The sequence below is a fragment of the Mirounga angustirostris genome, unplaced genomic scaffold (assembly GCF_029215605.1).
Source record: "Mirounga angustirostris isolate CCGP_5_RB_7025 unplaced genomic scaffold, mMirAng1.0.hap1 SCAF_7, whole genome shotgun sequence".
Classification (NCBI taxonomy): domain Eukaryota; kingdom Metazoa; phylum Chordata; class Mammalia; order Carnivora; family Phocidae; genus Mirounga; species Mirounga angustirostris.
In genome coordinates this window covers 117563123-117635211 of record NW_026991715.1, presented here as the reverse complement: position 1 = coordinate 117635211, position 72089 = coordinate 117563123, and the positions used below count along the sequence as shown (strand labels likewise).

General features: G+C 36.1%; 1 non-coding gene across 1 annotated transcript; it reads right to left on the bottom strand.

Annotated features, from left to right (window-relative positions):
* Nucleotides 1-29414: 29414 nt before the first annotated feature.
* LOC123836634 (U6 spliceosomal RNA) lies at nt 29415-29521 on the bottom strand. The gene has a single exon (XR_006789014.1). It is a non-coding gene; the product is annotated as a U6 spliceosomal RNA (small nuclear RNA).
* Nucleotides 29522-72089: the final 42568 nt, after the last annotated feature.

Sequence of the window (72089 nt, the reverse complement as noted above, 5' to 3'; positions counted from 1 at the left end):
ATGGCATAACTGTGGAAATGGAGGTATTCTGGGATAGGTGCCACGTAGGGGCAATATAAGAGAAATTAGAGAGATGAGGCCGAACAAATATCTGGGAGTTAGTCATGAAAAGCCTGGTGTTTTTTTCATGTTAGAAGATTCATGTTGTGTCAGAAGTAATGAGAAGCCTTCAGAGACCAGATTCACCTGACCATTTTCTCCAGGAAAATCTATCATCTCAGTTGCCAATGTCACAGTTCTTGCTGCCTACCGAGAATTCTAAGATGTTCCCCTGAATATAATGGATTGTTTCTCCCACGATTAGTTTATGTCACATGGCACAGGGAACAGTAAGAAGAGATTATTTAGATGGGCTTAGCTAACCTAATTACATGAACTTGTTAAATGCAGAGTTTTCTCTGGTTCGGAGTAGAAGAGGAAGTCAGAGACTGTAAACTTGAAAAGAATTTGACATCTCATTACTAACTTGAAAGTGAATGGGGCTAAGTGCAAAGAATGCAGTTGGCTTCTAGAATTTGAAAGCAATCTCTGGTTGACATCCTTCAGTCCTACAACCATAACTGAATTTGGCCAATAACCAGAAATGAGTTTGTAAGCAGATTCTTTACCAGAGCCTCTAGATGACAACTCAACCCCTATAGGGTACCCAGGGATCCCATGCCATATGTGACCTACAGAACTGTGAGCCAATACATGGATGTTGTTTAAAGACATTAAATTTCTGGTAATTTGTTATGCAGCAGCAGAAAACTGATACACCAATCTTCCTTTACTCATTGGCAGCTTCCATTTCATCTGTAATAAGAGCAAAGACTTCCATTACAATTACATTATGAATCATTTTTTTCCTTCCTCATTTTAGGAAGAGCAAATAATCTGAATGTTGGAAAACATTTCTACCTTAACTATATTTTGCATTCCTGAGAAAACTCAACTTTCCCTGCTGGTCTCTTAAGTAAAGACTATTTTTCTCTCTTATTCCACATGTAAGTCAATGCCAAAAAATTGGAGTTGATGTTCTCTTTGCTTTTCTTATGATTTCCAGACCATTGCTACCATTACTATTTCTGCTGGGGTACTTGAGGCTTCTACCGTAAGACTTTACCATCTTCTTCCCTATTATAAGCTTTCACACATTTCATTATCCATCAAATACTTGATCAATAACTTCACTATCTTCAAATATTTCCAAACCCCTCCATCATTTTTGGTGATTTGAAAATCCACAGAGACTAATATACCAACACTTTAGAAACCCAGGTCCTTGGCCTCATTCCCTCTATTTACCTTTTGCTTCATTCTGCCTAAGCAATTTATTCCCACTTTCTGATCCTGTACTTTGTCATAAACAGATACTTAACTCCTAAAATCTGCATTATGAATTTATAATTCCTAGGCCATTTGCTTAAGCACACACACCACTCTCATTCTTCTGTCTCATGAAGTTTCCAGTGCTTTCTCACCCTTTCTCATTATCCTTAGCCACTCTTGGCTCTATGTTCACCCTTATCCAGCCTAAAGTCTAAGATCTATCATTCTAACACTACCTTGTAAAGACCCTCCACTTCCTTGATTTCTCTCCCATAATTGTGCTTGTCTTGCAAAACGTCAATTGTGAAAAATGCCTATGATATCTTCTCAAAGCCTTTTTTATGCCTTCATTGGAGCAGGTAGATATTCCTGGAGAAAATCACCCAGTTGAAGCTGCCTGGTTTCATTTGAAAACTCAAAGATCAAATTGACACTCAATAATGCCCAGTTCTCTTACCATGTTTCTAGAGCAGGCTTGCTTTTCCTACTCACTAAAAGCCTGTATTGTCCCCTCTTCAAATATACCTCGTCCCCATTCATTATCAGCTGATGACTTCATTGCATATTTTATCGAGAAAATAGGAGTCATTTTAGAGGCAATGCTTCGTGTCTTCTCCACCAGATCTAAAATCTGAACTATAGTGATATCTATCTTCTTTTGTTTTCCTCTTATTTCAACTGAGGAATATCACTTTAGCCCAGGAAAAAATACAAACTATTACCTTCCTCCTCCAACTCATAGCCCCTTTTCTTGCAGAAATTCTTGCTCCTTTAGGTTATCTCCTCTTTTGCCTTCCAATAGATCATTCCCATCAGCATATAAACATAGTCTAGAATCTCCCATCATAAATAAAAATGCATCCCTTTTCCTCACCTATAATCTCATTTCTCTGTGCCCCTTCAAAGTTAAACTTTTATAAGAATTGTGTACATTAGCTGTTTACATGTCTTCACCTCCCATACCTCAACCCACTGCAGAGTGATTTTCACCACATAATTTCACTGGAACTGCCCTTATCAAGATCACAAGGATGTTCAATGACCTACTTTAATAGACTGCTTTCTGATTTATATTTTACCCACACTTTCAGCGATCTTCACCAGCATCACCCACTCCCTCCTTCTTGAAATACTGCCTCCTTTTAACTTTCATAACAATGCTTTCCTGGTTTTCCTCAACTCAAAGACTACTCCCTATGGTCCTCTTTCTTTCTTATTCCTTTTCTTTTGCCTCTAAATGTTTGAATTACTTAGTGCTCATTACTGAGTCTTCTTATTTTTTCTACATCTTTTTCTTGGAGATTTCACCCATTTTCATGAATTTAAGTATATCTTCATACTAATGATGCCTATAATTTATTTTGGGTCTAGATTTCTGCTCTAAGGAAGACTCTCATAAAGACAATAAATTAAATTTTAGCCCCAGGTAGATGAGTCCAAAGGAAGTGAGTATGTAATGGTGTAGCCCAAACTCCATAGATTAATGAGGACATTTAAGATAAATCAAGATCATCATGCCATGGTAATACTTAGGAGAAGATGATTGGGATTGAAATTCACAAATAACAGGGCATAGAAGAGAGACAGTGGAAAGAAACCATGAAGACTTACATGACCGTTGGAGAGATGAGAATGAACCTGCTGTGTTGGAAAATAGAAGAAACTGGCTGAAACAACTCTCGCAGAGTTTTATAAGGGAAGGTGCAGAGCTAGTGCTAAGATTGATGAACAAAGTCAGTATATTCGAAGGTGGGCTTATTACTGAGGCAAATAAGAGAGAAGAGTGGCTCAGAGGCTGTTGCACAGGGACACATTCTTGGTTTAGAGCAGTGCTGGCTGAGGATATGATGAATCATCTAACTCTCATAGAATTGTGGGCTCTGAAGTAAGATTTAGAAAGATCGGATGAGTCTGAGGGCAAAGAAAGGCTTCAGTCAAACCTGGTTCTATCTACATGGTGAATCTGGAGGACTGGGAGTTTGGAGGATATAGTGGTAAAAATGCCCAAATTAGAAAGAAGAAATGATTTGTGGCTTTACATGGCTGAAGTGTTTAATCAAATAGCATATAGGCATACTGATTACTTATGAAGATACACATGAGGAAAATTCTCACAAAACCGGAGAGAAAAAACTGGAGAAAGATAAAGAAGTCAGGAGTTGCCTTCATTTGTTATGGTTTTCTTTAACTATTAGTGCAGCATTCTTAGTTCAGTATAATATGTATTTGGGACACTACCCAGATATTAATTAGATGGTGAAAGTTCCTTACCAAACAAAGAGAAGAAAGAAGAGACCCTGGACTCTGATTCTCAAGTGTGAGATACCACACACCTAAAATAGATAAACTGACATTTAGATAGCTATACTTTGAATTATAGAAGTCTGGGGGAAAAATAAGAAGTTCAGGAAACAGGAAATATGAGTGATTTTGCATTTTCTGATTTTTGCCCTTCATGTGGAACATAAATAAATCACCTTTCCCTGTTGCTATTGTAATAATTGTCTTAAGTAATAATCTCATGCATAGACAAAATTAGATACCTTGGGCCTAAAGAATTAAAACTGGCAGTATTGAAAGAATAAATTAGCTCTTAAAAACATATTTGTAATTGACAGATATATGATTCCTCCTTACATAAGCTTTCATGTTAAGATATAACTGTAGCAAATTTCTTCACATCATCTATACAATGTACCTCAATTCAATATGCTGTTCCTAAAAGCATGTTATTCACTAATTGCAAATAAGAGAAGAGCATAAAATGGAAACAGTTTTAAACAAAATACAGAAGTGTATTATGGGAACTTGAGCATTGATTTTATTTGCAAATATACTATTGTTTTTCCTTAAAGGATTTCCTTACATATTTCCTTAAAGAGTTCCATAAAAGAAAACTTAACATATCACTTTTCCCCCCCTCTCTACAGCAAAAGGATTTGAGTCTCTATGGTATATGGTCATTAACTATCTCTAACTATTGGATGCCTCAGCCTCTTCCTTAAAAGAGCATGCTCCTTCTTTTTTTTTTTTTTTAAATCTGGAAAATGAAGTTAGAATAAGGTTCTAGAGAAAACAGGTTTTGTTAAATTAGAAGACAATCTTAAAGATTAATTTTTTTCCTGAACATTTATACTATGATATGAATATTATCTTATTAGTAAAAATGAGTTTACTTTGTGATATTATTATGCTATCATTACAAGGTATATGCCAATCATATACCTTGTTTACTTGAAAAGCAACTCAGTCATTTTTTGATTTGTTTTTTATTTTTGTTTATGTTAATATGGGTTGAGTGGATTAGGTAACTTCTTTTGAAACTAGTAAACTATTCATTGGGAATCAATGCATAAAATTGTACAGTCAGTTGAGATACATGAAAAGAGAAGATAATTCATAGACTCAATAAATTTGTGTGGTAGAATAGCCAAATATTGAGGTGAAAGAAGTAGACTGTAGGAATGTTTCCTGAAAATACTGTAGGTAACGACAACTGCACAATGAACACATCTATGACTCTTTGAGTCCTTCTTAAAAACATTATTAGTTTCAGAATTAAAGAATCCAAACGAAAATTAGGACCAGTTTGGAATTCAAAACAAAACAGAACAAATATTATGGTAGAATTCCTAAGAGTAGTACAAATAAGACCATAGTTATACTTGAGAGAAAGTGTTGTATATTTGGCTAAGTATGGCTAGCAATTGCTATGTCCACAAGTTTGGAACATTGGTTAGATCTTCATCAAAATAGCGATGATACAATCACATTGGTAAGAAGTTTGAGGTGAGTCATGCCCTAACATTTCCCATTTATTAATAAAAGAAAAGAAACATGATTTGTTACCCATACAGAGAACAGATTTATATTTGAGAAAACATTCCACCAATATAGAGGAAGGGATTGAAATAAAAGAAGAGGTAAAAGATTGGAGATGAATTTGGTATCATTCAAATCAACTAATTTTTACTTAAAAAGGCATTAATTTAAATTTCAATATTGACTAAGAATAAATGTAATTGACAATTCAGTCACGTATTTGATAGCTAAAGTCCAAAACAGATTTTCAACAATCCATGTTTAAGGAAAAGACATGAGTAACATATCTGTCATTGTTTCTTTGGTGCTTGTTTTGTCACATTCATAAAAGGGCAAAGTATCCCTATTTATTTAGATTCTTTTTCTTCCCAAGTCATTTTTTTCATAAAATATCTTTATATTAAAAGATAACTAAAATTGGAAAAAACACATTGAGTACATAATAATTTTAGAAAATACTATTTATCTTTTTCTGACTGTCTTAAAAATGAATTCTACTCTACAAAGGAGGACAGAAACACAAGAAAAAACATTATAACTATGTTTAGCAAGGAATGATATATCTTTCTATTTTCAGAAACAGACTCAATCTTCTCTTTTCCCAGATTAAAAATTAAACTTTTTCATTTTTATGACCCTGCATATTATTGATTTTAGAGTCTTTTAAAATAGTATGCAATATTAATGAAAGTTTTTACTTTTTATATTTGAAATTGTGTCTTCAGTTACAAGGTATGATATTATTTTACAAGGTGTAGTTGTCATAAGTATGGATATTAATATTTTGCCCATGATTTTTGAGGGTATAATTTTTAGCTGTCCCAAAGGAAGAGCATTTTTTAGAATACCTTATTGTTAATGCTTTGTATGTATGTTGATTAATAAATTAATATGCCAAATTCATAGACTCAAAATTTTCTAGAAATATGATTTTAGCATAAATTATATAATCAAAATTTTTCTTTTCATCCAGAAAAAAAATGTCTAGAAAAGAGGTGTGGTGTAGAGGAAAAAAAGAATTTGCTTTTTTATCCAACTCCAGCTTTTACCAAATGTGTATGCAGATGCATTAGCTAAGATGAGGTCAACCTATAAACCAAAATGCCAACCTATTAATTTACAGGTGGAGTCAAAGTTATCCTATCTGCAGAAAATCAGCATCCCTCCATTTGTTGGAATGCATGTCACAATCCACATGATAACTTCCAGTTATGCTTGTGAATTTGGAATTAGGGCAAAGAAAGTTGGGTCATTCCAATGTTGGTTTTTATAAAGCCATAGTGATCTGTTGTCCTTCTTTACTGTGGGAATTTTTTTATTTGAATGACTCATGATGCTCATCTAAGATCTGAGATCACTTCTCACATGAGTTGTTTGTGTTCTCCAACACTTGTATTTCTGGATTTCTTATCCTTGGAATTTGCAATTATTACTTTGCTTGGATCTTTTTCCTCATGGCACAATATAATTTCCCAAATTGCAAATTATTTTCTATTTGTTATATTTTTTAGGCACTGTCGATGTCACTCAGGGCAACATTTCTGTTTTAGGAGTAAGCTTGATTCAAATCACAAAGTAAGGTGCTACAGCTCATCCTAGCTGTGATGTGTTGATATGAATGTGGAACAAAAAAGAATAAAGTCTAAGCTAGGCAGTGAGGCAGGAAGAGGATAGTTATTTAAAATTGTTGTTAATTCTCAGATATATTGCAGTCATTCCCCTTAAATTCTTTCTGAAAAGAAAACTAACAGCTTTATATCTCAGAGCAATAAAACAATATACAAATGTAGTATCAGAGCCACTCTATGTAATCCCTAAAATTTTCATTACAGAAGAATGGAAAAGATAATCCACAGATGAAAAGAATATATATTACTATATTTTAAAAGTTAGATAAGATTAGATCACAGAATTGTAAACACAACAATTATGCTAATGTTAGTTAATACATTTATTCACAATCTACAATGAAATTAATCAAGCATCTATTTCATCCTTTTCTTTCATTTATGGCATTGCCCTTCAAAACCTGACATCTTCGTGCTGCTTTCATACTTTTCCAGACCCTTAGTTATATCCACCCCGTGTCTCTTTCCCTTAAGTCTTGTGCCACTTTAGTCTTATCTGCTCCCCAGGATGAGTCTGTTGTACATGTCACATGGCTTTCTTCTCTCACCAGAATGCATTCAAGCTGAGGCGCTAGCATCATGAATCAAAATGTAAGGTTGAAATTTAAGTAAGAAGTGAAGCTAATTATATAGAATTGTGATACAGTAACTATGCAGGTGGTAATTGAAGCAGTGAGTCTTACTCATAGCCTAAGATAAAAAACAGAGATGAACCTACAAGTAAAGATGGGGCTTTGCATAATATCTACATTTATGGGTATATTTAGAGTTTTTTCTAAAAGGATCCTGAAGGAATTTTTGCTAAGAGAAGAAGGATATGAGCTAAGTTCATTTTCTAGCTAAGGAAAAAAAATATTTTAGGAAGATTTATTCCAGTAGCCCAATGAATTTAGGGAACAATATGCAACCACCATGGTAGTCAAAGAAAGATAAATGAAATCATATAATAGAATGACTTACATATTGAATTATTATTTTTAAATGAGACTTCCTAATGTTGGCAAAAGGGCATAAAAATATTTGTTAGAATAATCACCAAGGACTATATTTAAAAAAAAACATATGTTAATATCTTTGAAGAATTCATATTCTTTGGTCCGATCTAAAGGAACACATTTTTAAAGAAATTATTATTGAAGTTATTCAAGGTAGCATTATTAAAAATAGTCCTACACTGAAACAATCTAAAATTTCAACAAAAAGGAAGTTTTAAAAAAAAGTGCTGCTATAATGGTATCTTACATCATGTAAAACTATATTTAAAGTAACAACAAGAAAGTTGTTGAAATATAATCCTTGATTGTTACAGCAAATCACATGAGCAGAAAGATTGGAACCCATAAAAATGCAACATCTGCCACCTCCCCTAGGTCTTCCTTGCCGCCTGGCAGTGGTACGTCTCTTTCCTGTTATCATCAGCAAGGATTTCAAAATTCTCAAACCTCCTCATAACTCTGACCTACAACCTCTCAGATCCTTCTTACAGAATTTGCCTTCTATTTCACAAAGTAAAGAGAAGCTGCCAGATTCGTCCATTTCTTTTCCTAAAACGTTCATAATTTTTCAACAGCTGTCATGGTTTCTTTTCTCCTTCTCTGCAGTTGGCATAGAAAAGGCCCTCATTGTCCTGTGCTCTGAATCTTACCACTTTCTGTGTCTTTAGGATCCTCACTTCTCTTTCTCTAGCCCTCTTCCTTCCATTTTTTTTCTCTGATAACCTAATTCAATCAACTTTAAGAACACTCATCTCTCTAGCTTTAAACCATGGCAATAAAGTAAATGTTACACATATTAATGGTAAATGTTTAACAGTCACTTCATTGAAGTAAAGAAAAGCCCCAAACTGTAGTATCTGCCAATTTCCACGTGAGAAAACAGCATGACTAATTTCAAGCTACCAATGTGCTGCCACTGAATATGGCATCTCTTGAGTTTGTAAACTGGTTCAGGTATTCGGCTATTTCAAATCAAGTTTTTCTCCATCTTGGCTGCATACTGGAATAACCTAAGAATCTTTACATATATGTGTATTTACACACACACACACGGACACACACACACATTATTTCCAGAGTTTAACTGGTCTGGCTTCCAAACATTGATATCTTATGAAACATCCACAAGTCTTTTAATGCACATCTGAGGTTAAAATCAACTCTTGCACCTGGGTGAGCTTTTTAAAATCAAATCTGATCATGAGCCTTAACCATCCCCACCCTTACACACAATTAAATCAATTAATTGATTTCAAAATGATAGCCAAATTCTTAACAAAATTTGTAATGCTCATATGACCTAGCCTTACTTTTTTTCTTATGCCTAGAGTATTCCTTCCTTCCTTTTGCCTGGTAAACTTCCCTTAAATCTAAATTTAGGTAGCACTTCTTCTTGGAAGCCTTCCTGCATCAATCAAGTGTAGATTTGGTTCTTTTCTTATTTGTATCATACCACTTTCTGTCTTTACTAACTCCATGAAGATCATGATCAGGTGTGTCTTATTATCATTGTATCCCCAAAGTCTAGAACCAAGTTTTGTTTTTTTTTTTGTTTTTGTTTTTTGTTTTTATTTTTATTTTTTAATTTTATTTTATTTTTTATTCTTATGTTAATCCCCATACATTACATCATTAGTTTTAGATGAAGTGTTCCATGATTCATTGTTTGTGCACAACACTCAGTGCTCCATGCAGAATGTGCCCTCCTCAATACCCACCACCAGGCTAACCCATCCTCCCACCCCCCTCCCCTCCAGAACCCTGTAGAACCAAGTTTTAAAATAAAATTTCAATAACGTATTTTGAATGAAAGAACAAGTCTTAATTTACCATTTCTTTATTACTGTAAAGTGCTTATTTCAACATAGTATAATATAAAAAATTTAGAAAACTTAGGAAGTTGGAAAGAAGGTCACTCATAGATCTATCTTTTCCAAATCTATCTACTGGTAAAAATATATTAATATATATATTTTAATCTTTCTCTAAGCATAATGTAATATATCTAATACATGTTACCAAGGATTATCATCAATACTTAGAGCAAGTCTATGTTGACTTCTACCTTTATAAAAAGTAAATCACTAGAATGTAATATGTATATTAAATCTCCCCTACTCCCACTCTATGCTTCTTTGCTTTTGAAAATTAATGTAACCTAAAAATAAAAAATATCATATGATCCAGTAATTCCACTACTGGATCTTTACCCAAAGAAAATGAAAACACTAATTTGAAAAGATGTATACACCTCTATGTTTATTGCAGCATTATTTACAGTAGACAAGATATGGAGGCAACCTAAGTGTTCATTGATAGATTAATGGCTTAAGAAGACATGGAATATATATACAATGGAATATTACTCAGCCATAAAAAAGAATGAAATCTTGCTATTTGCAACAACATGATGGACCTAAAGGGTACTATGGTAAGTGAAGTAAGTTAGACAGAGAAAGACAAATACCATATGATCTCACTTATATGTGGAATCTAAAAAACAAAACAAATGAACAAATGAACAAACAGATAAAAAACAGAAACAGACACAGAACAGAGAACAAACTGGTGGTTGCCAGAGGGGAGTGGGGAGGGGGCAGATGGGCAAAATAGGTGAAAGGAAATAAGAGGTACAAATTTTCCCTTTGTAAAATAAATCACAGAGATGAAAAGTACAACATAGGGAATATAGAAGAAGAAGAAGAAGAAGGAGGAGGAGGAGGAGGACGAGGAGGAGACAATGATGGACGAGGAGAAAATTAATGTGATCTAGTAGAAAAAACTGAGTTCAAATGTGGCTCAACCTCTTCTGAGGTGTTATTTAATATTGCTGAACTTTTCCCAACTGTAAAATGGGATTAATAATACATATTTTAAAAGGTCATTATGAGGATTACAAGAAATGATGACCGTGTAACATATAGTTTTATAGTTCAATAATGTTGAATGCTATAGGGTCCCTGGGAGAATCAGGATTGAGAAAAACATTGGGTTAGGCAGAAGGAGGATCAATTCCTTCAGCTGTTCTTGGTGTGGGGGTCAAAGCCAGATTGCAAGGACTTAAAAAGTAACTGCAGGCCATGAAAGCTGACCACCCCTCAAAGCACTTTGACAAAGAAAGGAGAGAAATATGTGGCATCTAGAGGGGGCAGCAGAGTCAAGTGAAAGCTTTTCAAGTTAAGTGACTGCAAAGAAGTCCAAGGAAGGAAGAGTATGAAGGTGGAAGAGCAACACTTCAAGTGGGAGGCAAGTACTCACGAGCTGAGAAGGTCTAGATGCAGGTACAGGTGTCAGACTTACTGCCCGCACCATCATTAAAAGGGTACCTTTTCCTTTGGACTTGAGGAAGTAGATTAAAATGAGTACAAGTGATATTTTTAAGACTTACATTTCTTTTCAGGGAGAGAGAGAATTCTATAAAAATGTACCACAAGGGAATGTTGACTGTTGAAAGGAATTTGAAAGAATATATGCCAATGTTTCCAGTGACTGGCAGTCAGCCACTACATTATCTTTGCATTTTTGATCATTGGTCAAGTTTGAGCACAGAAATAGTTGAAAGCCAGATTTCAAATAACTGGTTATATTCACCTCAAAATCATTGTTATTTTTGTGTAAAACAAGTTTAAAAGAAACCAAGAACTAATTTATTTTAAAGAATTTGATGCATGGTGTCTGGGTGGCTCAGTTGGTTAAGCACCTGCCTTTTGACTCAGATCACGATCCCAGAGTTCTGGGATTGAGCCCCAACTCAGACTTCCTGCTCAGCTGGGAGTCTGCTTCTCCCTCTACCACTGCCCCTCTCCCTCCTCCTGCTTGTGCTCTCTCTCTGTCTCAAATAAATAAATAAAATCTTTAAAAAAAAAAGAATTTGATGCAATGGAGACCTGTGACATGTCATACTTCAAAGAAGATACTAAGTATTTTGGTGGCTTTTTTCTTCACTCAGCTTGTCTTCTGGGCCAAGTGGACAAAATTTCGGTTCTCACAGAGTTTACTTTTCAACTAGAGAGTCTGACAGGATAGAAGTAAATAAGTAACTGCACAATATCATATTGTGATAAGTGCCCTGAGAAAAGCAAAACTGGTGAATGCAGCACAGGGTTGGGGGTAGGGGGCAGGTTGCATTATTTTAGTCAGTATGGTCCTAAAGGTCCTCTCTGATGAGCTGACATTTGAGATGAGACCTAACTGGCAGGAAGCAGAGCCATGTGGAGGTCTGAGTACTATAGTTTAAGAGTTCAGCCAATTTTCCTGTCTTAAAGTGGAAAAGTGGTACATGAAAGGAAGATCAGTGTTGTTGAAAGTCAAGATGGTAAATGAAAACAAGGGAGGGAGGAACAAAGTGGGTCTGAAAATTAGCCAGGGTGGCTTGCAGACCATGGTAAGGAGTTTGGATTGATTGCTATTGTAGTAAGATCTTCTTGTAGAGTTAATCAGAAATAAGATCTTGGGGTGCCGGGGTGGCTCTGTGGGTTGAGTGTCAGACTCTTGGTTTCAGCTCAGGTCATGGTCTTGGTGTTGTGGGATGGAGCCCTGTATGGAGCCCTGTGCTCAGCATGAAGTCTGCTTGAGATTCTCTCTCTCCCTCTCCCTCTACCCCCCTCCTGCTCTTTCCCTCTCTCTTTCTCTCTCTCTAAAATAAATAAATATAGGGGCACCTGGGTGGCTCAGTCGTTAAGCGTCTGCCTTCGGCTCGGGTCATGGTCCCGGGGTCCTGGGATCAAGCCCTGCATCGGGCTCTCTGCTCCGTGGGAAATTCTGGACATTGTGTGAAGAATAAATAATATTTTGAGTATATTATTACTTATTACTACCGGTTATAAGACCTTGAAAAGGTCAATTCATTGATGGCCTGTTCAGAGAAGACTCTTAACATGATTTTGATGAAAATGGTCTTAAGAATTCTCTAGCATTTCTTTAATACCTTTATTTTACAGATAAGGAATGGTCCCTAGGTAATTAATATACCCAAGATCATCCAGCCAGTTACTGGCTGAGCCAGGATTAGAATATGATTCCCTATCTGTTTTTCTTTCCATGGTGCCTCACTTTTTCCCTTAGTTTTGCCACATTTCATATACATAAAGCCCTCCCTAGATGTAGCATCATGGAAAGGATGAAACTTGGGACCATTTCAGTGACTCTCCCAGAAAGCACAGAGAGTGTTGCTTGAAGTTTGCTCTACAGACCATCTGTAGCAGAATCACCTGGGTTATCTGTTACAGATGCAGCTACTGATGCAGAATCTTTAGGAATGGGACCTAGTTATTGTACCCTGAAGAAAGAAAAACTGAAAAAGTCCAGGATCTGTCCAGTTTTCAAGATGGAGCACCAGACATTTATACTCAGCTTCAAGCAACTATGATTAAGCATTCTGCACCAGATATTTTTCCAATATATGAAAAAAAATCCACTTCATTTCATTTCATTTCTATTCCTAGCCCACCCCCTACAGATTTAACAGACAGTCTTAAAAAACCAGAAGCCATCTTGTGAATGAAAATAGCCCCAATCCTTATATATTTCTATGGGTAAACCCATAAATTTAAGACAGTGGATAATCTGATTACCAATAACCTGGTATTATTCAAATAACAGGGATTTAGATGTAGTATATACTAATTAGGAAGGAAGGAAAATGTACAATATGTTTTAGAAAGGTTTTCATAAAAAATGGTTATTTAAGTAGGGTTTTGGTATATAGAAAATGTATTTATATGAAACATCCCATGTGCCTGAGAATGTATAAATAAAGGGTCATTGATAATGCTTGTTTTTTTGACATTGAAAAACATTCCTAGTTGAACTATATTTGTTGATCACCTTCTATCATTTTCTTATTTGTGAGTAAGGAATTGTGCTACATACATTTTAAAGTTTAAGTTTTGCACTTGCTTCCCAAACTAGTAGCTAGTCGCGAAGTGACCTTGAGGATGGGGTAGCTAACTTTGGAGCAGAGGCTCCTGGAGGACAATAATATAGTAACAGCAGAAATGGCTGCTACTTGTTGAAGTTTTACTTCATGCTAGATGCATGGTAAAAACTTTATATGCATTATCTTATTCAATCCTCTCAAAAACCTGCCAAGTAGGTATTATAATATCCATTTTATAAACCAACAAAACAAAACAAAACAAAAAAACCAACCCAACCAAAACCAAAAACAGCAACAATAAAAAACATTACTATTTTATTTAACATTCTTTCCTATTGGACATATAATATCAAGCTCCTGATAAGTAGAGACATTGTCCCAGGTCTCTGGGCAAGGACTTGATGTATGAGTTTTGTAAAGGATGTGAAGACCTCTGACCCAGTGGTTACAACTAAAAGCACCATGGCCATTGGAAAAATTTTGTCTTGGAAAAAATAAAAACATGAAGAACATGAGATTTCTCTGTTGGCACCTTATCTTGGTTTTTGTAATCTAACTCTAATATTTTTCACATTGTTGCTGTAACAAAATGTAACTCTAATTTCAAGAATATGACATAGAAAAGACTAAAATAGAAAAAATCCAGTATAGTGTTTTGTATTAGCTTTAAGCATTATTAATCATCTATGTAAACCTTTTCTTAATTGGGTACAGTGCTCACAGTACTTACAGGATGTTTTATCTCCCCCCCGTGCAATCTACATATTAAGTTAATTTAAAACTTACTTAACTTACAATTTTCAATTTGTTTTGCTTTTTTTAAATTTGCTTTTGATTTATTTTAATTTAATAAAAAATTTTAAATTTACTTAACATACTACTCAGATCCTTACTAAAAGCAAACCTGATGCATGAAGTTTAGAATGAGAAGGTCCAACATAAATCTAATGTGCACTCCAGGGGAGAGACTAGAAAGATTGGGACAAATAAAGATAAAAGAGGAAAAAAGGAAAAGAGAAACACACATAAAAATATAGCAGGAATAAATAAAAATATATATTAATGATTATAAAACCATGAATAGATTAACTCTACAATTTTTTAAAAAGATTTTATTTATTTATTTGACAGAGAGAGACACAGCAAGAGAGGGAACACAAGCAGGGGGCGTGGGAGAGGGAGAAGCAGGCTTCCCGCGGAGCAGGGAGCCCGATGCGGGGCTCGATCCCAGGACCTGGAATCATGACCTGAGCCGAAGACAGACGCTTAACGACTGAGCCACCCAGGTGCCCCAGATTAACTCTACAATTAAAAGGTAAGAGTAGGATTGGAATTTTTCAAAATGTAGTAGTTAATTGCAAAAAGCCTCCTGTCTGTGCTATTCTTGCCAAAAATGCATCACTCATGGTGAAATAGTAAACATATTTAAATTAAATATCTTATATTAAGATAAAGTAACTCACCTTAAAGTATTCACCTGTATTCTCTGAAAACATCAAAATAATATAAGGCAAGAAGACTAAGAAGCCATGTCAAATTGAAAGAAATTGAAGAAAGCTATGTGATAACTAAATTCAACATATGATTCTGGATTGGATCTGGGCTTGTAAGGGCATTATGAGGGCAGTAGGCAAAATGGAATGGCATTTGTGAATTAGATGATGATATTAGGTCTATGCTAATTTCTCGATTTTGATGGTTATACTGTGGTTATGTAGAAGGCAATTCTTGTTTTTAGGCAATACACACTACAGTGTTAAGAAGTAATGGACTCTCATGTCCTTAACTTGTTCTCAAGTAATTAAGAAATGTTACCATTTGGCAAAATGATGTGAAAATCATACAGGAGATCTTTGTACAATTTTCACAATTTTAATGTAAATTGACATCATTTGAAAGTAAACGGTTAAAAAAGAGAACCTGTCATCAAAATTCACAACTTTAATAGATGAAAATCTTACGATCATATTAAAGTTGTAGTTCAAAAATCTCTTTACCTATGGGAGTTGCTTGATGAAATAAAAGGGTTGAATGTAATCATGTCTAGGACTCACTTTCAAAAGGTACATCAATATACATATATATATACACACACACACTTATAAGTAAATACATAGATTGGAGAAAGAGAAAAAAAAGCAAAAGCAAAGTAAACGATTGGACTTTTGGGTATTCCTTGAGCTAACCTGTTTTATGTCAGGCTCCCTAGAAGGATTTGAGGTAACAGTGTAGTAGGTTCTCTACAGCTGGAAAAGATTGTAAGAGACAGAAGGATGCAGTACAGTGAGGGGTAAGGAGCTGAGCAAAGATGAGATCTCAGATCAAACCATCTTTGATGGCCCACTGGGGAAGTTCTGGAGCATATATCACAGTTCAGAACTGTCCACCTTGAGGCAAGGCAACTGACCTTTCATAGCCTAAAACATGCGGACATTGGCTATTGGAAATATGAGAAATGGGTGGGGTTAGGGGTGAAGGGCAGAGGGAGGAGGTACGTCGCCTTTCTGCAGAGGCACTTCTGCAAGCATTTCTGTGGAGAAAGGGGAAGCTGTGCTCCACTAACAGCCAACACTTGCTGTAGCTGAGCATAGTTGCTCCAGTCTAATAAAGGGAAATGGTAGACACTGATAACCGATAGTACATAGTCTTTCATCTTTTCTGCATCTCTGAAATTTTTAGTAAGAAGAAATTGTAGAAAAATCATAAAATCTTCTTTGTAAACACAAAGAAAGCAATTAATAAAATTCAACATCAATTTTGTAAAATATTACTAACTTATGAGCAAGTTAATAATTGAAGTACTTCTTTAAGTAGGTAAAAAGTATCTTACCAAAAAACCTTCACCAGACTTCACAATTATGGCAAAACTTTGGACACATCTTCATTAAAGTCAGAAACAGGAAGAAAAGAGCCACAAAATGGCTGCTATTCACCATTAAAACAGGATCTATCCAAAGATGAAGAGAAGATAAGAAAATAACATATATAAGTTTTGGATAGAAAGAAGCAAAGCTGTTATTTGCTTTACTATAATTTTCTAGCATAGAACATCTAAAATAATCCATAAGCTGATAAAACAAGATCACTATAAAGCAACAGAACCCAAAATGTTCTTATGTTACAGCAATAACTAATAGAAAAATGCAATTAAGAAAGACTTTCAGGTGCCTGGGTGGCTCAGTTAGTTAAGCGACAGTCTTCGGCTCGGGTCATGAGCCCAGAGTCCTGGGATCGAGTCCCACATTGGGCTCCCTGCTCAGCGGGGAGTCTGCTTCTTCCTCTGACCCTACCCCCTCTTGTGCTCTCTCTCTCTCAAATAAATAAATAAAATCTTAAAAAATAAAAAATAAAAAAGACTTTCTATTCAGAATAGCAACACAACTTGTATGGCCCCTTGGATTAAATATACTAAAAGAAGCCCATAAACTATACTGACAAAATGGCAACATGTTATCGAAGGAAATAAAGTAGATTTGAATAAACAGAAAGAGACAAACTACTTTCATTGGCAGAGTTCTCAACATATTACAAATGTTCAATACAACTTTTATCAAGACCGTAATGTGATTGTTACTGAAACTGAACAAATGAATTCTAAAATTCACATTAAAGGGTAAACAGCCAAGATAACCAAGACAATTCTAAAAAAGGAAGAAAAAAGACAGGAGATCCATTATATAAATATTAAGACTTGTTATAAATTCATAATTAAAACAATGTGTTTGATACTGGGACAGATAAAAAGATCTATAAAAGAGTCAAGTCCAGAAGAGTCTCAAGCATATATGAGAACTTGTATAACATAGAAGTCGAAACACAATTCTGTGGGGAAAAGATGGACTAGTCAATAAATAATCTTGCAACAATTGGCTTTCTCCATGGGAAAGAGTAAATTTGATCTTTACATAAACCCGTAAAATAAAATAAATTCCAGATGGGCTAAATTTCAAAATGTGGAAAAGAATTTTAAAAAATTGGATGACTATTTGGAAGAACATCTTCTGAAAGTTGGGGTAAGAAAGGATTTCTTAAGAAATACACAAGGGGATGACTCATACTTAAATACATTATTATATTTGCTTATATAGAAATTTGAAGCTCTGTACGACAAATAACACTATAAGCAAAATTAAAAACAAATCACATTTGGAGAGGTTTTATAAAGGTTATTATGACAAATCCCTGACAATCAGCAAAAAAGAAAGTAAGGGGTAGAGTGGAAGGGAGGGATGGGGGAGGGAGGGAGAAAGTAAAAGAAAAGTAAAAGAGAAGGAAGAAAGAGGTAAGAAAAAAGGGAGAGAAGGAGGAAAGGAAGGTAAAAGAGAAGGAAGAAAGAGGGAAGTAAGAAGGAAGGGAGGGAGGAAGGAAGGAAAGAGAAAAAGGAAGGAAGAAAGCAAGCAAGCAAGCATCCTCAGAGAAAAATGAGCAAAGATCCTAAAAAGAATAATTCAAGAGAGAAAAATCTGAGTGATCAACAAAGAAATGAAAGATACTGAACCTTACTAACAATAATCAGGGGACTGCAAAGGAAAACTATACTGCAATTTCATAGTGTATCAGCAAAAATAAATAAACTTGACAAAGCCAAGCACTGATAGGGGTATGGAACTATGGAAACATGCATTCTTGGGGCACCTGGGTGGCTCAGTCATTAAGCGTCTGCCTTCGGCTCAGGTCATGATCCCAGGGTCCTGGGATAGAGCCCCCCATCTGGCTCCCTGCTCCGTGGGAAGCCCACTTCCCCCTCTCCCACTCCCCCTGCTTGTGTTCCCTCTCTCGCTGTGTCTCTCTCTCTCTCTGTCAAATAAATAAATCAAATATTAAAAAAAAAAAAAAAAAGAAACATGCATTCTTCACTGATGGGATATACACTGGTGCAACCACTTTAGAAAATATCTTGACAAGATCTGTTGAAACCAAGTATGTGCTTACCTTATGGCCCAGCAAGTAAACATACTCTTAAATGTGTGAACCAGAATATTCTTTGCAGCATTATTTGTTACGGAGAAACAATGACAAAATACATATGCATCAATAGGAACATGGGTAAATAAATTGTGATATATTCATACCACGGACATCAGTTACAATCTAATTTATATACATCAAAACACTTACAAAAATACATGGTTAGGCAATTTGCCGAATTATATGATGGCATTTCTGTAAAAGTTTTCAAAACAAACAAAGCAATACAATATATTATTAATGGAGACACACATACATATGTATGTAAAACATTAGAACATAGATTAGAAGAAATCAAATCAATATCTTGACATTGGCTTGGGAAGGGAAAGAGTGGGTAATGAATTTAAGGACAGGAACAAAGGAAACCTTCAGTTACACTACATTGTTCTATATGAAATAGAACCTCCAGTGTATATATGTGTATACGTATATGCATCTGCATGTGTCTGTTGTATGTCTGATTCTCTCTATATAATCTGAGTTAAAGATGACAAAAAATTAACATTTGCCATATTGTGTGAGAGTGTTTTCACATCAAATTGTGCATTTTTCTGCTTTTTAATGTTAAAAAATAAAAACCCAATTAAATCTGATCCTGAGTTATGATAACCTGAGGCCAAAGGACTACCAGAGGCATTCAAATCCTAAGAGGGAGGCTGCAAAACACATGCATCGAAATGGTAATTTCTCTACTCCCTCAAAAGGTCCAGCTGTGCTGCTAGTGAACGTCTGGCTCAAACAGACTCTGGAGTGTTTTCTTGGAGGAAGCATTTGAGGATGCAGAAGCTGAGCGACAGCCAAGAAGTTCTGGGAAAATGAGGCTCAAGAAGGTGGTAGGTGGTATTTGAAAGTGAGTTTTCATGTGGCCAAGAAAGGTCAGCAAAGCAAAATAAACAAACAAAACCCTGAAAGGCTGAATCCAGAATAAATATTTCATATTTGCAGGGGCCACTAGGGTACTGCATTTTTTTATTTTAGTCCAGTCTCTCTCTCTCTCTGTGTCTTCCTCTCTGTTCTTCTCTCTCTCTCTGCCTCCTCCTTATTCTCCCTCCTCTCTCTTTCTCTCCTTTAGATTTTATCTATTCATTTGAGAGAGAGAGCATGCACAAGAGAGAGAGCACGAGGGGGCGGGGCAGGGGCAGAGAGGGAGGGAAAAGCAGACTCCCTGCTGAGCACAGAGCCTGACCTTGTGCTGCATCCCAGGACCCTGAGATTATGACCTGAGCCAAAGGCAGGCATTTAACCAACTCAGTCACCCAGGCACCCTCCTCTCTCTTTTCTTTTAAAGAAACCAAGAGAACATAGAAGTTATGATGTGAGACAAGGTCACACAATGAATTTATGGTTCATATTTTGATGTTTGTACTTTCCAAAATATCCCCTTCCTCTTACCATCCCATTTACTCTTACTACGCTTTCTTGCTCTGAACTAAATAAAAAACTTAGTGTTTCCAAATTTTTGAAACTTTAAGACAAAGTAAACTTGGTTTTGTGCCTTAAAAATATCATTCAATATTTCCATGGAATTCAAGAAAATTATTTATAAGTAAAAATGCAAGAATTGCCCCAACTTTAGATATAATATACTGTACTAAGTTTAACATATTCCTTTTTTGAAATGTAAAATGGTGTATACTTTTTTCTATTTCCATCCCTAAGATGTTGAAAACTTCCTTTAAAAATCACTAGCAGGGGCCCCTGGGTGGCTTAGTCATTAAGCATCTGCCTTCGGCTCAGGTCATGATCCCAGGGTCCTGGGATCAAGCCCCGCATTGGGCTCCTTGCTCAGCAGGAAGCCAGCTTCTCCCTCTCTCACTCCCCTTGCTTGTGTTCCTTCTCTCACTGTGTCTCTCTCTGTCAAATAAATAAATAAAATCATAAATAAATAAATAAATAAATAAATACATATCACTAGCAATCTATAGTCAAAGTGACAGAAAATATTTTTGCTTTAGGTAGAGAATTTTGCTATATCCATCTCTGAAGATACATTTAAAAGTTCTTCTTTTTGTATAGTTGTTGAAAAGAACTTTTAAAATACAGTTAAGCATAAATAAAATAATTTAAATACCTTATAATTCCACCATCATAGAAAAGTTCATATATTAACTTCCAACAGATTTATTTTCCTTTATGACTTAAAGAAAGAGCTGAGTTAATGACAAATTTTAACTGACTATGACCTTTGTGTTATCAAAGATTGTTTTTGACCCATGAGGACACTTCTGGGTCTACCTTATTATCTTCTTGGTTCTAGGAGCTTAGAATTTCAGAAGGAGATTTTAAGAGAACTATTACTCTTTGTGAAGCTCAAGTTTTCCAACTGAAATGGATAAGGAAAATTCTCATCCTGGCTCTTTTTGCAACAGGCAGCTAATGAGCATCTCTTGGATTGATTCTTCTCATCCTAGATTCATCTGTAGTATCTTCTGTGCTATCAATTATTCATTGTCATAGTGATATCCACACCATTTCTCTACCTACTACATCTCACTAGAAGTGATTACTCTAGTGCCAGGATTCCTCTGCCCTTTAAAATACATGGTTGCAATTTTCAGACTGAAAGGATAGATCACAGTTTGCAAATTCTAGAATAAACAGATATGTAGAATACACCTGCCAATAAGAATAAAACTGTTTTTTCTACTTTCTAATGAAAACACTTACAAGCAAGAAATATATTTGGAAATCTGCCATTGGACTCAACTAAACATATATATACACACACACACAGAGCCAACTTTTTACTCTGTGTGACTTAGGATAAAAATATTTGCTTACTTACTACACTAGCCTGAGATAGAATGATTCCTTTGATTACATTTATTAAAATATGAAATAAAATGTTAATCCTTTATAATTTATTCTAAATTTTCTGGAATAGCTGATAGTAACAACCTATGCAAGTCCTTTAATTCATTCAGAATATAAATCTATGTTACTGTCTGTAAAAGATTAGTCAATGAAGTTTCAGTACTATAAACAGATATTTAGTGGAGTTTAAAATTCCCAATAAAGCAAGATTTTCCCCCCCACAAATTAAATAAACAGGTTGGTTTGATAATGATTCTCATGAAAAGAAGTATCAGTAGTGTTTGTCATTCTCTATCATTTAAGCTTCAGAAACACCAAGTGGTGGAGCTGAAACTGAAACCTGGGTATATTTGACCTTAAAATCTATGTTCTTTCATTACTGGAAGGCTGAGGAAGGGAAGAGGGATCCCTCAGGGTAAAGAGAATGATGTTAGCAAAGTCTTGGAGACCTGAAACTATCATGTGTGCAAGGAAACACAAGTAGTTAGCACATCGTTGAAAGTTTTATTCCTCAGGGAGCCAGCAATAGATAAACTGGTTATTGAAAAGAACAGTAAAAGAAGAGAATGAAATGATAATCAGTGCCTGGGGTCAGGTGTGGGTGATAGGACACTGGAAATGCCAACCTTGAAGAGAAGGAATTTCAGAGAAGGAGCAATCCAATGGAAGTGTCAAGCCATGAGCTATAATAAATTCGGTTGGAGAAATGATGCTAATTGTGTGGATATGTCCAAGGAGAAGTTGGATGTGTGCCTGCTGCTTAGGGAAAGTGGGCTGGAATTTTATAAAGCCACAAAAAGGGATAAAATTGACAGAGTAGACCGTGTAAGCAGAAAAGTGATCCCAGGAACACATTTACTATGGAGGCGAAGGAAGGAGCACTATTAGGAACAAATTAGACTAGAAAAAGTCAGAAAACAAAAGAAGGCTGTGTTTTGGAAATAGAGTAAAGAATATGATTTCAGTAAATAGAACTAGTAAGACTTATTTGGGGATACCAGTTCCATATAGTAGACTTATTTATACACCTATTTATTAGCTTGGCATTCTAATTGTGCTGAGATAAAGAATAATATTAATAAGATATGCATCCTGTGTGAATGGCAGGCATGTAAATACAAACAAATGGTGATAAATGCAATAATAGAAATACAGGTGCTATCCAGTAGGAACTCAGAGGAGTTTATTAGTTGATAGTTCACGTATTGCTAATTGATTCAAGAATGGATTTAAAGTGGCTCACAATAATGCAGAATAAAAGAAAAAATGAATAAAGTGAATTCAGACTAAAAAAAAAGTTGGAATAGATAATTTGAAGTCAACAGCAAATGGATATACAGAATGCATAGGTAAGGTCTAGAAAAGGCTAGAACAGTCCACTAGTTAGCCTCTAGTGTGTCTGGAAGGGAGACAAAAATGAGAACATAGTCAGAGGAAGAGCAAGATGGCAGAGGAGTAGGAGACCTAAATTTCGTCTGGTCCCAAGAATTCAGCTAGATGTATCAAACCATGCTGAACACCTACAAACTCAACAGGAGATCAAAGAAAAGAATAGCAACAACTCTCTGAACAGAAAAGCAACCACTTTCTGGAAGATCTCTTCTGATTTGTTTAGTGTATATTTTTCTGGCGTCGTTGTTACCCTGTTAGCATTTTGCTCTCTCATTCATCTAGTATCCTCTGGACTAAAAGACAAGATGGAAAAACTCACCTCAGAAAAAGAACAAGAGGCTAATCAATACAGACATTAGTAAGATGTTGGAACTAGAGTTCAGAATGACAATTATAAAGATACTAGCTGGGCTTGAAAAAAGCATGGAAGATACTAGAGAACCCCTTTCTGGAGAAATAAAAGAACTAAAATTTAACCAAGTTGAAATCAAAAAGGTTATTAATGAGGTGCAATAAAAAATGGAGGCTCTAACTCTTAGGATAAATGAGGCAGAAGAGAGAATTAGTGATATAGAGGGCCAAATGATGAAGAATAAAGAAGCTGAGAAAAAGAGAGATAAACAACTACTGGATCACGAGGGCAGAATTCGAGAGATAAGTGATACCATAAGACAAAACAATATTAGAATAATTGGGATCCCAGAAGAAGAAGAAAGAGAGGGGCAGAAGGTATATTGGAGCAAATTATAACAGCAAACTTCCCTAATTTGGGGAAGGAAACGGGCATCAAAATCCAGGAGGCACAGAAAACCCACCTCAAAATCAATAAAAATAGGTCAACACCCTGAAATCTAATAGTGAAACTTAAAAGTCTCAGAGACAAAGAGAATATCCTGAAAGCAGCTCAGGACAAGAGGTCTGTAACCTACAATGGTAGAAACATTAGATTGGCAACAGACCTATCCACAGAGATCTGGCAGGCCAGAAAGGACTGGCATGATATAGTCAGAGCACTAAATGAGAAATATGTGCAGCCAAGACACTATATCCAGCCGGGCTATCATTGAAAATAGAAGGAGAGATAAAAAGCTTCTAGGACAAACAAAAACTAAAAGAATTGCAAACACGAAACCAGCCCTACAAGAAATATTGAAAGGGGTCCTCTAAGCAAAGAGAGAGACTAAAAGTAACCTAGACCAGAAAGGAACAGAGACAATCTACAGTAACAGTCACCTTACAGGCAATACAATGGCATTAAATTCATATCTTTCAATAGTTACCCTGAATGTAAATAGGCTAAATGCCCCAATCAAAAGACACAGGGTATCAGATTGGATAAAAAAAACAAGACCCATCAATATGCTGCCTGCAAGAGACTCATTTTAGACCCACAGACACCTCCAGATTGAAAGTGAGGGGGTGGAAAACAATTTACATGCTAATGAATATCAAAAAAAAAGCTGGGGTGGCAATCCTTATATCAGACAAATTAGATTTTAAACCAAAGACTATAATAAGAGATGAGGAAGGACACAATATCATACTTAAAGGGTCTATCCAACAAGAAGATCTAACATTGTAAATATCTTTGCCCCTAACATGGGAACAGCCAATTATATAAGCCAATTAATAACAAAATCAGAGAAACACATCAACAACAATACAATAATAGTAGGGGACTTTAACACCCCCTCACTGAAATGGACAGATCATCTAAGCAAAAGATCAACAAGGAAATAAAGACTTTAAATGACACACTGGACCAAATGGACTTCACAGACATATTCAGAACATTCCATCCCAAGGAAACAGAATACACATTCTTCTCTAGTGCCCATGGAACATTCTCCAGAATAGATCACATCCTAGGTCACAAATCAGGTCTCAACCGGTACCAAAAGATTGGGATCATTCCCTGCATGTTTTCAGACCCACAATGCTTTGAAACTAGAACTCAATCACAAGAGGAAAGTCGGAAAGAACTCAAATACATGGAGGCTAAAGAGCATCCTACTAAAGAATGAATGGCTCAACCAGGAAATTAAAGAAGAATTAAAAAAATTCATGGAAACCAATGAAAATGAAAACACAAATGTTCAAAATCTTTGCGATGCAGAAAGGCGGTCCTAAGAGGAAAGTATACAGCAATACAAGCCTTTCTCAAGAAACAAGAAAGGTCTCAAATACACAACCTAACCCTCCACCTAAAGGAGCTAGAGAAAGAACAGCAAATAAAGCCTAAACCCAGCAGGAGAAGAAAAATAATAAAGATCAGAGCAGAAATCAATGAAATAGAAACCAAAAGAACAGTAGAACAGATCAAGAAACTAGGAGCTGGTTCTTTGAAAGAATTAATAAGATTGATAAACCCTTGGCCAGACTTATCAAAAAGAAAAGAGAAATGACCCAAATAAATAAAGTCATGAATGAAAGAGGTGAGATCACAACCAACACCAAGGAAATACAACAAGTATAAGAACATATTATGAGCAACTATATGCCAGCAAATTAGATAATCTAGAAGAAATGGATGCATTCCTAGAGATATATCAACTACCAAAACTGAACCAGGAAGAAATAGAAAACCTGAACAGACCCATAACCACTAAGGAAATTGAAGCAATAATCAAAAATCTCCCAATAAACAAAAGCCCAAGGCCAGATGGCTTCCCAGGGGAATTCTACCAAACATTTAAAGAAGAATTAATACCTATTCTTCTGAAACTGTTCCAAAAAATAGAAATGGAAGGAAAACTTCCAAACTCATTTTATGAGGCCAGCATTACCTTGATCCCAAAATCAGACAAAGACCCCATCAAAAAGGAGAATTTCAGATCAATATCCCTGATGAACATGGATGCCAAAATTCTCACCAAAATACTAGCCAATAGGATCCAACAGTACATTAAAAGGATTATTCACCACGACCAAGTGGGATTTATCCCTGGGCTGCGAGGTTGGTTCAACATCTGCAAATCAATCAATGTGATACAATACATTAATAAAAGAAAGAACAAGAATCATATGATCCTCTCAATAGATGCAGAAAAATCATTTGACAAAGTACAGCATCCTTTCTTGATCAAAACTCTTTAGAGGGCGCCTGGGTGGCTCAGTTGGTTAAGCGACTGCTTTCGGCTCAGGTCATGATCCTGGAGTCCCTGGATCGAGTCCTGCATCGGGCTCCCTGCTCGGCAGGGAGCCTGCTTCTCCCTCTGACCCTCCCCCCTCTCATGTGCTCTCTCTCTCTCATTCTCTCTGTCTCAAATAAATAAATAAAATCTTTAAAAAAAAACCAAAAAAACAAAAAACTCTTTAGAGTGTAGGGATAGAGGGTACATACCTCAATATCATAAGAGTCATCCATGAAACACCCACAGTGAATATCATTCTCAATGGGGAAAAACTGAGAGCTTTCCACCTAAGGTCAGGAACATGGCAGGGATGTCCACTATCACCACTGCTGTTCAACATAGTACTAGAAGTTCTAGCCACAGCAATCAGACAACAAAAAGAAATAAAAGGCATCCAAATAGGCAAAGAAGAAGTCAAACTCTCACTGTTTGCAGATGATATGATACTTTATGTGGAAAACCCAAAAGACTCCACCCCAAAACTGCTAGAACTCATACAGGAATTCAGTAAAGTGACAGGATATAAAATCAATGCACAGAAATCAGTTGCATTTCTATACACCAACAACAAGACAAAAGAAAGAGAAATTAAGGAGTCGGTCCCATTTACAATTGCACCCAAACCATAAGATACCTAGGAATAAATCTAACCAAAGAGGCAAAGAATCTGTACTCAAGAAACTATAGAATACTCATGAAAGAAATTGAGGAAGACACAAAGAAATGGAAAAACGTTCCATGCTCATGGATTGGTAGAACAAATATTGTGAAGATGTCAATGCTACTTAGAGCAATCTACACATTTAATGCAATCCCTATCAAAATACCAACAACTTTTTTCAAAGAAATGGAACAAATAATACTAAAATTTGTATGGAACCAGAAAAGACCCTGAATAGCCAGAGGAATGTTGAAAAAGAAAAGCAAGGCTGGTGGCATCACAATTCCAGACTTCAAGCCCTATCACAAAGCTGTCATCATCAAGACAGTATGGTACTGGCACAAAAACAGACACATAGATCAATGGAACAGAATAGAGAGCCCAGAAATGGACCCTCAACTCTATGGTCAACTAATCTTCGACAAAGCAGGAAAGAATGTCCAATGGAAAAAAGACAGTCTCTTTAACAAATGGTGTTGGGAAAATTGGATAGCCACATGCAGAAGAATGAAACTGGACCATTTCCTCACACCACACACAAAAATAGACTAAAAATGGATGAAAGACCTAAATGGGAGACAGGAGTCCATCAAAATCCTAGAGGAGAACACAGGCAGCAACCTCTTCGACCTCAGCTGCAGCAACTTCTTCCTAGAAACATCACCAAAGGCAAGGCCAGCAGGGGCAAAAATGAACTATTGAGGCTTCATCAAGATAAAAAGCTTTTGCACAGCAAAGGAAACAGTCAACAAAAGCAAAAGACAATGGACGGAATGTGAGAAGATATTTGCAAATTACATCAGATAAAGGGCTAGTATCCAAAATCTATAAAGAACTTATCAAACTCAACACCCAAAGAACAAATAATCCAATCAAGAAATGGGCAGAAGACATGAACAGACATCTTTCCAAAGAAGACATCCAAATGGCCAACAGACACATGAAAAAGTGTTAAACATCGCTTGGTATCAGGGAACTCCAAATCAAAACCTCAATGAGATACCACCTCACACCAGTCAGAATGGCTAAAATCAACAAGTCAGGAAACGACAGATGTTGGCGAGGATGCAGAGAAAGGGGAACCCTCCTATACTGTTGGTGGGAATGCAAGCTGGTGCAGCCACTCTGGAAAACAGTATGGAGGTTCCTCAAAAAGTTGAAAATAGAGCTACCCTATGACCCAGCAATTGCACTACTGGGTATTTACCCCAAAGATACAAATGTAGTGATCTGAAGGGGTACATGCACCCCAATGTTTATAGCAGCAATGTCCACAACAGCCCAACTATGGAAAGAGCCAAGATGTCCATCAACAGATGAATGGATAAAGAAGAGGTGGTATATATATACAATGGAATATTATGCAGCCATCAAAAAATAAAACAAAACAAAAAACAAAAAAACCCCAAATCTTGCCATTTGCAACAACGTGGCTGGAACCAGAGGGTATTAATGCTAAGCGAAATAAGTCAATCAGAGAAAGACATGTATCATATGATCTCACTGATATGAGGAATTCTTAATCTCAGGAAACAAACTGAGGGTTGCTGGAGTGGTGGGGGGTGGGAGGGCTGGGGTGGCTGGGTGATAGACATTGGGGAGGGTATGTGCTATGGTGAGCACTGTGAATTGTGTAAGACTGATGAATCACAGCCCCATACCTCTGAAACAAATAATACATTATATGTTAAACAAAAAAAAAAAAAAAAAAAGAAGAAGAAGAAGAAGATAGTAGGAAGAGGAAAAAAAGGGGGGAGAAATCAGAGGGGGAGACGAACCATGAGAGACTATGGACTCTGAGAAACAAACTGAGGGTTCTAGAGGGGAGGGGGGTGGAGGGATGGGTTAGCCTGGTGATGGGTATTAAAGAGGGCATGTATAAATGGAGCACTGGGTGTTATTCGCAAACAGTGAATGATGAAACACTACATCAAAAACTAATGATGTAATGTATGGTGATTAACATAACATAATAAAATAAAATTTTAAAAAAATGCGAACGTAGTCAATCACTCTATTCATATTACCTACAAGGAAAAGGAAAACCAACCTAAAACTAACGTTTTCCTCATACGTAGTCAAAAAGAGAACAATACACGATACTCAACAGTATTTGTATATTAATAGATTTCACAGAGCTATTTGCTACAGCGGCTCTTAGCATGGGCCCATGATGACATGATGCCAAATTACATTTAATAAAAGCGGTTTTACAAGAGAACAAACCATATGGCCCAGCTGTGTGGGTTTTTGCTCATGTGGTTTATTCCAAGGATGGATATTTTTATATTTCGAGTAACACTTGAACTGTATATTTCACTCAGGCAATCCTTTGCAAATTTTGGTTGTCTAACCAAGTATCTGATGAGTATTAAGCAGCAGTGGGTTCAAGGTTATAATCCTTGGTCAGCACTAAGGGTGCAGATCGATCAATCTGCCGATTAAGTAGTGGAAGTGCCAAACTCCCTCTGGGGATGGAAAGGATGCAGATGAAAGGGAGCCTGAAATCTTAGCTGTTTTAGAAAATTGTGGCAAAATACACATAACATTGACCATATTAACCAATGTTAGTGTACAGTTCAGTGGCAGCAGGTCCATTGGTTTGTGGTGTTACCATCACCACCACCCTCCACGAAACTCCCCATCTTGCCGGAGGGATCCTCAGCAGCCATCACACAAGAACTACCCAGATCCCACTCTCCCAGCCTAACCATCCTCCTCCTATCTGTCTGGATGAATTGGACTACTCCAGGTAGAAAGTGGAATCATAGAGTATAAAAACATGAAACAAGTGGAATCAAACAGTATAAAAACATGGAACACTTCACAACTTTGCATGCGCTCCTTGTAAGGGCGCCATGCTACTCTTCGCTGTATGGTTCCTATTTCAGTCAATGTGCCGTTGACGTGAGCATGTCAGCTGGTTTTTGAGGGGAGGACAGGACGTCATATGAAGTTAGGGTGGTCTAATGTTGTTTTCTGTGTTGCTGAAGACGGAGGTGAGGAGGGATGGTGGAAGATGCAAGGTTAAAGAGGGAGGAAGAAGCCAGAAGCCCACGGGCTTGATAAGGTCTGTTTAAGAGCTTGAACTTACATGCTGTGAAAGGGAATGGAGAATTAGTTCGTATTTGAGAAAAATTAATTCCAGAAAAATAAAGGGAGGCCTGGAAGAAGATAATAGTTGAGACAGACCAGTTAGAAGGCAATGGCGAGGCGCACCTGGGTGGCTCAGTTGGTTCGCGTGAGACTCTTGGTTTCAGCTTAGGTCATGATCTCAGGGTGATGATCTCAGGGTCGTGAGCTCAGGGTCCTGAGATCGAACCCTGTGTCTGGCTCTGCACTCAGCAGGGAGTCTGCTTGAGATTCCCTCCCTCCCTCTGACCCTGCCCCCACTTGCACACACACACTCTCTCTCTCTCAAATAAATAAATAAATCTTTAAAAAAATATATAAGGCAATGGTAACTATCTAGGTAAAGTTTTTTCTTCTTTTTCTTTTTTCTTTTTTGTAGATTACTAGAGTGTTAGGGTGCTTCTAACAGAATTGTGAATTGGGAGGAAATATGTGACTGCTCTGTGGATCTAGAGCCCTTAGCCACAATCTCCCCTTTCAAGGTTAGAAGAAAACTTTTGACATTTTAGAAAATTTTACATTTTAGCAAAGGATCCAGAAAAGCCATAGTCAAATCTAAATTCACATTTTAATCCAGGAAAGCACTTTTGGGGTGGCATTTCTTCCTACTGATCTGTCTCCTTCCCCTTTTCATGTGGTATGTGTAGCAAGTTAGGTGTGCTAATTCATGAAGTGTATGATTTTTCCGGAATCCTATGTGAATCATTTGGCTTAGAAATTTGTTTTATTGAGATATAATTGACAAATAATATTGTGGAGGTTTAAGGTATACAATGTGTCGCTCTGAAGCATTTATATATTGCAATATGATTACCACTGTTATCTTTTCTGTGGTGAGAACATTTAAGATGTAATCTCTTAGCAATTTGAAGTGTATCCAACAGTATTGTTGACTATAATTGCCATGCTGTGCATTAGATCTCCAGAACTTGTTCATCTTCTAGTTGCAAGTTTATACCCTTTCACAACTTCTTCCCGATCCCCCCACGTCCTAGCCCCTGGTAACCACCATTCCGTTCTTTGTTTCTAAGAGTTTGGCTTTTTTAGATTTCACATGTAAGTGGTATCATACAATATTTGTCTGGCCTGTCTCACTAAGCATAATACCCTCAAGGTTCATCATATTGTCATATTGTCACCATCTTGCCATATTATGACAAATGGCAAGATTTCCTTCCTTTTTACAGCTGAATAGCACTCTACTGTGTGTATAATATATTTACATATAATAATTATATTTGTATATGATAATATATAACATATATAACTATATGATAATCTAATAATAAAGAAGTGTACCAAAATGTCTCAGAAACTGAAAGAACCTGATGAAATACTTAAGAATGCCATTTAACTCATAGCTAAAACCCCCAGCTCCTACTACTATTTCTCCCTGGTCTTAAATGTCTTCCTCCGTTCCATCTAACCTGTTCTCTTCTGAGTCCTAACCATGAATGCTTGGGTAGTCCCTGGGCTCTGTCCACAATATCATCAAAAACACATATTTTTAAACACCCAGATCTGATCTTGCAGCCAAGCTCTTTCAAGAACACAGAGCTCTGAGCACCAGGCTGGAGCTAGAGCTCAGATCTTCCAGTCCTTTTCCCAGAGTTCCTGCACCTCCTCTCACCGCCTTCCTTGTATATATACTGTAGATACTAATAAAATTATTTTGCCCCCCAAATACAATAAAGCTTGAACAGAATCTTGGGTCTGTATTTATAGACAGAAAGACTTTCACCTCGAAACCGTATTTACAAGGTACATAAAACTCTTCTCGGCAACAAAGTTCAGTGTTGCAGAACAAGTGCTCTTAACACGGAAGTTGTCAGTCTTTAAAATCATTTCCCTCTCTTGGATCGTTTGTGTATTTCACTCCCTCTTCAATCTGCAGCAAGAGGCATTTTTATTTTGTTTTGTTTTTAGCCAACATTTTCATAGTTTAACTCATGTTGCTCAAATACGTTAAAGGAAGATAACCTCATGAAGATTAGCACTGTTTATATTTTCTTTACACCATGTAAAATTTATAACTAGCAAGAGAAAAGAATGATCGAGTGCATTGATTTTCTGCTCTCCAGTCTAATTCTTGTTTGATTTTCATATTAAATTTCCAAATTCTACATTGAAAAATTTAGTGGTTTAAAGTAATGCATTTGAGTAACTGCTGAAGTGTGAATCCATGCAAAATTATAATAGGAAAGTCATGGAATAGATAAACATTTCGCTTTTAAAATTAGCAAGACCTAAAAGATATTCTGTTATGTAATTTACCAAGTAAGCATTATTAGACTTATTGCAAATATAATTAGAATAAAATAAACTAAATATAACTGAATTGTACAATTACAACTTTTTTTATTTTCAGGTTACTGCTGTTTTTAAAATATATTAAACATGTAAAAAATTAAAAGTGAAGTTTCCTGAGAGAAACTTAAAGTAAGCATAATTTTGCAAAATTCCATCTTTGTATTCATCAACAGCTATGTTTTTTAATATTTATTTTTAATTTCTTATTTTTCTATAATAATATCAATGTTAAAGTACAACACAAAAATGTTCAAACTTGTTTCTTAAATTAAATGGTGAGGCATATTTTATAATGAATAATGTGTGATTAAATTTTGAATTCTGTAAATATTTGCTCACTAATATCAAAATATGTTTAGACTTGGTTATACTATAGTTCACTTTATTTACTGTCAATCTAATAAAAAAATGATCAGAACATTGTCTTGAAAATCTTTGCTATTCTTTTAACACTACGTAACAGCAAGAAATAAAAACCTGCCATTGATGTTGATTGGTTCCATTATTTTAAAATGCTGAATTAAATCCAGCACACATTGTGAACTGTTTTTGCTTCCTTTTAGGATAGTTGTTAAAAGTAAAATAACCAGGCAGCCTTGTCTTAGGTGAGACTGTTTCGGTTTGGAAATAAACAAAGCTCTCTCTCTCTCTCGATGAGCTAGGTTCATTTCATATTTGTGTAATACCCTGGAAGAAATTAGGTTTCAATAAAGTCCATTTTTGTCACTGCATGTAGCAATGAATATCACACCCAGCAGGGCACAGTGGCACCTGGCTGTCCAGACCCCAGTGGAGCACAAACCATCTGGGGGTAATTACAACAAGGTATTCTTTAAGGACCAGATGCGACCAAGGAACAGAAGCCCCTACCCCTCCCAGTCATTTACAACATAATTCCTTTCAATGATATACTTAATCCTCCCACCAGCTATGCTTTTCAGCTTGCTGTTGTCACTGTTCCTTTATGTTAATTCAGTTGCAAGACCGAGAGAAAGGGCGGGTGGGGGGCGGGGTTGGGGTGGGGGGAGAGTGCAAGAAAAAAAGGGAGAGGGGGAGAGAAAGCCACCGCGCCTCTAGGGACCAAAAGAAATTATTCATCCCTAAATTGTTTCCACCACAGCAAGTACAGTAACAAATTTTTTTTTAGAAAGAGAGCTGAAATTAAAGAAGGTCAACGCGATAGTCCTGTGTGGCACCAGCTGAGGTTTACTCAGCCACCTGTTAGCTAGAAAGCTCTCTGCACATGCTTATGATGCATTTAACCAGTTTAAAGGGTCTTTATTGACAGGCCAGCCACCTCCATTCAGCAGGCCTGAGCCGTAGACCTGCTTTGTGGTCATATGTGGCCCACAAGCCTTAATACAATTACTCTGTAAGCCTATCCAATCTGCATCACTGCCCTTTCACTTTTGTGCTGTTTGTCTTGTATGTGGTAAAGAATTTTATTTTGAAGAGGGGAAGGCACCCCACAACCCAGTTGTCTTTATTTTTCATTTAAGGTTCGTGCCGCAGGTGCTGCCACCTTTCAACTCGTGAAATGTATTCATCTTTAAGTGATATTTTGGAGGGGAGCATTATTTATTGTTTGGTGACAATGCTTTTCTGGTGTTGCTGAGTTTTATTTTTTTTCAATTAGGTGTATGTTCAAATTCTCCACCAGACCAATAAAGAGTGTCCACACTCAAGAACCAAAAACTCAAAAGAAGAAACACAAAAGGAAAAGGTAGATGAAAATGACAATTAGCTTTGTTCTGCCATTTTTTATTTAAAAAGAAATATATTAAGGAGCAAATGTTCGATTTCAAATGTTTGTTTTTCCTTAAGCGTCTGGTGCACCAAATATATCAGTTTATGTGAATGAGACTCAGTGAAGCTATGTTGCTTGAAAATTTTAAGTTCCCGATGAGATGATTAAATATAGTAAAACTCTTCGTTTTGTTTTGTGCTGCTGTTTCCAAATTTCCCTGGTGTTGGAGGAGGGACATCATTGCCACAAACTTGGCACTTTCATAATGGTTTGTGGACAAGAAACATAGATTTCTCAAAATCAGGGACTCTGTGTTTATTTTCACAACCGTATTTTTCTTATAAGTTAAGTTCGTCTCTTTTAAGCCTGTTTTCCTTAACATTCTTATAACCAACTATATCCTACCCCATGGGTTCAGTGGCCAAACGAAGGGTATGGATCTTTCCAAATCAATGTTTCCCAAAACCATTTAATGACTTGTCATGGGGCTTGAAAAGACTTCCAAAGAAGGAGAGAAGAACCTGCTTTGCTATTTTGTATCTATTTTCCACCCAAGTCAAGGAAAGGACAATGGTGCTGTTACCACTCTTATTCAACGCCTATCAATTTTCACCATAACAACCTCTATATGTCTTTTGAAGGGAAGGTCCCATCTCTTTCAAATTACTGAATCAAAATCACACATATGAAGCATGCAAAAGAGACCAAAGCATTTTAATTAGCAAGAAAAGCAAAGAGATTTGGATATAATCCTCAAAATAAATGGGATTTTAAAAACTACTTGTATACATACCTGTAAATTTAATGTATGCATTACTCAACAATTTCATGCCCATCTCCTTTGTGTTCTCCCATAGGTTCCCACTTTGTTTTATTTTATTTTATTTTATTTTTTTTAAAGATTTTTATTTATTTATTTGAGACAGAGAGAATGAGAGACAGAGAGCATGAGAGGGAGGAGGGTCAGAGGGAGAAGCAGACTCCCTGCCGAGCAGGGAGCCCGATGCGGGACTCAATCCCGGGACTCCAGGATCATGACCTGAGCCGAAGGCAGTCGCTTAACCAACTGAGCCACCCAGGTGCCCCTATTTTATTTTATTTTTTATTTTAGTAGGCTTTATGCCTAATATGGGGCTCGAACTCACAACCCTGAGACCAAGGGTCACATGCTCTGTCGACTGAACCAGCCAGGTGCCCCTGGTTCCCACTTTATGAATGAGAAAAACTAAGGATGAACAGATAGGCTAAGTGGTTTGCCTAAGAGGTCAAAATTCTGATTTCCAATTGAGGGTTGTTTCTATTACATCATAAAGTCGTTGCAAGACTATTTTATAAACTTCATGATTGGACCCATCTGCACAATTATATATTAGAGCCCCTTATCAATAATCTGTGCAGTAGGAATAGCAACCAAACTTATAAAAGTCTAGATGCACATCAAAACAATGAGAAAAAATGACCTGGCCTTGTTACATTGAAAAAGCACTGTGAAGATATAGCAATTTGTCTTTAGCCACTTTTAAACTCTTTCATAGAATTTTGAAGAAAAAATAAGCAATGAAAGTTGCCCAGCTTCTCGATCTTCTATGTGCATCACTTAACCTTTAGGCATTTTTGTATCTCTATATTATACTATTAAAAATATTTGACACTTCATTTTTTTAAGGACTTTGGCATTTTGAAATTCGGGTTAAAATATCTAAAGGTATCGGGAGCCTGGGTGGCTCAGATGGTTAAGCGTCTGCCTTCGGCTCAGGTCATGATCCCAGGGTCCTGGGATCAAGTCTTGCATCGGGCTCCCTGCTCCTTGGGAGCCTGCTTCTCCCTCTGCTTCTCTCTCTCTCTGTCTCTCATGAATAAATAAATAAAATCTTTAAAAAAAAAAATATCTAAAGGTATCTTTGATGTGAAATGTAAGAACCCAACTCCGGATGTTTTAAAACATTTTAAAAGAAAAGAAATATAGAAAGTTACTTTCATTTTAGAAACAACTTTTTTTATCAGCAATTTACTGTTTAAAGTATTTTTCCAAATTTCAAACATATCATATTGCTTTGAACTAATGGCATCTATAATAAGCCCATGTAAAAATGCATTATTATATATCAAAGGAATATCTATTAAAATTTAACTGTTCATTTTACTTTTGTTAGTAGCTCACTTCACATAATATGATGGAATTGTACAAGGCTTATTTTGAATTCTTAGTTTCCAGTAAAAATCATTCACATAACATTTTCTGAAAATATCTTATTTAAGGAAATACTGAAGAAAAAAATTAAAACAATTTAGAAAAAGCAAAACAATAATAACTAATAGCCAAAACTATAACTCTTTCTCTATATGTGTATACATATAAAATATATAAAATATTTCAGAATCCAAACTTAATATAGTCCACTAAACCAAAGGACTAAAGAATAATTTTGGATATTGGTTATTCAGCAGCTCGTATTCGCAAAAAAAAGAAATATTCAAAGATGAAACTTGAAAACAGATCATAAACAAAAAACCTCAAATTTATAATACTTCAGGAATTTTATTATTTATAAACTCTCTTATATAAAGATAGTTTAAGGAAAAAATGTGGATAATAAGAAACTGGTGACCTTCACACCATTGTGGAACATAATTTTAACTTTGCATACAAATTCTGTTTAACACAATGGTGCCTCCTGAGAGTCGAATGTGCTTTGGAGAAAACTATCACTTCATACCCAGGTCCTGCTCAGGCACAGCTCCCTTGCCTTTCAATGGGATTTTCAAGCACACTTAACGGCCATAGAATGGGGCATATGTGAACGTCTCTAAGCCAATTACACAGTTTGAGTTCAAATAAACTACTTCTTTACCAGATTTTCTGATTTTTAAACATGCATAAAGCTATTTGTCCATCATGAGTTTCCAAAATTTTTCTAGAAAATTCATGAGAAGATTCGTGTGTGTGTCATTTTGCCAAAGTCAATTCCAGTATTTAGAAATGTTAACGTGATGCCATTGTGTCCAGAGGCAAAGTGAAAAAATCGAATCAGTTGGCTTTTCGAGTGCGTAGAATGCCGGATCAGTGGTTTGTGTGATTTTTCTTCCTGAATTCGCCATTTAAACATTATTTGGCAAAGTTACATTAACATTTGTGTTGCTGTGGCCAACCCTCTTCAGGAAATATTAAATAGTATATGGCTTTCTGAACTGAAGAACAAGGATAAGCAAATCCTCACTAATCCAAAGGGAGATGAAAATACCAGAATGAAAGGTAGGAGACTGATGAAATAATCTCACTATTACTTTTCATTCTTACTTCCCCACCACCACAGACCCACAGGTGATCCTAGCAACCTGAAAGAGAAAATGATGGGTTGATGCTAAGTTTTCATCTTGAGAAAAAGCTCCTGGGTATCCTATTAATTCCTGAAGTGGGTTGTAGAAGTCTTTTATTTCAACCTTCAGCTCTGTAACAATTTGCTTGTTTAATATTTGGTTTTGAGATTATACCTGAAGGCAGACAGCCTTGAATGTGCTAATGTTTCTTTGATTAAGAAAGAAGGAGCAGGGGGTGCCTGGGTGGCTCAGTCAGTTGAGCGATCGACTGGTGATTTCAGCTCAGATCATGATCTCGGGGTCATGGGGTCAAGCCCCACAGCAGACTCCATGCTCAACAGGGTGTCTCCTTGAGTTTTTTTTTCTCTCTCTCTCTGCCCGCCCCCACGTTCTCTCTCTCTCTCTCTCTCAAATAAATAAATAAATAAATCTTTTTAAAAAAAGAAAGGAAACAAAATAAATCATGGATGTCTTATTGAGTGAGCGCCTGTAAATACACATAAATGTAAGAGTGAGAAGGAAGGTTTGTGAGATTGTGCACTTACTGGTTTGGGCGCTCTGGAGGGTGTTTGTGGATGTTGAATGTATGCACATGTGTCAGAGATGCACATGCATCCACATGATGCAGGATAAATTAGCACCAGTAGGTTAATTTCAGATGTCAATGACATATTTATTTATTACACCAAAAACCCCACAAAACCACTGTGTATTGAGAACTATTTGACTAAAATCATTCAGTCTTTGACAGCCCCGAAGCTTCACTGAATAAATAAGGGAGCTGAACTTAGGAAACCAAGTAATTTATCCAGGGTCACATTGTTAATAAGAATGGAAGCAGGAGTTTGAATCCAAGAATATCTGAATCCTGAGCCTGTGCGGTCAATCACTATATTATACACCTCTATTGAAAACCTCACAAAAGCCAAGAATTAAACATATGATGGGTAATAACTGTATGACATGTCTACTGTACTGATATATTTACAAGGTCTCTTTCTCTTCCTGTTAACCTGCCCATCATTAGTAGTCATGAAATCTGGAAATTATTACTGGGGTCACACCTGGGCATAAGAGGAGTATATGATTATCTGTAGTTATCTGTAGAAGCTTCCCAACATACCACTCTCACACTCTCTGAAATGTTGCCTAACTAACGTAAATGATTAATTTACCACCTCTTTTGAAGTACAAATATCTGTTAGAGTAAAGCTCTCAATTTCATCTAAGTATCTCTATGCCTGGAACAAATATAGAATCTCCATAAATATTTGAATAAATGTTTAGTGAATGAATGAACAAATAGTTAATGTAATTATATTACTCTTGCCTGCTGGGTGAATGTACCCACCTAAAGGAATGGAGTTTTAATTAGATTTTTCAGAGAAGGGGGCAGGGAAAAAAGAAGAGGTAAGACATTTGGGGATGGTGGTTCAAGTTGAATGCCAGACTAGGGAATTCAGGATGGCCTGAAAAACATGTGAACACACAAAAGAGGGTGGTGGGCAGAAAGCTGCAGGAGATCACAGTTTGTAAGAGAACAAGAGAATGCCAATGATCAGATATAGATATAGATATAGATATAGATTTTGCAGTTTTGTAAAGGTTCTCAAGCCATGAATGAGCCTCCAGCAATCTCATCTCATTACAAATTCCAGGAAGCCCATTAGCTTCTGGTTCTAAGAGCAGACTTGTCTAACCAAGCTGTCAACCAACAGAGCGGACTGTCATACAGGTTTGCCTCTACCTTTCTTTCCTCATCGTCATCTCTTCTTGATTAAGTCAAGAAACATTCTGCTCTTTTTCTGAATTCTAGTTTTAGTGTATTTTCCCCTTATTGTTGCCACCCATGTGCACTATGTGAGAGAGATGATATAATATCAACAGTACCAACAGCTAACATATGTTGTGTGCTCACTCTGTGCCAGGCACTCTGCTCAATACCTCACATTTTTTCTTCCAAGAAACCTAGAGGAGATTTTGTTATTAGTCCCTCTTACAAATAAAGAGGCTGAGGTTGAAACTGACTGAAGTCACACATGTAGAAAGGAGCACAATTGGAATTTGAATCCAAATAGTCTGACTCCAGAACCACACTCATAACCATACGCTCACTCATTAATAAACAATGTAACTCATCAAAATCCACTAAACACTTGGTATGTTCTTGGAATTATGTTAAGTCCTGGACAGTACAAAACTGAATAGAACAATAGCTTCAATAGCTTCAATAGCACAGAAGGAAAAAAACACCTGGTTTTACCTCTGCTGGTCTGGACATCTTCACAGAGAATGTAACCACATGAATTTTGGAAAAAAATGAGTAAGAGAGAAACGAAGGAAGTGTGGAGTGGGGAGACACAAATCGAGGCTGGTAGAATATCACACAAAAGAAACAGGACACAAAGTGTTCTATTGGGCCTATGTCAGGCATTTCCTCCTACAGATGTGCCCTTTCCTCTGCTTCTGCTGAATGAAACGATTCATCCTTCAAGACTCATGGAAACCCCACCCCCCACCCTTCCTGAGGTCTTTGAGATTCTCACTGCTGAGCTGGAGTTCCACCCTCCTCGAATTCTTTCTGGCCCTTATCTTAATCCAACTGATATGCTGATTACTTCTGGACCCATTTTATTTTTTGGTCCTAAGCAGGTTGAGGCATCAGACAGTATCTTACTCGTTGTCCATCCTCATTACAGGTCACAATTCCTTTTCTTGGCCTTCACCCTAAATATTCCCTCTGCCTGTATGCTTCTTCCCCTGAGCTCCTTTCCTTCATTCAAGTTCTTCTTTTAAAAATCATTTCCTGCATTAAGACTTCTCTAATTTCCCCAAGATTCTGTTAGATGTTCCCATCGCACCCACTATGTCCCCTGACGCCCCCCGCCGCCCCCACCCCACCCTCCTGTTGCAGCATGTAACACACTGTATCATGGTCTGTTCACTCCCCTGTCTGCTCAGTGAGGGTAGGAACAATGTCTGTCATGTTCAGGTAGAATGGGCTTAATAGGTTATTTGTTGAATGAACAAAAGAAGGAATGACTTGTTGAAGTTGACCGCTCTCTTCTTCAAGTAGGAAGGCCAGGAGTGGAGGATGGTGATAGGGTAGAGATGAGGTTCTATCAGATAGCAGAGACTATCAGATTAAGCAGTTCCACACATTGATATCTTATCCATGTGTCCTCTGTTTATGACTATTTTAACCCTGATATTTAAGGAGGCCAGCTAGGACCCTGACGAATAAGGTACTAGATACCTTGTAGTACCAGTCAGCATTCCCAGGCTGAATTTCCCATCCTAGGATTTCAGTTTTGGCCTCTCCTTTCTCTGGGGAAGTGCGTGTCTGACATCCGTCCAGTCACTGGGTCACCCTGGCTTAGTGGTTAAATGACTGGTTCCAATTCTCCTTGGTCTTAGGATCCTGCGGAATGAGGCAAGGTCTTTGAATCTCAAAGTGTGTAACTCAGTTGGCTCATACAAACGTCCTCACTCACCATGGCCTGGGTTTCTTATCTCTACAGTGCAGTAGCACCTGTTATTGTTGCCTATCTAATTTCTTCTGAAAGCATCACCTCCTTGTCTAAAGTCGGGATCATCACCCAAATTAGGTCCTCTAAATCTGAATCTGGAGGAAAGTGTCACAAAAATGAAAACCTTCTAAAATGCAGTCACTCTTACAAGTGGCACCCTGAAGATGGCAGTGAGACTTTGGGCAAGTTACTTAACCTCTCTGTGCCTCAATTTCCTCATCTACTAAAATACTAACAATAATAATAGTACCAAGCTTATTAGCTCATGGTGTGGATTAGAGATGCTAATATGGGTAGAACAGGGCCAGGCACAGAGAGCATGCTCAGTAAGTATTCTATTTCATCATAGTTGTTAGAATTTTGAAGTTGCTCTGTTTCTGTCCATTATGAGGCCTGTCTGAATGATTTTTCCTTTAGACTTCTAGGTTACTCCAATTCCCTTCCAAAAAAAAATTCCTTTTTAGCTTAAATTGGCCTCAGCCAGTTTGCATAGCCTGCTGCCAGAAAGCTCTAATGGTTGTTTCTCTCGCATACTGCAGGCCTTTTCTCCCCAAAGTGTTTATTAAACCCCAGAGGGCAATGACCATATATTAATAATCACTACATCATCCAGAACACCAAAAGTAGTGCTTTGTATGTAAAAATATTCATTTTAGTGACTGGAAGACCAGATACATGAATAATACCATTGACCCCTTTCTTTAGGGCTTTATTGCGATTTTTCTTAGCAATAACAATCAGGACTAAGAGCATCATGATCTCCTTCTGAACTCTAAAAGTGGCCGCCGCCAAATCTTTAACTTCCCAGGGAGACAGCTGGTGCAAAGGAAAGAGAGCTAGCGTTCCAGGGCCTGTGCTCCAGTTCCCAAGCACCACTTACTACCTTGGTGATCTTAGGTGGATGACTGAGGCTCTCAGTCTCAGTTTCATCATCTATAAAATTGAGATAATAAAATAGAACCCGCAGGGACTTAGAAACCAACAGAACAGATGATGTAGCCCATGATGGATACTCTGTTCATCTACTTGTCTTATTTTTTTGAAAGTGCTGGTTCATCAACAGGAGAAAAAGGAAGTTAAACTTTTAATGAAAGTCATTTACAGGAGTATGTAACTTAATCCATAACTGAATGTAATCAATTCCTGCTAGTTAAAGGAAAACAATATGTAAAGGGAACAGGAAAACTGTAAGATCATTGGTTTGGGGCCTTAAAATGATGCCATTTTACCATAAATGCAGAATTAAATGCATGGTCATTTTCATTATTATTACTGATTCAGCACCTTGCAAATTCTATTTTCATTCTGTTCTATTCTATTTTGTATCACACTCATTTAATAAGTAACTTATCTAAAAATTATTATAGGATGACCAGCTTTGTTGAGAACCTAACTCTGAGTAGTTTTATGACCACATTTCAATAATAAGGACATTTTGCTTTGAACTTCTTATCTTTTCTGTTTGCTTGTTTATTCTTTAAAGTTATTTATATTACTTTTAAATGATAGAAAGAATGTAACCACATGAAAAAAAATTTGGAAAATTAAAAAGTTACTTAAAATGTCACTATTCTAATGTGTTTCCTTTATGTAGATTTTTTCTTTTCTCATTTTATATAGTTGAATTATATTCTGTCCTACTTTTTTTTTTTTAAGATTTTATTTATTTATTTGAGAGAGAGAGAATGAGAGACAGAGAGCATGAGAGGGAGGAGGGTCAGAGGGAGAAGCAGACTCCCTGCCGAGCAGGGAGCCGGATGCGGGACTCGATCCCGGGACTCCAGGATCATGACCCGAGCCGAAGGCAGTTGCTTAACCAACTGAGCCACCCAGGCGCCCCCTGTCCTACTTTTAAAATTTAACACACCAGAAGCATTTTCTATGTTTCCATAGTTTTCAAGCACTCATTTTTCTAGCTATAGATCTTAATACTGAAGAGATGTTTGGGCTATTTACACTTTGCTTTTGTTTTTAATTGTTTTAATTTTGTTTTTAATTTACAAGTATGTTTGCGTTTTGACTTAAATATGTCTCATTTCAAACACAACGATATTTGAAAATTGGTAATAAATTTTATGGCTCAGACTTTGTCGATACTCAAGAGGTATTCATCTACAGACCTAGAAACACTTCATAAACAAATTATATTTGTATTTGCACAGTAGGAAGTCCTACAGATGAATATGGTAAAATTATCATTCTCTCTTTGATGATCATGGCCACATCCAACTTTAAAATCCTAATAATCACAGCAGGAACTTTTCCTATTTTCTTGAGTCTTTTTCCTAGTTCTTCATTTTTCTATTGGTGAGGATGAAGCTGGGGGAGGCCATCTGGGGAAGGACATGTTTTAGTGATTCTGTCTTGAAATTATGCCATAGCTAAAATCTAGCTTTTATTTAAATTATTTGACATGATTTTGAGGAAAAAGTTGATAGAGATGGGCTGCTTAAAAACCCTCGTTCCCCATATCAAGTCTTACTGCTGCACTCTAGACGGGTACATTCTGTGGTATATGTAGTAACATATAGAGGCCAAGGGGAAGAATATAATGTGGCACTGAATCCACTCAGGGAAGGGAAGCGGGACGAGAAGGAAGTGGGGACAGAGAAAGTGCATCCTCGGCAGAGATTTAAATTAGGTAGAAATGGAGGTGGCGACAGAGATATGGAAACTGAACAGGAAGGAATTTTCAAGAAAAAGTAAATAGCTGGCAGAAAAGCTGAGAAGTAGGAGAGAGCAAGTATCTCCTGGGAGACAAAGTTTACAGGGTGAGGGTAGGAGTGACCCAGACTACAGAGTCACAAAGAAGAGAGATCTAAAGGACTTCATGCTTCATTTATAGTTAGTTCTCGGGATGGGTTGGTGCTGGACATAGTATTTTTACTTTCATTTACTTATTTGGAAAATATTTATTGACCATTTAAAATATGTCAGGCATACAAAGGTAAATAAAAACAGATACGAGTTCTGTCCTTGCAGAAATTACAACTTGGCAAAGAAGGCAGGGATTAATTGATCAAATAACCACTCAAATAAGCATGAAATTACATGTGTGGTGCTTTGAATGTAATGGAAAGGAGGATTTGACCATTCTGAGAGCTCAGGAAGGATAAATAAGAATTATAGGTGGATAAGTAAGAATTGACAAAACCATGACAGAGGGAAGAGCATTCTAAGTGTTATAAAATTACACATGCAAAGGTCCTGGGGTGAGCACAATGAATGCTAACAACTGAAAAAGAACCATGGGGCCCAGTGGGCAGAGATGGGATAGATCAGAACAATAAGACAGGATTATATTAGGAAGTTTGTCAATATGCTAAAAGCAATAAGAAATTGAAGAATTCTAAATTAAGTTGTTACATGACCAGATGTGACTATTATATTTTTCTCATTTGCTTTTGCTAATCTTCCCACTAAAATTATGTTTATAGTATGTTAGTGAATAGCTATCTCAGTTTCCCTATAAGTAGAGAGCAATAAGTCCATAACCTATTATGAAAATAATAAGTGCTATTTTTTTAAGAGTGTGAAGGAAGAGGCTTCAAACTCTTTAGAAGAAGATCTCCCATCCAAGTACTAACCAGGCCCGACCCTCAATCCAACTGATTTACACTAATAAATGAGTCATTTAAACAACAAGGCCTGCAAATCCCCATTTAGCAATTTTTAAGGAAGGAAAACTTGCCAGTTTGTTTGAAACTTGCATTAAGAAGAATCTGTCTATCATAAATTGATTTGGCAAATTAAACGCATAATTAGTTTGAAGCAAAGGATAGTATAGGGATAGGACTCTTAATTTTGTTTTAGTTTTTAATATTTTGTCTTTTGGAAAACAATTCCATTAATGTATGTCTGAATTTCCATCAGAATGTACTAATTACAATATTTACATTGAGTTCCTTAAAATAGAGAATGAAGTATTAAAACAGAAAATACTAAATATTTAAAATAGAAACAATAATCCTTCATGAGATTGACTCAGATCTTAGATAGTTCCATCTTTCCAAACAAAAGAATATTTACATATATTAAATTCAGAAAATTTGCAGACAAAATATATTGAAGCACTGAAAATCGAAGAACTGGTTTCCAATGAAAGAATGAAAGATACAAATACTGATTAATTATAAAATGCCACTAGTAGAGTTTGATTTTGATAGTTCTAGAATGAAAAGGTTAACACTTTGCTTTGTATTTATATATGTTATTTGGTCATTACTCAAAAGAACTTAAAGGTGATAGATCAGAAGCCAAGAACTTGGCAGATGTTATCCCACAGAGGCACTGTGTACAAATTTTGGAGATGCAAATAACTTCTCCATATTTGAGAGAAAATTCCTCCGGACAACCATACATTTAAATAAAGAAAATAAAACTTATAATTTTAACATACGATTTCCAAATTTTTGGCAAATAACAAAGAGAACATGTTGATGTTGTCAGTTTCCCCCAAAGGAAATTGCATTGTTTGCTATGGCAAGGAAGAATTTAATATTTTCAAGAAAGAATTTAATATTTTCATCAAATTTGATCCCAGCAGTACAGAGCATGCTCTTTCCTGTGTCTCTGTCTCTCTATCTCTCTCTCTTTCTCTCTCTGAATGTATATATTTAGAGGCCCCAACTTTTCCAGATTTTTGATCAGACGGTCTATGCGTTTGTTTAAATAGACAGCATAAAACAGAAGACAACCAAGAAGTAGTGATCATTCATTTTGAGTATGCTGTACGCATGCTTCTGATGCCACTACTGTATCTGTACTATCGATTATATTGAATTCGAATTGAAGCTGAAATTCATGGATCCATTGCTCAAATAGAGTTTTATCTTTTACCTGACACTAGATTTTTAATGAATTCTCATCTGAATAATTTCAGTAGAGTCTCAACGGCTCTCAGGCCTCTTGCAAGTCCTTAACCATCCATCCTCTGCATCTGCTGCCGGATTCCACTCTCCCCTGGTACATCTCTAGTCATTTCACTCTCCTGCGCAAAAGTCTTTCAGGTTTCTCTGCGGCATATTAAATTAGGAGCATTCATGAGGAGCACAGTTAGGCCCATCACAATCTGGCCTCAGAATCTTTCCCACCTTAGACTTAGTACCCTCTTCACATACCTTAAACATTCTAGTTAAATCAGACTATTACTCTCTAACTTTGCACTGTACTCTCTGCATTTGGGTTTTCTGGTTGCTTTTTTTTGTTTGTTTGCTTTTATTGTCCATCCCTTTGCTTGATATGCTGTTCTCCACGACCCACCTCTCTGTCTCTTGAAATCCTACCTTTTCATCAAGGCCCGTGTCAAAAGCCATTTTCTCTCTGAGTTTGTTCCTGATATTCTCAACTAGACGTGAGATTCTTCTCCACTGATTTACTGCATGTTTAGTTCCTCATTAAGATACATTTATTTGCCATTGTAATATATTTACATGCCTATCCCGTAGTCATACTTGTCTTTCTCCACTGAAGCACCTGACAGTATTATGATCATAGTAACAGTCTAAAAATGCATATTGAATTCCAATTAAAATTTAGAACCATTGACATCCCTTGTGATCATCTCAAATTGTTAAACGTTACTTCTTTTGCTTTTCTTAAGACAGTAGGAAAAGTGGAGTGAAAAAGAACCCTAAAGTAAATTAATTTAAAAAATGTTAATGTTGTGATTTCAAAGGTATTTGGAATAGAGCAGTGTGGTGAGAGAAGGTGGAATAGTTCTTTATATACCACTCTCGTGTTTACATGTGCTATGTATGCATGTATCTAATTCCTACCCATCAATCTTAGTACTGGAAATGCAGACTATCATCACTTGATTGAAAAAATATATATATTTAGTATTCATATTGCTTAGTTTATCATTTACTTAGTAGATTAAAAAAGCATATGCTTATATAGTCTCCCTCCATAAAACCGGAATACATGCTAGAGTTCCTTAAGTATTGATATTTAATTATTCTTGTTAAGTGTCACGCTTTTATTCTAATGCTTCTCTATGAAGAATTGTATTAAGAATAAAATGTTGCTGTTATTATTCAAGAGTATCCTTTTTAAGCAGGACATGATTTTTCTAGTAGTGGGAAACACACATACATACACACACTCAATACTCTGAAATCAGAAGGGCAATGCTAATAATATTTCAGAAACACACACACAGGGAAGATATATTTTTAAAATATTAAATATGGTGATCAGGTGATTAGTATAATTATTATGACAAAGTCTTTTATAGATTGGCCCAGAAATGGTTTTTTTGGGGCCCAGAAAAATGCCTTTAAAAAAAAAAAAGCTGACTAAGCCTGAACTACATACAGCTAGGAAAGATTAATGTAACATGAGTATGTAGACATTGTTCACAATGCTCCAAAATTTCTCTTTGTCATATTTATATATTTCTCAATTCCAACAATGCTAGATTTACATAAAGAGTGTTCTGATTTCCTGCAGATATAAATACACTTTTAATTACCCTTCCACATAAAAGAAAAAGTCGGAACTATGAGTTTATTCATGTATCCCTTCCTTTAGCTCATTTGTCTGATCATTGATTTGTTCATTCTTTCAATAGCTATGTATTGCACTCTTGCCAATGCTCTGCACCATACTAGTTAGTGAATGCCATATACAGATGAATAAGACACAACCTTGCCACTTCAAGTGTCACAGAAATGCAGCCCAGGACCCCGTTCTGTTGGACAGTAAGCTCTGATGCAAGGTGATCCCAAAGCCAGATATTCTTTAAAATTGGTAATAGGGAATTCAGTCGTCATAAAATGATATTTCTATATATTTGGGAATATGGGGGGAAATGTATTCATTAAGCCATGTTCCTTCTGATTCGGTAATATATGCAGAATAACACTTAGCTGCGTTTATTTTCCTTGACTTACTGCTTACTGTGAGGTACAGTTAATTGTCTTCTAAGTGGTCTGGCTACACCTTTCACGCAAGGAGGTTTTGACCAGGATAACTCTTCAAAATATGCCAACACTGTGATCAAAGTCTTTGTCCCACTTATATTTTAATCCACTTATAATTGTCATTTTTGTTTATTCATGCGATCTTTTTTTGCTTCTTTCTGTCTTGGATAGCATAGGTCATTCTTTCACTTTTGTGCTTCGAGGATGCTAGATTGAGGCCACACGTGGGGAACAACTACGGCTCCCCCTTTCTGCTCTCCCATCTTCACATGTTTTACTTGCCAGCTGATTAAAGACTGTGCTTCTAGGCAACTCTCCACAAACAGTTGGTAGAAAACAGTGGATGCTGCCTTGTTCGCAATCTGGCAAAACCTTCGTATAGTCACAAGTACCCATCCTGGAAGAACGATAGAAGTTCTCTTCACTCACATCAAGTGCTTTTCACAATGGGAGTGTGTGTTCTTTAGTTTGCCCACATGTGTGATATTTAGGAATCAGCCGAAGCATGGTAGCACCATGTTTATTCAAATAAACAAACCCAATACTAAAACGGAATTGGGTAAAACATCGAGAGAATCGCAGAAAAGAAAGATCATAAAGATCCATTTTATTTCCAAGCATAAATAAGTACTTAAAACTCCACAAACAGAAAACATCAATATGCATCTTTTAGTGATGCTTGTTAGCTGTCCTTATTATTACCTGCTTCTTAAGGCTCGAGGACATCCCTTCCAAAATAGTAAAAGCACAATCTGTATGCTAGGAAAACTACAAAGAAGCAATAAATTATTGCTGTAATGACATGCTAATTAAAATTTTGCTTGTAACTCATGTAAGTGTTTGAAGCCCAGCAAATTTCTCTTTTCATTTGTGAAGTGTGAAGGTAAATTGCCCAGTGACAGTGGGACATCGCTAACAAGTACAAATTGAATAACATGCTATCTTGCTCTATTAGCCCTGACTAGCATGTCTGAATTAGATATTCAGCACACTCCCCATTGAAGGCCTGATTGATAAATGCTAAGGAGAATTTGTCAAAACAACAGGGGCTACACCCAGTGGGACATCAATATGCTCCATTTAGTCACCCACACAGCACTTCCTACATAGGATTGTCACATAAAATTAAGACTAGCCGCTAACCAGCCATCAAGCTTGTAGCAGACGTCAGGCAGCCTGTGTTCTGTATGCATATTAGTCACATGCTTAACAATTTGGGCTGTCAGGACAGAAGCATGCCGTGACCTCTGGAGCAGAGGTTGAATTTTCCAACTATACCGAAACATCACGCTCAGCTGTTCAAGATTTTAGACCATTTCCTGCCAGATCTGTGCACAGATGCAGTGCCCTAAGCTATAATCTGTGGCCTCGTCCAAATGACAAATGGCACTGGGAAGATTATTGCATTATATATTAAGTACCACAAGTCTGTAAATTATAAGTAAACTACTGTTCAGACTGTCTCCTCCAGCTTTCAGGATATTTTCCATCTCCATTCTTTTTTAAATAAACCTAATAAATATTGGGTGAACTGAGAGATCAAAGCCCAGCACTTGAATTAGCCATCTCCATTGCTAATTAGCTGCTTGAATATCAAACAGTTTTGGACCAGCTGTAATTTAATAAGCCATGATTGAGGTTGGTTTGATTTTGTTTCCCCATTGAAAATTCTTCTCAGGTGCAAGTTTGTGTGAGTTTAGAATTCTTGGTGATAAGCTGTTTTTGGTACTTCCCTTGTAAACATAATTAGCTATAAATACAGAGTAACAATAAAAAAATCAGTACAGTCTAACAGAATCTTTCATTGTATCTGTTATTTTGCTTCTATCACATTATATTTAAGCTCTATGTATGAAGTTATCTGCTCATAGAATAAAGAACTAAAATGTAACAAAGTCAGTAGTTTGAAATAAAATGTATTCTCTGCAAAATTGACAAGCTTTTGTCATTTTCTAGTTTCTATCTTACCATCAGGCATGGAAGCTAGGGTAATATTTTTAAAATACATTGCTTAAGCTTCCCTTTACAAAGAGTCTAACAAAATGTATTTGTGTGATGTGTTAAAGAGAATATAACAAATAATTTTTGTTTTTGAAAATCATGTATCTGTTCAAACTCAAAGAAAGCTATTCTAACTTGAAGTTTTAAACACTTAACACTGTTATTCTTCCTGTATTTTGGAAATCTTGCTTTTGTGCCGAGATGCAAAGCAGAATTACCCCATGAAGCATTAGAAATATATTTCTTATGGCACATCTTTATAATACAATCACAAGAAACAGATGGACTATGATAAAAGATCGCTTTTACACTTGAATAGTTATTTCTTCTTTCTAGACTCAAAGGCAAAACATTTCTTTTTTTTCTAGGACATGAAGGCAACCTGCTATTGGCATTCTGTATTTTCCATTTCAGAGAGAACATGTGAGTAAAATCTTCACTTTGGACACTTTCTGGATTTTATATATTCTAGAGTGCCTAGTTTTTCAGTTTTTGGGTACATCTCGGTGGTATACTATTAATAACTATATGGAAATCTAATCATAGGAGTCCTTCCATAAAATAATTATTTTCCATCAAAATAAAAGACATCAGGTCCATTAGCATATATAAAATCAACATTTAATTTCAAAAAATTGGTGAACTGCAAAATACTCATTCATTTATGTTAAACTGCAGTAAGACTAAGTGAGAAGGCTGTTGTCTTAAACCTAAAACAAAACTTGCTCAATGTGGTTCAAGTGACACCCAGTGGCCTAACGATAGTCTAATCAGTGGCTAGATACCACCCCATTGCTGCGGATGATTACAAAGGCATGCTGGGGCAAGGAGGAAATAGCTGATCATTTAGCCATGTTAAGCGGATGGCTTTCTGTAAGCAGATATAAACCTTTTCTCTCTAAATATCTTTTCTTTAATTGAGAACTATCCGCGTGTTATAGGATATCTCACGTTTGTTAAAGCCAGCGGCGGCAGCCAATTCCAGTTTGGTTTTGTTTTTGTTTTTTTAAGTGGTCACTTTGAATTCTTCAGCAACAATTCTTCACTTAAAAATTCTGCTATTATGAATTTTATAAATTCCCTTTTCTCGGCCCCACCGCCCCTCAATCTTTCAGTAGGAAGAGAAAACAAAGGACAGCAGAGGCCTTTGCCTCGGGCAACTGTCTGCTGATGGATATTGTAGCCGCTGAATGGCTCCCCATTCACATTCTAAACCCTCTCTCCTAATTGTCATCAGTATCATCGATGTCACTGGCAGAGACCACCGCACAATTCTACAGCCCTTCGGAGCAATATTGCCTTTGGCTTTTTCTCCTGGGGCTTGCTCCTTGCTTGGTGCAGTCTGTGAAACCACTTAGCATAGGATCCACGTTGACTTCTAACAGGTACCAGATGACGCATCCAGACCTCTCGTCTAGTTTTATGTCCTTGTGCCTGGTGCGCCTGCCACTGGTGTGTTTGTGTCCAGGTGTCAGGGAGTATAGGATGCTTCTGCTGCCATTTGCATGAGAGAGGCTTTGGGTTGGTGGGAGGGAAGTCAATCATACAGGAGAAAACCTGATGTGTGAAGTACTGTTCTTATTCGTAATGGCTTTGTACAGTCTTTATTAAACCTAGTCTGGAATTCTCAGTAAGCATGTTGATGTGCCTATGTTATTGTGATGCTTGACGAAATAGAGGGAAGTGCCTCTCTCTTCCCACTGATTTCCTTGACCTTTAAATACTATCCTTGTCCTCACAATTTATAAAAATTAAAGGAAAATTATTCATCTTAACAACTCCTCTACAAGGATTGGGAAAGACACTACCCTCGAGTGGCTTTTTTTTTTAAAGATTTTATTTATTTATTTGACAGAGAGAGAGGGAACACGAGCAGGGGGGAGTGGGAGAGGGAGAAGCAGGCTTCCTGCCGAGCAGGGAGCACGATGCAGGGGTCGATCCCAGGACCCTGGGATCATGACCTAGCCGAAGGCAGACGCTTAACGACTGAGCCACCCAGGCGCCCCCCTCAAGTGGCTTTTTTAGAACAATCTTTATTAATAATACTATTATTCTTTCAATGAGAAAAAATATTTTTTTCCATAAATTCATATTTGAATATGTCTTTCTAAGAGTCAAATTTGTATTAAATTAAAATTCATCCCTAAACATACATAACCAAACACAGCTCGAGGAAAGTTGTATTATCTATGTGATTTCTATATATCTCTTTCAAATGAATAAATTATGTATATGTATATATATAATAACATTCCCTTCTCCAAGTGGCATAAATACAACTCCACGAAATATATCAGCAGTTAAAACAACGTGTACAACGTTTTCTGCATCTACGTTTTTTATAGCTGAACTTTCATCATCTCAGCTAGCAATTATATGTTTTTACTGAGATTATTTTATTTATTTATTTATTTTTTAAAGATTTTATTTATTTATTTGACAGAGAGAGAGACAGCGAAAGAGGGAACACAAACAGGGGGAGTGGGACAGGGAGAAGCAGGCTCCCCGCTGAGCAAGGAGCCCGATGTAGGACTCCATCCCAGGACCCTGGGATCATGACCTGAGCCTAAGGCAGACGCTTAACGACTGAGCCACCCAGGCGCCCTTGAGATTATTTTATTAATTGCTGTTTTCTACACGATTGTAAACTCCATGAGAGAAGGGATCCTGTCCCCTTTTTACTCACCTTCTTATCCACAGTGCTTAACAAAAAAAGCGTCTGGTTCATTGTAAGAGTATCATGAACACTGGTTGAATGAATTAATATATGAGCGAATGACGAATGAGTGGATGAATGAATATACAAAATTACTGAAATTAGCAGGAAATTTTAGTACTTGAAATATAAGCATTGAACAGGCAGTCTAACATAAATGTAGTTAGTAAGCTCACAGTGCTGTCTCCTATTGGGATATCATATAGCCTTCTGTATCCTCTGAATCTTTAAGCAGATCCAAGTCTTGGATTCTATCAGTTTCAGAGAAAACTCTTACTTGAGGTGAGCTGTTGAACCTTAAAACAAAATAAGAAAATTCTGAGGATAACTTACTCTTCAGGAGGGATTCTGATAGCGTACTCTTTCCTTGTACCTAGAGACTGCCACTTTAGTTGGATTATCTTTTAAGAATTGGGCTTTTTGTATTTATTCTCTCAAAATATGGAAGACGACAGGGTATTTTGAATAAAGTGAATACAGTGAAATTGAGTTTGACAGTAGTTCCTATATTCTTAAACAGAGTATTGCTAGGAATGCATTTGCTTTCTTTTCTACATCTTGGCCTAGGTGGATGCCATTTTTCTGTTTTCTGTCTTGCTCGTTTTGTGACGATTTGCTCTACAGATTGGATTACAGCAGTGCTTTTTGCCTAAGGTTTCTCTGGAGGACCACCCAAGAGCTTTCTCTGCTACAAAAGGTAATAGCCTGTGACTTTAGTGGGTTGTTTGCCTAAAGCATAGACTGCTTATAAAATATAAGGGACCTCTGTCCTGTAGTTCATGTGGTTATAAAATAAATCATTTGAAAATTATTTCAAAAGCTTTCTGGACAACTTAGTTTAGTATAATCCTTCTGACTGATGATCAACAATGGTTGATCTTAATGAAATCTATGTCAATATGTGTGCACGTGTGTGTATTAAAAGTCTTTAACACTAGAAAACCTTATTTGTGCAGTCAGGGTCCATCATGGTCATCTTCCTGTGAAAAGCAACACAACTGGTTAAGCCTGTTTTTCTTATTCCGTATATTAGAAGCAACTTTTCTAGGGTCACGAATGTAATATTGTTACTGTAATAATACATCTTATATACCAATCCTGTCTTGTAAGTGCAAATTTAAAATAGTTTTGGAGTGCCTGGGTGGCTCAGTCGTTAAGCATCTGCCTTCAGCTCAGGTCATGATCCCAGCGTCCTGGGATCGAGTCCCCCATCGGGCTCCCTGCTCAGCGGGAAGCCTGCTTCTCCCTCTCCCACTCCCCCTGCTTGTGTTCCTGCTCTCGCTATCACTCTCTCTGTCAAATAAATACATAAAATCTTAAAAAAAATATAGTTTTAACCTCGAGCCAATAAATGTTCTGCTAAATTAAAAACAATGTAATATACCAGCAGAAATGGTATTTTATGACATTTACTGTGTACTATGTTTATTTTCAGTCATAATACATATCAAAAATGAAAAGAAAACATACACTTAGGACTTAAACTTTTTCTTTCAGTGCAAAAATTACATTCATAGATACATACAAATTGATTCTGGATATGAAAGCATAGTGGATAGATAACGGAGAATTATGGTTTCTGCTACAATGAATTAAATAATTTAATTCCAAAAATATAATTAAAAATCGAAAACCATATTAGATTTTCACATTGGTCAAAATAATGACGTAATTATCCCAAATGCACTTGACTTTGTGTGCATGGATTGATGTGACTGTGATAAAGAAAATGTCCTGTATTCCCCAATATCACTTTTAAATCACCATGCCTAAAATAAAATCTAAGGTTTAAAAAAATTTTTTTTCTTCTTCTGACTTTCTTATTTTATTCAACACTGTTACAGTGAGATTTTCAATCACCATAACAGCCTATAGTTAATTTCGGACCCTCCATCCTTCCTAGGCTCTAGGACTTGGTAACAGTCCCTTATTAAGAGGCTGGAGGTAGTTCCTACACAACTCCTCGCAAGCGTCTCCCTTCTGGCCAGCCTACTCTATTCCAGGTCCTTAGCACTTTTCCATCTCAATTCCTCTTTCGGAAGACTCCTAAGTGTTCCTTTTGAGTTTACACCTCCCTCACTCAGATCTTTACCCACAGACATTAGATTACTCTTTAAAAAATTTTCATTTTATTACTAATCTCATCAGAAGTAAGTGATGGCTGCTCATGGCTCATAGGGTAATTCTGAACTGCTCTGCTAGAATTCAGGGCTCTCGGTCATCTTGCTTCGACCTCACTTTCTGTCATCATCTCCCACTCATCCCTCAAGGTGGACTGCTCTACTTAATATGCTCTGAATATTCCTACTTCTATTATTTCTGCCTGCACCATCATTATTTCTCATACTCGAAATGACCTCACTGCTAACCACACAGGAATTTGCCCCAGTCCACCTGTCTCATATCCCCAACCCTCAGTGTTCTTCCTCACCCCTGACACCTGCTTTTCAGTGATCAGTTAGCCGTGTGCTGCATTTCATTGTATTATTATCATGTTTATGATGACATATGTTTTATCTATCAGTTAGTCTCCTGGCTTTAAGAACAGGGTCTCTATTTCCTCTTTCCCCACAGGGCACGCCGTTCAGGTAGATTCCCCAAACTGTTCACTGATAGAATAAGAAACTTCACACAGTGGTTAAACTATGTTCACTCTAGAAAAAACTTACTTGCTGTAACCAAACATTTTCTAGCCTATTAGAAAAGCAAAATGATCATACTAAGCAGATATTGTATATAAAACATATCTCTTCTGATGCTTAGCATATGAAATTTCAATCAAAATAAGGAAAACTGAACTTTAACCCTAATCAAAATTTATCTTTTTCTTTGAGAAACACCTACATATGTCTCTCATAAATACTCATGCAATTTGACTGCAGAGAAATTTTAAAAATTATATTTACATATGTGAAAATTATTAAGAAATGCAACTGAGGTGAATTTTATTAATATGTTTTACTCAGAGATGAGCAGAGTAGCCTGCACATAAGGGAGGTTCAATATTATATGTATCAGGAAACAAAGTGAAATATGAATGATCACGATCTCACAAACCTATAGTCACAAGCTTGTCCAGATTCACTATGAATGACTAAGTCAGCTCCCTCCAACATAATAGTATTTTAAAAGCCATAGCCAACATAATGTTATGGTAAATTTAAAAAATTAAGGATCATATTTGCTTCTGTGTGTGATACTCTGCAAGAATCTTTCTCTCTCAAAGCTCCTTCTACCCAAAGCTCAGAACTTATAGTAAGGTATATATATTTAGGGTGTTGTCCTTGACATTTTTGATGATTCTTAAAAGTCTAAAGTAATTTTTCAGATTTGTGCTGAGAAGTACTAATCATTTAGTAGAAGGTCACGAGAAAATTTACATTTGAGTAAGGAGGAACACCAGGGGATAGTACATTCCTTTCCATGACTTAAACAAGTCATTTGATGGAATTTATTATTCTGTCACTGGGGAGTTGTGACACTATTTCTTTTTTAAGTAAGCTCTACAACCCAACGTGGGGCTTCCACTCATGACCCCGAGATTAAGAGTTGCATGCTCTACCGACTGAGCTAGCCAGGCACCCCAAGTTGTGACACTATTGGGTAAATATTTTTTTCAGTTACTCTTCAATTTCTAAAATCTCCCTGCAAGGCCAATTAGACCAGTAAGTTAGTGTGTGACCAAAATGAGAAGCTTGATCCCCTAATTCATTAGATAGAGTTCCTCTGTTACGTAATCACAAACTTGTCATCCATTTAACTTGCAAATGTGTGCTTCCAGCCACAGTAGGTTGGAGGATTATTAATAGATCTGCCCTGATCAGTGGAAAAGAAAAATTAGATCAATCCTTTAATGAATGAATATTTATCAAATTATTAATTTAATGAGAAGTGTCAGCACCAACTTTGATTAAAAGGAATAGAGCAAAAAAATGTATGAAAATAGTAAATGTCTAAAAGTTATTATTATGTACAATACTATATATAATTAAATATTATGTGTTCTCTGTATAGTATGAATTAAACATACAACTTAAGTATGCATGTTTTTGTATATTACATGCTATACATATGTAAATATATGATATATATGCATATATATCTATTATATACCCACATCTATATTTGTCTATGTATTTGATAATTCTCTATTATTCGGCTGAAATAAGAACACAGGTGATCCAAGTATACATTATATTTTATTTAGGATTCAGACTAATACATTTTTGTTAACAGACTTACCCTTACCTTTCTGACACATGCCAGAACACGTAATTGCTTCCTGAGTAAAATTTTACAAGATAAATTGATTTATTGTTCTGCAGTTCCTCTTGTCGATTTTATTCTCTTTAGCATTATCCAGTTAGTTCATACACCCGGTCACCACATTTACTTCTGAAGGACATTTGGCTCTTATTGACAATAAAATTCATTCTTGGAGAATTAGGTTTCAACATTATTGATAATAATCAAAACAGGAATTCCAGAAATATTTGACAATGGATTACATGATTATTGGGATAAGTATTTCTCCTCTGAAGATCAACTCCCCCACATCCTTGTTAAGATGAGCATGCTTACTGGGAAACATCTGCCATATGTATATGCGTGTGCATGTGTGTGTGTGTGTGTACATTGAAGAAATCCAAAACTCGTTATTTTTTATAAGGTTAATAGTACTACCTACATTTTATGTTTTTGTGGATAAGAGTTCCAATTTTATAGCGTTATTTAATAATTAGCTGACATAAAAGATACTGGATGTTTTATAAAATAATGATGGATTCCTCAAGCTACATGTAAAAAATCTATTTATTTTATGGTCTATCCCTCACATGTTCTTGGTAATCCAACTGATTTGAAACATGATCTAGACTGAGCTCAACCTTACATTAGCTATAAGCCCATGAGCAAGCCTTTGAGGTAGTTTACTCATTTGCAAAATGGGTAATATCTTGTTACATGATTTTTTTTGAAGTATAAAGTAATTGCTTTATTAGTGAATAGTCTCATAAAAGAAAAGTACTATGTGAAAATATATGATCCAAAAGTAATGAAATTCAAAAGCAAAAATTAAATATCCAGTAATTAAATTTTCACTTATGGTGACAATAAAATCTAAAAGTTCTTTCTATTTCTAAAGTGTGCTATGCTACTGGTTAAGAAAATATTTTAACATATATTTTTGTCCTGACCATGATATTAACATACAAAGTAATATTCAAATATGTCTTGTTCTTAATACACAGGAGATCTACTGTGGTGGATGGAAATTTAACTAAAAGTAATGAAGGGTCATATCTTTAAAAGACATATTGCTGTTGAAAAATACGGTTGAATCACACTGGTTGACTTTTTCTGTAAATGGGTTAAAATTTACACACCACTGGAGATCTGTTTAAGAGCATGTGGGTTAAACACACTGAATCTCCATCCCAAACACAGTGAGGCAGCTACAAGTCAAACATAATGACAGTGCTGATTAATTAGATACTCCTACCCCCAGCACTTCAGAGTGATTTATGGAGACACATCTCTAGCCTGATCCATTGTGCTGACTGGATTAATGGAGTGAGCTAGAAAAATTCACTGGCAACAGTATCTGGAAGCCCAGCAAACATTAACCCTTGGAGTTTTCTTATCTACCCTATTGACAGAATATTAATTATGACAAAACATACATGTCTCACCTAATTATCTTTTGATAGCTTGGTTTATGTTTGATATATAAATATAGATGTATATATTTTATGTTGATATTTGGATCTACTGAAATTCCTTGCATTAGAAAGAAATCACACATAAACATTTAAGAAGAACAGAAGTAGATTAAGTTGTGCATCCATTATGGAAAGGACACCATGTAAGCATATCTTTTTCCTCTTAACCATATGCTTAGAGACATAGAAATTTGTTACAGAGTAAGGAGAACATAAAAATTCTTTTCAAACAAAAAACATTCCCATTGCATTAAGAAGTCATCAGTGTGTAGGTTGCTTGGTGGTAGTGAATTCCGGAATAAAGACATTCTGCTTGGGGTGGGGGGGAAGACATCACTGATATATAAGCAATTAAATTAGAAATATTCTGAAGCATGCCTAATCAGAAGTGAACATATTAGCACATAAATTGCTTTTGGTGTATATAAATGAAGTATCATATATTATCTGAATCTCAAAATTAAAAAGCTTTACGGAGCTATTTCTGCACCATATTTAAAGCTACATAACATTGAAATTGAATCTTTCCTAAAGTATCTAGAGAACAATTATGAGATATATCAGTAAGTTCAGCTTGAATTATTTTTGTGGTATTAGATCCATCCCAGTCACATATTCTACATGTGTTATGTTAAACATACGAAAATACAACTTTTGTGTAGAATTGGTTTAAAGTTCTCTGGGTAAAAATATGTCTTTCAGTTAGAAGCAAAAGTTATAACTAAGTCATAAACTCCTAATCAAGCAGCTCTACCTTGCGCTGAGACCAAATAAATACATTAATTAATTAAAATATTTTAAGAGCTAAGTTATCATAATAGTTCGGTAAGGATAATATAAAGAAGGTTGCCCAAATTTGGATAATTGAAAGAATGACTCAAGGCTCATACTTAGAGGAATTAGATTGTTTGTTGTGGATTTTCTTCATTCTAATGATGGTACAAAAAAAAAAGGAAATGCAAAACTGACTAAATTTAAGTTCATAAATTTTTATTGCCCAAGTCATCAAGAAATGGAAACTTAATACCAGGTTTTAATGCCCATAGGTATACCATGCCTTGTGAAACAAATATGTTAGATCAAAGGTGCTGTCTTAAATTTGCCAGGTTGGAGTTACTGACAGTTCCGCAAGGATCTCATCTGAGAAAAAATTAAAGTTCTCATCTGGGAGTGATTTTGCTCCTTAAGGAGCAAATGTCCAGAGACATTATTGATTGTCCAAAGTAGGAGAGTGCTCCTGACTACTGGTGAGTAGAACTCAGCTGATACATATCCTACAATGCACAAGATAGCCACCTGCAACAGAATTATCCAGCCTCCAGAGTCAATAATGCTGAGGCTGAGAAACCCAGCCCTAGCTAGAATTGATTTAAATAATTTTATCTGGAGTTTTTAAATGAACTTGCTAATGTTGAGAATCACATCTATGAATGAATGTTAAAGTTTGCTGATCATCTATTACAAAAGGTGTTAGTGTCACTTAAAAATACAAGAGTACCCTGAAAATTAGAAAAATGAGCCTAAAACTATTAATACTCTCAAAGGGTGTCATCATTAAAACACCCTCAAGATATTAGGAGGCCCTTAAAATAGAACACAGGTTCATCAATATGTTCATTAATCATGTTCCAGATGTAAAACTTTTGAATGTGAGTATCTTGGACTTCTAAGCCCGTATTATTACCTAAGAACATTATTGAGTACCAGAAGAAAAGTTTTTATGTTATTTAATAATGTTAATATTACGAATAGTATTTAAAGAAGAAATTAATAACTCTCATGCAAAGTATTGTAAATATCACAAGTTAATGGAGTGAATATCTGTACTGAATACATGACTGAAGATAAAATTGTGCCCAAGGTCAAAAAAGTTTCAATTTTATTTTTCAATTAACTAAAACATATTCAAGCCCAATGCTCATCTCTTACATCATTCAAAGGCTCTATTTAGCAGAAAACAGACTCCAGAGAAAGTGGCTTCCCATTCTAACCACTCTCAAATAAACAATTTGAGAAGTTTCTATGACTATTGTCTTCAAGCTTTTCAATTTCAACAGTAAGATTTTATTATTAACAGTAAGAACAGCCTTTGCAAATGGTTGTTTCTCACTTGGAAAGGCTTCTTTTTTATGTTATAAATTTATTAAAATGTTTCCAAATTCAAATCTAGCTCCAACGTAGTCAAATTTAGCCTTTCTCAGCAATTTCGGTTCACAAACCTCTTTTCTGCATAAAATGGAAAATTTAAAATTCCGCTTAGAATTAGACATTTAAGCGGCGCCTGGGTGGCTCAGTTGGTTAAGCGACAGCCTTTGGCTCAGGTCATGATCCTGGAGTCCCGGGATCGAGTGCCGCATCAGGCTCCCTGCTCGGCAGGGAGTCTGCTTCTCCCTCTGACCCTCCCCACTCTCATGTGCTCTCTCTCATTCTCTCTCTCTCAAATAAATAAATGAAATCTTTAAAAAAAAAAAGAATTAGACATTTAAAATTTGTATCACTCACTTTGGCACTTTGAGGCTATACTCCCTCACTTCTTTTTTCCTCAACCAATTCTTTTCCACTTTTTAAATCTTAAATCTTAAACACCCAGTTAGGTTATAAACACTATATCATGAATATCTCTTTTATTGATGAGTGCTTAGTAAATATTAGCAGAAGGAAAGAAGGAAAGAAGGGAGGGAGGGAGACAGGAAGGGGAAAAGGAAAAAGGAAAGGAAGAGGAGGAGCTCAGGAAGGGAGGGAGAAAAAGTCCTTTGTATTACTCTTCCTATGTTACTCAGGAGTAAACGTTCCCCTACTCTTCTTTAAAAGCAAAATGTCTTCAACTGGCTCACAGACGCTGAAGTTCATCAATTCCAATCCATCGGTGCCCACACTGATCATTTATGCCTAGACATAATAGTATTTGAGGTTTCTCTAGGTTTTCTCATTCAAGATCAGTAATTCTAAACTCCCCTTTACAAGTGTAAACCCAGCTCCTGGAAAAATGTATTAGAATGTGGGAGAGGGCTAACTTCAAAAGCATAATATGTTTAACATAATTGCGTATTTAGAAAAAAAACTTTATTTTTCATAAAATAAAATGCAGAAAGCAAAACTGGTCCTGTCAGGGTAGGCTTCTTAAACCAGATATGAGCAAATGATTTTCCCATCTATACTCTTCAATGTCTTCCCATTCCCTGGAAGATGAATTCCAATTCTTAAATTCCATAGGCCATCTTTTCTACCTCTTTCCTTTCCTCTCTTTTTAGTTCCTAATTCAGACTTTGCGCTTGAGCCAAACCAGATTTTTTCCTCTTTTTCAAAAGCACCATGCCATCTCTTTTCAAAAGCACCATGCTCTTTGTACATACTCATTAGCCTCAACCCAGTTCCCAAGCATCCTTGCTGCCAACACACAACATACAAGTGTGTACATGCATACACACATGCATTGTTATCTACCTCCTACTTCACATCCTGCAAGAATTATTTTCATGGCAAACTGCTTCCAGGTCTGGGGTCAGATCTCTGGGTTCCCCTGGGGATCCTGCACTTCCTCCCACATTTCCTCTCTCGTGACACAAACCACACTGGAATGAGATTGAGTGCATGGCTGTATGTAAATTCTGTGAAGACCTTTTTTTTCTCTCTTGCTCTCCCGGTATTCCTAGTACCTAGTACCGAGTTAGGCAAATACGTTGTTAAATTGAACTAAAACAAACTGAATTGGGTCATACTAAATAATTTTAAGTTTAATATATGGCTGGAGCTACTCAGAAATTTTTCGTTTTGATCAAAAAGGGATTTGGTTTCTTGTTTTGTTTTGTTTTAAAAGATTGATAAACACCTATATGCAAATCTCCACAGCTTCTCAATGCCTTTCTTTTGTAAGGGAATTCATTTTATGTTTCCCCTACGTCTTTCTGCTTTCAAGAATTAGCTTAAGACAGATGTCAGATGTCCAAAATTCCTACGGTTACTCAGTGGTTATGTATCTGCTGTCTCATAACTGAACTTTTTTTTTAATCTTAAGAAAATTTTTTTCTCTTAAGTGATAGTCTCCTCTACTCCAAAAAAAGCCCCCCCTTTAAATTTATCTGTAATATATTCTGCACTTAACATCGCAGGACATTTTACTGTTCACTGTATTCCTTTATCAAAATTTCTTCTGATAAAGCTTTTCCTTTCTGAAAATTAAATTAATAAATGATCATTGACAGAAAATTTGAAAAACACAAATATAAGTAAGAAATTGTGATCACACACGTAATTCCAATATCCAGAGATGGCCCCTGATAACATCTTGTTGAATTTCTTTCCACTCATTTTTTATGCCTGTACTTTAAACAGTTAAGATCAATCTGGGCAAATAGATCATATCCTGCATTTAAAAAATAATTTTATACCATAAGCATTGCTCATGCTGTTACGCATTATTTTTGTACACTTAATTTGAAATGACTATGTAATATTATTATGTGAGTATATCACAGTTTACTTCCCCATTTCCCTATTAGTGTCCATTTAGATTTCTCTAGGCATTACAGTTGTTCCTGCTTTCAAGAAACAAAGGTTATGGAACCCCATGTGCCATTGTGCTTGGGTGGATTTTCTCTTCCTTCCTTGTTCATGTAACTTGCCATACAGCCGTTGCTTCAGTACAATGATGCTTCTTTATGCTTTTTAATGAACTCTTCTATAAGTGCATGAATCACATAATTGGGAATTTGGGGGAAAGAACCGTCTTTCTCTGCCTTATGTATTGATAATAAATACAGTCATGACTCAGGGAATGATAATGAGTCATTTAATTTGCTTAAAGCACTTCCTCTCCGATTCACTGGAATGGCAAGCTTAAAATTGCTGGCAGCCAAAGATGTAGTTCTTTATATTTAAGAGAGTAGGAGTGTTTTCTGCTCTGCCTGCCTGAAAATCGATCATTCCAGAAGCATAAAAGGTTAATGATTGCATAGCAGTAAGTTGGTATGGCAATAATACCAATAACAATGTTAAATTGATTAGGTTTCAGAATTCCAAAGGTGTGCAGATGCAGGAATAGGTGTTCCTACAACTTGGTGAATTATAGGAATACCTGTTAAAGTGCACATACAATGAACTTTTCTAGGTGGACGTGTTCTTGGCAAAAAGTTCAGCAACATATCTGTTAAGAAAAGTCATTTATGCCAACAACTTGCTTCCAGTATTGATGAGAGAGGAAAAAGTCAAATAACTGGATTAAATGGCTTTTGCAGTTTGACCTCCCAGAATAGGATGAAAAGAAACCCAAGTGCTCTAAATGCTCAATTATAAAGTGCTTTGATGATGAGATGCCCTTCCTCAGCCCTCGACACCATATTCCCATGAATAGAAGAGACAAATAATTTCCATGTTAAAGAAATTTTGTGAGGAATCTTTATCCACTTTAGAGATATTGCATTTTCTCACTTATAGAAAGAATCCAACAAGGGGGTAAGAAGAGTTCCAACTTCACTCACAGGGGCTAGAATTCAAGGACTCTATTTCTTTATTAAAGAGAGCAACAGAAGTAATAGGAAAAACCTTGGTCTTAGATGTGAGGCTGGGAATTTGTCTCTTTCACAGCATAGAGCTGACAAGGCCTCATACATGAGGGAAGAGAAGAAAAAAAAAGAGAAATCTAAGTAGGAATTCAGGACAGAAGGAAGAAGCATTCTGGAAGAGGAGTACGACCACCAGCACTGGTCCAGATGATAGGTGCCCAGAGGATGGTTCTGATGTGCAGGACCAGGATTGTTTCAGACTGAGTGCTGACTGCAATCTCCAGAGCAGGTGACCAAACTGGCAGGTAGGTTTCTGAGAGGAAGCGCTTGGGCCTTTACCCACATTCTCCACATACCTGGATTCACAGATGGCAAATGAAAAAGATGATGTTTATGTGTTTTATGTACTCTCATAAATTATAGAGCTCAAAGCCCATCTTCCTATATGGATAAAATTAATTCTCAACACTTGTGTATGTCATTTAACTCAGCTGATTCTCTTTTCATTGAAAACATTTTAGAAGTTACAATTTTCTGTATTGTTTATATAGACTATCCAGGTTTCTGAATGGCATAATGTCTTACTTAGTTTGAGTAGCTAGGAGAATGCAAACAAAATTTCCAAGGACAAGGAAATAAAATCCTATCTTGTACTTAAGTTCTCTAAATTCACTAAAAAAATGGTTTGAACTGAAAATTGAAAAAAACTTTAGAAATTTAGAAATAAATTACTTCCTAACTACTAATTCTCATTAAATAAATTGTTCTCTATTTATTACTGAAGTATCATTATATAAAACAATACTTTTCCATACACTTAAAATAGTTTTAGATATCTAATGTTATTTTATATTTTAAGTGTGTGCATGTTACACATAGATATGAATAGAAATACTGTTACATGAAATACCATAATTTTATTTTAATCAAATAACTGTTATTGACCTTTTTTTGAAGAGTACTTTACAAATGTGTTTCTAAGCAAAAATACTCTCAAGAGGTTTACAGTTTGGTTGAGGAGAGAGAACACATATAAAGGAACAAACCAAAAGCATGTTACAGAAAAGCAGAACAAGGGGAAATTAATATAGAGTAAAATAATTTTTTTTTTGCATTTCAGATTTTTTATTTGAATTTAGAATATAATTAATTTTATGTAGTTTGGGTAAACTTCCTTTAATAGCAATCTTCTTGTGTGTGTGTGTTCATGAATTGGAAGATTCAACTTATTTTTTTTCCCTTTTTTTAAATTATTATGTTATGTTAATCACCATACATTACATCATTAGTTTTTGATGTAGTGTTCCATGATTCATTATTTGCATATAACACCCAGTGCTCCATGCAGAACGTGCACTCTTTAAAACCCATCACCAGGCTAACCCATCCTCCCACCCTCCTCCCCTCTCGAACCCTCAGTTTGTTTTTCAGAGTCCATCATCTCTCATGGTTCATCTCCCCCTCCGATTTCCCCCCCTTCATTCTTCCCCTCCTGCTATCTTCTTCTTCTTCTTCTTCTTCTTTTTTTTTTTTTAACATATAATGTATTATTTGTTTCAGAGGTACAGATCTGTGATTCAACAGTCTTGCACAATTCACAGCGCTCACCATAGCACATACCTTCCCCAGTGTCTATCACCCAGCCACCCCATCCCTCCCAACCCCCCCCACTCCAGCAACCCTCAGTTTTTTTCCTGAGATTAAGAATTCCTCATATCAGTGAGATCATATGATACATGTCTTATTCTGATTGACTTATTTCATTCAGCATAACACTCTCCAGTTCCATCCACATCGTTGCAAATGGCAAGATTTCATTCCCTTTGATGGCTGCATAATATTCCATTGTATATATATACCACATCTTCTTTGTCGATTCATCTGTCGATGGACATCTTGGCTCTTTCCACAGTTTGGCTATTGTGGACATTGCTGCAAAACCTCAATGAGATATCACCTCACACCAGTCCGAATGGCTAAAATTAACAAGTCAGGAAACGACAGATGTTGGCGAGGATGCGGAGAAAGGGGAACCCTCCTACACTGTTGGTAGGAATGCAAGCTGGTGCAGCCACTCTGGAAAACAGTATGGAGGTTCTTCAAAATTTGAAAATAGAGCCACCATACGATCCAGCAATTGCACTACTGGGAATTTACCCCAAAGATACAAATGTAGGGGTCCGAAGGGGTATGTGCACCCCAATGTTTATAGAGTAAAATAATTTTAAAAAATGATGGGGAAACAGTGAGCATAGCTGAATTAGCAGAGTTGTTTGTGATCAGTAATGGATTTCCAACAACAGCAAAAACTGTATCACGTCTGTCCTTTCCTTAAGATAGAAGTTCAGAGTTTATGGTACCAAACTGCATAGCATTAATATTTACTGTATTTTGAAATCCAAATAAGAACATTCTGAAGTGGTTCCACACTGCCAATATAAACTATGCCATGTATATACCCCGAGAATTCCTGTCACGAAGAGGAATATGTTATGTATTTGAATCCAAAGAGGTAAGGTTTATCCCAGAGGTTTTTAATGGGGAAGAGGGTCCTCCTGGAGACATATGGTAATGTCTGGAGACATTTTCCTTGTCACATTTAGTGGGTGGGTGGGGAGTATTACTGGCATTTAGTAGATAGCAGCCAGGGATGTTGCTAAACATCAGACAATGCCCAGAACCGTGTCCAACAACAATCATCCAGCCCAAAATACCAACAGCCCTGAGGTTGAGAAACCCCCCTGGTCTATCCCTTATATATCTGCTAAATGCTCAAGGGAAAAGATTGGCCCTCAAATTAAAGAGTCTGTAATGCAAGAGATTGGCTTATTCTGCGATCACATGTACATTTTAGATGAAATTAAATCACTTTTTTAAGGAAAGTTTCCAAATCTTTCTTCATTTCAATCCTACTATTTGAATTAGTTTTCAAAAAGTTCCTCAAAAATATACTTTTTACTCTGGTCAGGTGTCTCACAAGTAGGGTAAGGTGGTATTTCTTACCATACCATTACTTCTGTTGTTCTTTTAAACTCCAACCATTTGTTTTCTTCTATGCCTTTCCTTTCTATTTATTCAAATATTTTATACCCTCTGATAGTTGGGTAAAATACCTTTTCTAAAAGTAACCCCCAAAATTGAACTTTTGTACTTTTATTATCTCTACCGCATACTTTAGCATTTAATCATTTCTCATTATCTTGCTTTGTTTTATGTCTCACTTTTTATCTAGACTATATGCTCTTGAGAATAAGAATGAGGCATCATTCTTAAACTATATGATTCTTTTGGTATTTGACACCAACATATGCAGTACACAGACTAGCATATAAAGACCAACATATACACACATATAGACCAGCATATACAGTAAACGTTCATTAAATTTTCATTATTTTGTTCATTCATTTCTTTAGTCTGATAGGAAAACAAAGGGTGAAGATAGGTGAGAAGGAAAAGCATAAAACCAAGAGAAGAATGGACCTTGCCAACAAGTTTAATACATTTTTTTTCAGTGATCTTTGCACACGTGAGTTGCAATCTAATTAACTTCCATTTTACCCTGTCTCAATCTGTACTTATGGAGGTTGAAATAAGTTACTGTTTTCTCAGAAATACCAACTGAGCAAGAAGCTAGCATTTTCTATATACTCACTGGAACAAGCAAACTCTATTCTAACCCTGGATGGTGGTGGCCACTGTTGGGCTCTGGAGACAGAATCCCTGGGTTTGAATCCTAGATTACCCACTTACCAGTGTGACATTAGGGAAGTCATTTAACTTTTCTGACTTGGAATGCTTCCTCTATTCTATGGGAATATTAAGGGTGCCCAGTTCAGATGGTTGTTATGATGACTGAATTAGATAACTGATGTGAAGGGCTTAGACAAGTGCCAGGCCAAGAACGAGGGCTCAGTAAATGCTAGATAGCCTCATTACTAAAAACATAACTTAATCCTGTGATCCCTCAAGATCTTATCTGTTAACATGACCTTAGATCTAAGATCTTCAAATTATCTTAGCATTTCAAACATATGTTATAATGTCTTTTAAATGAGATTATTTTCTTTACCGATTACTCAAGAAGTAACAGTTTATCGTGCTTCACAATGGGCAGGTTCACAACATTCTCAAATGTATTTTACATTTTTAAATTTATCTAACCTAAAAATTTAAAATAAAGAATAAAAATGTTCTTAATCTTGCATACTATAAATCTGCTTTTGTGTGTTCGTAAACACTGGGTTCATGGTGAAATAAATTAGCGCTGTAAAGTACACATATGTCAACAATTACTGAGTGCAGTAATTTAAGGCCTGATTCACTAAACTTTCCTTTGGCCAATAAGCACTCTTGCACAAGAAATGTGATTTAAGGAGGAAAAGGACTGAAATATAAATATTGCACTGACTCCATCTTTCATATTCCTAAGTGCTATAACTTTCAGAGTACCATTTCCTATACTTATGGCATACCTAATTAACTCCCTCCCACCAACATTTATTTATGTCATCATTTTCCCTGGATTAGTTCTGATTTATAAATAAGCATGCCTGTTGAAAGTAAAGTAGAAGTGTGATTTAACCCAAGGTAAGAAAAATGTGTAGGTTTAGTTCATCAAAACTTCTAATAAGCACTGGTTAAAAAACTTCACCTACACAATAAATGGCAAAGGGTTTAAGCTTTACCTGCTTGATTTAGAAGGGTTATTAATTCAGAATCCATTCTTCTGTTTTTAAATGTGGAACTTTAATTGACAAATACTGACTTCCAGTGCTGTAACACAAAACTTCTCAGCGTGGCTGGAATATCCGACTTCCTAATATTTCACCTGGATCACATTTTTTAATTTATGGAAATCATTTTAAAAATATGACTCTAAGAGAAGTATGACTCTAGGAAATTTATATGTTAAAGATAAATAGCACATGTGCAATCCTGCCTATTATAAAAGGGAGGAGGACATCACTATATTATTCTAGATTAAAGAGTACTTGAAATAAGCAATAAACTCATATAAGTCAACAACTTCAATAATTGATCCTTTATAGGACCCCTTTTCCCTCACTACAAAAGAAACATGCAAATAAACATATAACAACAACAACAAACACCCAGAAAATAAAATGGTTGGACTGTGTGGAATTTATTGTTACAGTTCTTTACTAACAAGAGAATTGGAAAATCTAACTTAGTACTCTAACCAGATCAGCAAATACTTGTTAATTCAAGTCTGCTCTTAATAAATTATTGCAGTGGCCTCTCTATTTGTAGTCTTTCCTTACCTCTAGTCTAGGCAGTGTATTTCCCTAGATTATTTTCCCAGGAAATGCTGATTTCATTCATTCTTTCTTCTGCTCTAAGTGTTCATAGTTTATTGGTCTGTGTGATCTTGAAAAAGTTATCTTTCTGATTCTCAGTTTCTTCATCAGCAAAATCTATTATAAGGGTTTAATAAGATAATGTATTTGAACATTAAAGAAGCTAAGTAGGGGAGCCTGGGTGGCTCCATTGGTTAAGCGGCTGACTTTTGGTTTCAGCTCAGGTCATGATCTCAGGGTAGTGAGATTGAGCCCCACCTCAAGTGCTTGGCGCAGAGTCTGCATGTCCTTCTCCTTCTGTCCCTCCCCGGCTCACAAGCTCTCTCCCTCTCGCTCTCTCTCTAAAACAAATTTTAAATAAATAAAATCTTTTAAAAAAAATTTAAAAAGGGCGCCTGGGTAGCTCAGTTGGTTAAGCGACTACCTTCTGCTCAGGTCATGATCCTGGAGTCCAGAATCCAGTCCTGCATCGGGCTCCCTGCTCAGCAGGGAGTCTGCTGCTCCCTCTGACCTCCCGCCTCTCATGCTCTCTCTCTTTCTCTCTCTCTCTCAAATAAATAAATAAATAAAATCTTTAAAAAATTAAAAAAAAAAGGTTCCATCTCCCTCTACTTCTCCCCCTCTAAAAAAAAAAAAAAAGCTAAATAAATGTAAGCTTTATATAAATCTGAAATATATCTGTTTTAAAGAGAAGCATATTACCCTGGCTAATCAAAATTTCAATTAGGCAGAAATCCAATAGAATTAATAAAACGTATTAAGTTGCATTATAATGATCTCTTAGAGATCTTTTTCCCATTTTTCTAACACCAATGATCTTGAGACTATTTGCAAATTAATTTTCTAAAATAATGTCTCTAAATGAGTCAATCCTCTGTATAAAAACCTTTGATGGTTTTAAATTGCTTAAGAAATGAAGACAGACTCTTATCAATTGTATTCAAGGCCCTTTATGATATACCCAACCCCATTTTCCACCTCCTCTCCATAGAATCCAATACTTAGAGCCAAATTGGACCACAGGCTGCCCTTAAATATTCAGTATTTTCTTGCCTTTGTTTACATTCCTCCCTCTCTGCCATTTGGACCTGTTGAAATTGTACTGAAGCAATTTCTTAATAACTATTTGATGAATTGAATGAAAATTAATGAACTAACTATAATTTGTTCTCTACATCTATTAGATGATCTGTTATATTCCTAAAGATTCACAATCAATTGACTCTGAATGAAAATAAAAATCAGTTTAGATAAAAAAAAAGTTCCGAATTTACTTTTGGGGTGATTGACTAACCATTTAACTTTTCAGCTAGTTGAGCCTATATCAAAAAGACACAACAATTACTAATGTGTGACCTCACACTTTTGTAGAATTGTTTTGGAGTCCATTTACTGCCATTAATAAATATAAAATATGGAAATTGTGTAGCACATTTTCACTAAAACTTAGGACACTGGAGGTAAATAACATACATTCATCTTCTGAGCAAATTAATAATTTTATTAAAGCCACTTGCAGATATATGTCTTCTTTCCAAATTTGGATGCCAAAATGAATGTAGATAGATGATAGATAGATAGATGATAGATAGATAGATAGATGATATGAAATCCAAAATGAGATTGAGAAAAGGAAGAAGCAAGAAGTCTGGTGTGAAGGTCACATGTAAGCAGTCACACTGTTCTACTCTGACATGATTTGTTCATAAATACTAGAAATTGAAAATTGAGCTTTAACTGAAAATTAATCTGAAAATACTGCTTATAAAATTCACAAGAATTCTGGCATGTTCAAAGCATACTGCAGGTGCAAGATAGTTTGATCACATTTAATAATTCTTATTTAGCTTAAATCCTCCCAACTCTCTTTTATGGCCTGATTTGTTCCTTGGCAAGTCTTTTATACACGTGTCTGCATATGTTTGGGAAGGAACAACTGAGTGCATGAACAGCTACTTAGCATTCAGGACAATAGCAATTTAATTATCTTGCTCTTACATTTAGCTCAAGATTATTTATAGGGGCACCTGGGAGGCTCTGTTGGTTAAGCATTTGCCTCTTGATTTTGGCTCAGGTCATGATCTCAGGGTTGTGAGATCAAGCCCAGTGTCAGGCTCCACACGGGACATATATATATGTAAATAAATCTGAAAATCTATCTCTTCTATTTTTTCTTTTTTACAAGGACTGGATTTATTAATCCAACCCTTACCAAGTGCCAGACATAATGCTAGGACTGGGAATAAAAATGAATAATAAGGGGGAGAGGCACCACCCAGAGACTGGGTGGCTCAGTCAGTTAAGCGACTGAATGATTCTTGATTTCCAGATCATGATCTCAGGGTTGTGAGATCATGCTCCACCTTGGGCTCTGCACTCAGCGGGGAGTCTGTTTCCCCTTCCCTCTGCTCCTCCCCCTGCTCCTACATTCTCTTTCTCTCTCAAATGAATAAATAAATCTTTAAAAAAAATGAATAATAAGGCAGTCTTTGCCTAAAGGAGCTCACGGTCAACTGAAAAGGAAAACACTAAGTTTAAGATTTAGAGGGTAGTTGTCTCAGGAAATCCCCAATCAGGAAAGAAGTTCCATTGAAATTTAGAAGATATAGATAGGGAAATGCTGTTGGAGGAAAATATGAAGATCCTGGGCCCTGGAAACATTGTAACAAAGCTCTATGAACATGTGTTGCAATTTTTAATTTTTTTTTCAACTTCAGAATTTGGCAAGCTAAGTGAATATAATCTTGAGACTGTACTTTTGACTTTCTGTTAACAAATGACTAGAACAGTAAGATTGAAATTGTTCTTATTCCCAATTCCCATTCTTGGTTAGTCATCGACACAGGAAAGCATCTGAGTTTCAGAAGTATTATTTCCCTCATCTTAACATACTAACAAAACTGGTTATTTAACACAGTTTTAAGTTTTCAGTGGGATCTTAAAATTTTGCACTTATTTTCATATTGAGGGTTATCTTTTGTCAAAAGTGTTCCTAATAAAATAATATGGGTTGGAAAGGAATTGTTAGCTCTGAGGGATTTAATATAATATGTTAATACTTTGTTTATAATTTGTATCTGTTTTCATGACAATTATTGACCTAAAACTGTCCCTTCTTTTAATATCTTCTCAGATATTGGTATCAAGGTTGTGCCAACTTATAAAAATTAGTCGGGAAGTATTTCCTCTTTTTCTATTATTTGGAAAAGTTTTGTTCGTGTTTTGCTATTTCATTCTCATATGTTTTCTGGAAAAACTGGT